The sequence below is a fragment of the Eublepharis macularius genome, chromosome 9 (genome assembly GCF_028583425.1).
Source record: "Eublepharis macularius isolate TG4126 chromosome 9, MPM_Emac_v1.0, whole genome shotgun sequence".
Taxonomy (NCBI): domain Eukaryota; kingdom Metazoa; phylum Chordata; class Lepidosauria; order Squamata; family Eublepharidae; genus Eublepharis; species Eublepharis macularius.
Window position 1 is genome coordinate 49,757,583 of NC_072798.1, and position 67,411 is coordinate 49,824,993.

The following is a 67,411-nucleotide window of genomic DNA, read 5'->3' on the forward strand; positions in this document are numbered from 1 at the left end:
GAGAAAATCATGGTACTGAGCTCATAAACTCAGCTGCTGTGACATCGCCACGCCATTCCGGAAGCTGTGAGGCCCCATTCTAAATGAACTCTAAATGAACAGGTGGTCGTTGCAAGCCTCCTTCGTTGATGTTCATCAAGCCAGACAGTCTGGCACTTGCAATCAATTCCCTTGGCAACCGGAGGCAGGGACTGCCTGAACTCTGAAGTCCTGCTGTTGCCCTGGAAACCCCAATCTAAGCCCAATTTAGCTTAATAGGCAGGTCTTCCTTTCAAGTGTGGAGCTCCAAATTTGTTACAAGGAAGCAAAGAGCAGGGGGGAGGGGGGCTCTCAGCTCTGGTTTTGCAGATAGTGAAGAGGGAGAGACATTTGTTGTTGGCATTTTGAGAGAGAGACAGGGAGAGTGCACTAGAGCTTGAATTTTCTTTGTGTGCAGTGGGATAGGGATCTACCTCTTCAAGTTCCAGGGCTGCTGTCAGGCTCTGGGCCAAGCTATTATTTATTACTGGTACCTTTCCTGCTGCCTTCTCAGGTAAGGTTTCTGGGAGTGGTGCGGTAGGGATCTTGATGGTTGGAGGAGAACCTGCTGGCCCCCACAAACAATAAACAACAAACATGTTCGTGAACAGGTCATATTCATTAAAGTTCATTGTTCATAGATGGCAACGAATACCATGTTCGTTTTTTTCTGTTTGTGCCCATGTCTACTCATGAGCCAGCAATCAAACAGAAGCAGGGGCAGGTCCAGCATTCTCATGCCCCCTTCACTTGCAAAGACTTCAGTGCATGCAATTTCATGTGCAGAGGTATGGGCTTCAATGGAATTAAAGCTCATACTATTTACTAGAATACTAGAATTTACTAGAATACTGAAAACATCACCATTATATTCATGCTGCCATCCTGAAGTGCTGTGAATGCTTATTTTTCAATTGTTAAAAAAGATACATTCCTTAGGTTAGAGGCCTCCCTATATTCTTTGCTTATAAAGAACCTTTTCAGTGCTGCATACCTAATATTTTTTCTGACCTTTCTTGTGATCACCATTTGGGCCTGGTAAGAAATGTCAGCACTAAGGAAGGAAAATGCAAACATTTGAAGCCAAAGAGCAGCCAACCACAACTTCATGGCAATGCCCTTTTTTTGATTTTCAAAGTATTTCTCTTCTCCGTCTTTTTTAAAAGCAAAAATATTATTCTAGGAATAAAAAGAGAGGTTTCTTCCCTTGCTTTCATATTCCAACATTTATTAAGATGTAGCACAAATATATGAGCACAAATTGAGGAATATTCTGAGTAGTGTTTATCTTGGTTGGTTCAGTTTTGGTAATTAAAAGTGTAACTGCTCATTCCATTTTTCATTCAAGACAAAGTACCTCAGAACCATGAGAGAACATGATAACATTCAATAATAATAAGAACATCCGATTTATATACCGCCCTTCAGGATGACTTAACACCCACTCAGAGCAGTTTACAAAGTATATCATTATTATCCCCACAACAAAACACTCTGTGAGGTGGGTGGGGCTGAGAGAGCTAAAAGCTGTGGCTGACCCAAGGTCACCCAGCTGTAAACCAAGGTCACCCAGTAAACTACTAATACCTAGAATTTCTAGAATGTCTGAGGCACTTTTGCCTCCGCATTTTTGTCTGGATATGACATTGATATGAAGCGTAAATCACACTTGCTCCTTGCCCCTCCCCCAAGTGGGGCCTGGCATTCCTATGCTTGAGCCATTTCTCTGGGCACTGGGAATCCTGGGCAAACTCAGGAGATCTAAACCAGGAGTTGTCACAGCCCTGAATTGCCCAGGACTTCAAGAGTCAGTACGTAACCATACGGAGCTTCATCAGTGCTGAGATAGCTCTATCTTCACACTTATAGGCTATGACAGAAAGTACCTGTGGTGTCTATGAATTTATGAAGCTACAGGAGAAAAAAGAAGAGCTACACACCAGATTCTTAATGGTAAAGTTTGTCTTACAACAGCTACCAGCTCTTCATCTGTACTTCTGGTGGTATTGATCTTGCTTAGCTGATGTCTGTTAGATCTAGGAACCATCCTGAACAGATGGAGAAGAAACTGATCAGTCCCTGGAACTGTACATTTTATTTATTTACCACCATTTTATGTTGTCTTTCCACGAAGTTTAGGGTCCTCGAGCTGGTGAACAATCAAAATATTAAAACAGAGTCATATATAAAATTAAATAAAATATATAAACGGATAAATAGACAGACAAACAGGGAGAGAGAATGAGAGTTAGGGTGGGAATACCAAACAAAACCAGTTTTTACCTGTTGGCAGAAGTCAGTAATAGAGGGAGACAGACGAATCTGCCAGGGGAAGGAGTTCCAGAGCTTTGAGGCCAGGACTGAGAAGACTCTTTCTTGGGTTACCACCTATCTAGCCTCATATGGTGGGAGCACCTGAAGCAGGGCCTCTGAAGATGATTGGAATGGTTGGGTAGGTTCATATGGGAGTAGGCACTGTTCAGGAGATATTAATCTCTGGCCTATTTAAAGAAATAAAAACACTTATCCAAGAGTTTTCCTTGGTATTGCCATTCTGTTCTAGACCTCTGGGACGAACAATTTCACATCTCCTATTCACCCCTTGAAGAGGTATTAGCAGATACCTTTGACTCCTCAGGCCAAGAGAAAATGGACTTCACTTGGGCCTGCTGCCTTTCAAAGGCATTACTTAGGCTTTGTTGTGGATACTTGGAGGGTGTAGCCCATGAAGGGCCAAAGTTTCATTTATCTCACTATATAGAGAAAAAAGAGGTATTGTGGGTTTATCCCAATTTCACCATTACATCTAAACACACACCCTTGTGGAAGTCTTTTTAAAAAAACTAGTCTCCCAAGACAGCCTGAACCCCTAGCTTTCTAGTTAAAAGAAGGACGTATGGACAAAATGCAGTAAAATAGCCAATTCAGAACCAATACATTTCACTGCATCATAATCCTAAAGTAAACCTGACCCAGCTTTTTCTTGAGCCTAGGTTAAATGAAGCTACACATCTGATAATCTCTTCTTGTCATTTTAAAAATATGTACTTTTGGTTATGGTAGACATGAAACCAATGCACTCTAGAATAGGTGACTGCCCTATTCAACCATGGAGGGAATAAATATAGTTGAGCAATATTGGGAGATGAATTTCTTTGATAGCCCTGCAGCAAAGTTTGTTGCTAAAAGCATGCTGAAGAATTACATCAGATTAGATATATTGGCAATACTAATTGACTGCCAATGGGTACTTAGGAAAAGGCTGCGGTGTTTATACTAGTATCTGGAAAAATTACAAAACCAAAAATCTGGACTCTTCGTTCATTCTTGTGGGTTTGCAAAGGCTTTCCACACAGTCAACTGGAAAGGTTTCTGGAAAGAACTGGTCAGAATTGGCCCTGATCTGCTGCTTTTCTTATTCCATAGTGGTACAACAGCCAGAATTAAGACAGATGGTGAAGTATCCCACAGCTCTTTGCCATTCAGAGCATCCTTACATCAAGGCCATTCTGTACTTTGCTTGCTTCTGTATTTATTTATACCTTCAGAGACTGGATAAAGGTATTTATGTCTGCCTCAGGACTGATGTCAAATTGTGCAGCCTTCATTATCAACAGTCCAAGGCAATGCCCTTTAAAGAAATTGTTTGAAATATTTGTTTGCTGATGACTGTGCTCTTGCTCTCTGTACAGAAAATTGTTTCCAGATCATTTCCTTTTCAGATGCTTGTAAAACATCTGACCTTATTGTGAGTCTGAAGCAGACAGGCGAGCTAGACAAACCTGCCTCTTGTGGCCCAGACAAGCTATCATGAATAGTTTTCTCTGCTTGCAAGACTGACTTCATCTGTGGCACTTCTAGAAGTGGAAGGACACAGTCCACTGGAAAGTTCTCTTGTGCAATCTTCAGGCTGGCAAGGACTAACAGGCAGGTACAGCTGCAGAAATGGAAGGAGAAGGGGAAAGTCAAACCCTGACAGATTCAGTAAATCGCAGGAAAGTTACAAACATACCTGCAAGTCCCATAAGCATCCAGATCAGGTGTGGTGAACAGGAGGGAGCACTTTTTAAAGCCTAAGACAGTAAAAAGCACCTGAGCCTGTGGGAGATGTGCAGGAATGCTTTGGGATGTCATTGCATAGCTCTACACATGTTGTATATAACTAGCCAAAAAGACAAAAAAGGAGATCACACAAGATGTAGAAAAAATAATAATAACCCATCGACAATTTTTCCAGTCTACATGGCACCTATTGAGTTAGATGTTCTTTGTGAAGATGAAACTACCGGTAACAATGGTCAATAAAAATCTTTAAGATAAAATTGCTATTTGAAATTGGTCTTTATCTGTACTCTACACACCTGATCTATAGTGCACTACAGTCTCTCTACACAAGACATCTTATCTAGGGATGCTCAAGTGAACTTCATTTCACATGTCCCCCCTCCTACTTTCCATGCACTCACTCACACAGTCGTACTTCTCACAGCAAAAACAGAGCTGAATTGGTGCTTTGTCCTCCAGAATAACTTGTGATCACACAAAGGGAGCTCCCATGAAAACAGCATTCATGTGTGCCGAGCAAGAACAGCCTGCACATGAATTGAGGACTACACATACAATCCTGCGCTTGAGTGTCCCTAGGTACTTAGTAATGTGTATTTACACCTGTAGTTAGAATAGGATCTGGGATTCACAGCTTCAAATCTGTGCTTGCTAGCCAGGAAGTTTACTGGATGACCTTGGGCCAGTCACCATGCAATCTAACCTACATCCCAAGGTTGTTGTGAGGATAAAATGGAAAAGAGTGTAGAACCATCAATGCCACTATAAATTTCTTGGAAGAAAGGTAGGGTAAAAATGTATTAAAATAGCAGCAGCAACAACAATAACCCAAATCATGCACTAGTTAAAGTAATCTCTCAAAGACTCAGTGTAGTTATAGTTTAGTGACAGCTGGGAGATTGTGGCTACAATCCTAAAACAACTCACCATGGAGTTCAGTGGGACTTAATTCTGAGTAAATATGCTTAGGGTCTTCTGATACTTGCTTTATCTGAGCAAAACCACAACAGCTCCAAGCATCATCACATTGACATAACTGCCCTTTACTTTTTGTTTTGCAGTGCTCACATACCTTAAAAGTGTGCCAGGAAGGTACTGACATCCCCACACCTGAGAAGTTTTGTGGTGAAGGTCAAAGGTCCACCTCTTAGTTTTCATCAAGTAAGAATGTCATGATAGATTTGATTGAGTCCATCTATCACATTCTGTCACATTAGCAATTCTCCCTTTAAGTGAGGACCTATTCATACAAGTAAATCTAAGGCTCTTGTTTAAGTTAATTATGCACTGCATGAAGTAGTGGCCCCCAGACTTACTTGGGTGGCCAGATTTGCTGCCTGTAGGGCAGCATCAGGATGGGGCATGGTGGCCGCCATGTTGGGGCCTCCCATGGTTCCATGGGAGGCCCACTGCCTAATCAGTTTAAACTTCCAGCTCACCCAATCAGGGCCAGCGGGATAGGGGGCATGGGTGGGCTCCTGACCAGAGGACAGAGGTTTTCCCTCAGGTCTGCCAGTTGGGTTTAAATTCAGGTGCCGCCCCTGCCTCAGCCATTTGGAGCCAGCCAGCGAAAGCCCACCCAGCCCTCCCTACATTTATGGGTTTGGGTGTTTTCTGTTTGGGGTGTTTGTTTTTTATTGTTTTATTCTGTCACAACTTTCTGGGCATTTTGCATTGGGATCGAATCCCTTTGTGGGGAGATGGAGCCTGCTGGCTCTATCTCCCCATTAAGAGGATTCCCATAAGGAATCTTGGGCTAAGTCTTGGAGGTGCATGCCCAGCTCGGGGGCTGCCAGGGCAGACTCACTCCCAGGTGGCAATGGAATTCACACAGGGGTGTACACCCATGTGGTATCGCATGGACTGCCACTCCTTGGGTTCCTGGGGTCTGAGTGGGTGGGGGTCATCGACTGGCAGGCAGGTCAGTCAATGCTTGGGATCTGAACCTTGTGTGCCATCACCAATGCTCCTTTTAGCTGTAATTTTCAATAAAGTTGTGGCCTGTTTTACCTCCAGTCATGTGTGTTGGCCAATTTTGTTGCTGTGTCCCCTCCCCTTTGCTGTCCCTCAGCTCTGGGCTGCAAGCAGTATTTCCTTTTTTATATCTTGAAGCTACTGCTAATCAATTTCATTAAAGGTAAAGGTAGTCCCCTTTGCAAGCATCAAGTCATCACTGACCCATGGGGATGTCGCATCATGGCATTTTTTGGCAGACTTTTTATGGGGTGGTTTACCATTGCCTTCCCCAGTCATCTACACTTTACCCTCAGGAAACTGGGTACTCATTTTACCAACCTCGGAAGGATGGAAGGCTGAGTCAACCTTGAGCTGGCTTCCTGAACCTAAACCTAACGATGTAATACAAGGGCAACACAATATAACAAACAATGTAACGAAATTTAATGTATCAAGAATGAATTAAAGTCCAAGGAGTAAACCAAACATTAAAGTAAATTCCCACACAGGGGAGACACAGGCAGCAATAGTCAGTGCAACAAAGCAATGTAGTAAAGTGCAACAAAAGTGCAACTGCAATAGTCAGTGCAACAAAGCAATGTAGTAAAGTGCAACAAAAGTGCAACTGCAATAGTCAGTGCAACAAAGCAACGTAGTAAAGTGCAACAAAAGTGGGGACTTACTTTAATGTTTGGTTTACTCCTTGGACTTTAATTCATTCTTGATATGTTAAATTTTGTTACATTGTTTGTTATATTGTGTTGCCCTTGTATTACATCGTTATGTTTAGTTTCGTGTGGGCTGTTGTGGCTTCCTGAACCTGGCTTCCTCCAGGATCGAACACAGGTTGTGACAGAGCTTGGACTGCAGTACTGCAGCTTACCACTTTGCGCCATGGGGTTCCCAATCAATTTCATTAGATAGCCCTAAATTTTATTAAAGAAGAAAAATGTCTATTCACTTTCTCAATGCCACAAATAATTTTATAAGCTTCTGCTATGTCTCCATTTAAACAAAAGAGCACCAAATGCTTTAGGTTTATCTCACATAGAAAAGTCTTCCAAATCCTGGTGTTGGGATAGGGTCAGTGGCTTTGTATACAAGTTAATCTATTTTTTGAAAAAAAAATTAAAACAAAACACAAACATATAACTATGCAAGGAAGATGCCCAAAGGTTTGTGTATCAATATTCATTGCTGGTATGGTTCATCATTTGCGACTATAGAGATTTTTAGGTTTGCTGGCCCATTTTTAGTAGGCTTTAGTAGCAACTATCTTACCAGCTAAATCTTTTTGATCATTGAAAGTTGAAAGTACACAAAATGGGAAAGTGTATTGTTTAACAGTGGGAGGAGAAAATCTTACAGAGAATTTTGTTTCAACCAGACCACCCACGTGTTCAACAAATGCATCTTCAAGCTGTACTAAACAAAGCTGAACAAAATTTTCTTATAAAGTAGTAAACTAATTCCACTTCTTATTGATGAAGTAAATGAAATAGTTTGAACAAACATTAGATCTGAAACATATCAGTTCATTTTGACAGTCTTCAATGCTTTAATTATAAACATAAGCTTATTTTGTGGTCTCATTTTTGAGCAAGATCTTTTCAGATATAATTTCACAGGAAAAGCCATAAAAATGTTTCCAGACAAAACCTTCCCTTTGAGGCCCAAAGTATATTTTAGCCAATTTGAAACCTTTCTGCTCTCTCCAGCATACTTAGTGGAAACATTTTGTACAAGTTTTACCAACATCATTATTTTTTAAATAGAAAACATACTGGAAAAGAGTTTTTAAAGGATTTTAAAAGACCGCTAGAGAAGAAAAATTGAAAATTGTTATGAGTTATTAAAAGAGTCAAAAATAGCAGACAGAAGAACAAGGATGAAAGATGCCTCTTCATCATAATGAGAAATGAGAAAATGTAACTTCAAGGTAAAGAGTAGGAATGTGCATGTATTTTAGCATTGTTTTGAGTTTTTCTCTAGTTTAAAATCTTTAATTGTTTCCATAATATTCACAATTCAAGCTAATATCTTTATTCAGTTTGGGTTTGTTATTTCCATTGGTTTCAGTAGATGACACATTTCATCCCAACTGAGATGAAATGCCGAGGGGATGCCAGATCATCTCAGAGACGTTGCTTGATGTTACACCTGAACATCAGGCTAAGCATATGTGTGCAACAGCTGCTTGGTGCTAGAGGAACAAGGGATAAGCTACATTTGTAACTTACATTTCTGTAGCTTGTGACCACTTTTGCACCTGCACAATTATCAAAATAAATGTTCTTGACCACCAAATCCCTCAGGGTCATGGCTGGATCATTAAATGTACTGTTGGGCACAGAATCACTTGCTGCTTATTCCCTTTTTGTGCCTGTGCACTTAGATGGACCCTTTCCAAGACTGAAACTGCATACATTATTACAAATGTTTACCCAGTTGGGACAGTTCTGATGCCTTCTTTTTCAGTTGTCAAGGTGAATGTGACATGCCAAGGACAGGAATATTGTGTTACAGGTGCAACAAACTCAGACACTAGGGGTGCCATGTCCTCCAGAGGCCAAACCAGGGGTGGGGATGGGAGGGCAGAGGAGTACTTACCTGAGCCCTTCCATCAAGCCAGAAAATGACATTATTTAGTGTTGGGAGCAATTTGAACCAACTTGTCTCCCAGTGCAACCCCTAGCTTCCATGTTGCATGACAAGGAAGCATGTGCGCTTCACTCACGTACCTCACCCTTAGTTGCTTTTCCCTTCTGTGGGCTAGGTAAGCAGAGATGAGAGGTAGGGGCTGGGGCAGGGGATTAGAAGGCAATCTTATTAGAGACACATCTCCTTTAATTTTGTTTAAAAAAAAATTAAAAAATTATGTGGATATAGGGGAAGGGTTGGTATAGGGGAAGGGTTTGTATAATGTTGCCAGGGGCATGGAGTAGGTACCATCAGCACAATGGCATTATGTCACTTCTGGGGAAAACCCACAAATGATGTCATGCCTCTCTAGAGTGATTTCTAGAGAGGCATGACATCACTTCCAGATTTTCCACAGAAGTCAAGTAATTCCATTGAGCTGATGATGATTTTTAATTTAATTTTTCTCCCACTGGCCAACAGAGTAGCAGTGGAAAGTGATGGGGGAGGGCTCCTGGCAGGAGGTCTCCATAGCAGAAAAGCTGGCAAAAAATGCTTTCTGCAACTTCTGTGTAGCATGGAAGATGGCCTCCTACCTTGTCATGGCTGATCTGGCCACCTGGATCCATGCCACGTAACATAGAGACTTGATTACTGTAATGCAATGTACATAGGTCTCCTCTCTAAGGTAACTTGGAGACTCCAGTTCGTGCAGAGCTCTGTGGCTTGGCTATTATTGGCTATTATCAGGAGCTAGGAGAAGAATGACTACTGCTCCTATTCTGCAATCACTCCATTGGCTACCAATCAGTTACCAGGCTCAATTCAAGGTACTGGCTATCATATACAAACTCTTCATGGCCTTGGTCCAGCATATCTACAGGACCACCTCTCTCTCTATGTCCTACCATAGCAGCTTGCTCATCTGTAGGTGCCACCTTGCACAAGGGCAAAATCAACAGCTGCTCATACATGTGCATTCTCTTTGGTGGCCCCCACCTTGTGGAACACCATACCTGCAGAGGTCAGGAAAGCTCTCACTGTCCTGAATTTTTGCAATAATGCAAAATTGAATGTACTATAAGAAAGTGGTCTCAAAGAGATTCATCAGTAAAGAAATAGGGACCATAGACTTTACTTCCACGTGATACTATGTATTATCTGTTGCTTGAAGCATGATCCTACTGGGCAGTTCTATGTTGTTTAATATGTTGTCTTTAATATACACTATTACATTGTTTATTGAAATATCCGTTAAATTGACTGCATTAACTCACAATGTGTAATCAACCTTGGGTATCAGTGACAAAAGTGGACTATAAATATATAAATAAATAAATCCCATCAAGCCATGCAAGAATGCACATACATAAATTGATATGGATCCAGACAGCTCAGCAGCAATTGGAGCCTGAGTAATACAGATCAGCCCTTAGTAAGCATACATAGCCATTTGCTTAAACAGACAAAAAAATATCCTCAGACGAATGTGTCAGCCACTTGATTGATGTACATTAAAAACTCCGAATGTATCAGACAGAAGTATCAGCACAGTGATATTTTATCACAGTGATTTGGTGACAAAATTTGTGTAACTTTGGAAAATGTGCCTCTCAGTTACATATCTATTGCTGACAAGCTCTCCCTCCTTTCCTCTGAAATTCATGAAATCTGAGCCACAGACAGCTGAAGAATAACAGTGAGATCTGAAAATTATCTAATATTACTGGTGTGTATGTGTTTGTTATAACAACTTTTTAAAACCTTTTTAAAACAAAGGATGATTTTGGAGAATAGGGCATAGACTTACTCAAGTTATACAAAATCATCTTCAGTCATTTAGCAGTAGGTGAAATGGAATTGGGATCTCCTATTGGAGGAAGAAGTACTTTGTCCATTTAAATCCATTTACCACCAGGGATCCTGATAGAAGCCTCTGATCTCCTTCTTCCTCAATTTGCTGTTATTGTTGTTATTGTTACCCAGTTGTTATCATTTTTGTCCCTTTCCACTAACTCTCTTCCTCAGGTGCCTCAGATCCCTCTATCTACTTTTCCAGTACAAGCTTCTGTGTTTCTATTTGAATACCAGCCTCCTTGCTCCTGGATCCTTGCTCAGACCAGAATGTTGCCTATTGTATTTCCTGACTCACCCATACTCCATGAGCTGCTCTTGGACTGTGCATACTCCACCTCTTACTTGTACCATTGGTAATCCGTTTGGATCGATACTGTCTGGGCCCGTCATTATTTGGGCATGATCTCCCACAATAAAACACAGTCAAAGGGAAAGTATAGCTAAAGTATAGCTATGATGGCAGCCCCAAAAGTGCATTTTTAAAACAGTGTAGCAAACTTTTGGCAATTTTTTTTTAAAAACCCCAAACCAATAGAAATTATTTCAGTAATTAAATTGTCAGCTGGTTAAATTTTTGTAGTATATTTTTCCAAAGGTATTAAATTGAAGGTATTTCCATGGTCCTTTGATCTTTGTCATAATCTTCTTTTGATGACTTGACTACTAAACTAGGTACAGATTAGCACACTTGATTTTTATCATTCTTCAAAGTGAATTTTTTTGGTGGGTGGGATTTAAAACAGAGATGAACTCTTCGCTGGAAAACATTACAGCTTAGTTTTGCTGCTAGAGAAGCAAGGAAGAGAGGGTTCCCTTTGACCCCTCCCCCCAAGCCTATTTTGGGGGTCTTGGGACCTGCATGGGCAAAAGCAGATGTGATCAGGGCTGGAGTAAGGATTAAATGAGACTGACAAACACACACTTGGTGCACTGACAGCATTAAAGTGAATTATTTTTATTCATTTCTTTATTTATGTCATTTACAGTCATTTTCTCACTGAGACTCAAGGTGGATTACATAGTGTGAGATTAGTGCAATCAGTATCAAGGACATTTCCATACAGCATCAAGGACATTTCCGTACAGCGTCAAGGACATTCCATAAATAATGTCATAGGATTTTATAAAGATATAGCATTCGCAAGGATCCAATACAAAGTTGAATAATTGCTGAAACAGAAAATAATCAGTTCTAGGACTCACACAGATTACATGAAGCACAGGTAGTATATGGGAGTACATATTCAAAGCGACAAATAATATGCAAGGCAACAAAGTGGTGAACTCTATGGTTCCTAACGCATTCGTGAAGCATCTGAGACCTCCTCCCTACAATACTTCCCTCCTATCTGAGTAAAAAGCCTTTTTGAATAATTCAGTTTTGCATACTTTGTGGAAAGCCAGGAGAGTGGGGGCTCTCCTGACCTCCTCAGGAAGGCCAGTCCACAGGATAAAGGTCACCACAAAGAAAGTCCGTGTGTGGGCTGCTGTTGATTTTTCCCATGTGCAAACTGGCACCTGAAAGAGCCCCTGTTCAGATGAACAAAACTGCCATGGTGGGACATAGGGAGGGAGGTGGTCTCATAGGTATGCTGGGCCAAGGCCATGAAGAGCATTGTATGTAATAACTAATACTTTGAATTAGATAAGGTATGTTAATTTAGATGTGTAAATTACATAAGACAAGTGGGGGGGGGGCCTGCAAGGATTTGCAGGAGGCATTTCATTTTCTCCTCCCCTACCATGGCCTCTTTCCCCTTCCTGCCTCCCATAGGGTCTCCCCCTTTTCCTGCTTCCTTCTCTTCTTCAAACCCACTAAACAACTTACCTTTTATCTGCCCCTTTTCTTCAAATATATTTTTAAATTTACTTCATTTATATACTATCTTTCTCTTCAATGGGAACTCAAAGCAGCTTACATTATTCTCCTTGCCTCCATATTATCCTCACAACAACCTTGAGAGGTAGGTTAGGTTGAGAGTGTGTGACTGGATCAAGGTTACCCAGTGAGCTTACAATGCCGAATGGTGATTTGAACCTGGGACTCCCACATCCTGATCTGAAACTCTAACCACTACACTACACGGGCTTTGGGGCGGGGGGGGGCTGCTGTTGCACAGTATCAAGCTGACAGGCCTGGGTGAGTCATGCAAGTCTTGTGCTTTCAAGTTGCCTGGTAGCTGCTTTTGGCCTTGGACCCAATGAGTCCTCCCTCAAAGGCCTTGCCTCCTCCCTCTGCCTTTTTCTAACTGCAAAGGATGCTGGTGATTTACTGGCAAGCTGGGATTGGCACCGAGTGCAAGTCGGAGTGGAGGCGGGACTAGTAGGAAGAGGAGTGTCCATCCGGCGCTGGTCAACCGCATGGTCAGTGCCATTACTCTTGAGCATCTGCAAGCAGCTGGTCACCCTCCCACCCACCGCTGATCCAGGACTATTGGGGGGGCGCTGTCACAACTTTATGGGTTGGCGGTTTTGAGGCATTGGGCCGGATCCCAATAGGGTGAGTGGGGCCCTCGTGTCTGCTCACCCCGACGGATCTGGAAGCAAGGGTGCCAGGCAAGGCCGGTGATGGAACAACATGTGCCGAGGTGCCAGCGGGAGGTTGGCGGGTGATGCATCGGTCGGCTGCTAGGCCTACGATGCCAACAGGGATCCGTGCCCAGATGCTAGGCCAATGCTCCATCCAGCTGTAATCAGTAAAGCTGTGGCCATTTCTAACCCAAGCTAGTGTCTGGTGTGATTCTTAGCCAGTATGCAGTCTGACATAGCACATAGGTGACAATGAAGCCTGGAATAGTGGCTAAACTGCTATGGTTGCCTAGCAACAGCCACTGAGGGCATCTGATTAAAGCTATAGGCACTCCTTTTATTGTTTTCATTTTTTAAAAAGAAACAATGGGAGTTTTTTTTTAAAAAAATCAGATTTTTCTGCAAACCTTGGGCATTTTTTAGGTGTGTAGAAAGATCATTTTTGTCTGTTCATGACTCCAATCTCCAGATTTAAGTATCCTCATACCAAAGCCCCTTGGCTATCAGTTTATAAGATATTTAACAACTACATTTGCCTTCTTGTTAAACATAATTTAGGCCAAAACTAAATGGGAATTAACATCTGTCACATGATCTTGTCACAATTTGCACGGGAAAAAAAGATTGGAAAAAGAGACTAAGGTAATCAAATCACTCAGAAATTGTAGAACTCAGACTTGCCAAAGGGCTATTTGTAGGTTTTAAAAGAGTCAAGGTATTCCAGTTGTAGAGTTTTATATGAGAGAGGTAAGGTAAATCAAAGATGTGTCATATATATGTTTTTATGACTCATTGAATTTCCTATTTCATGATTTGAGGTCTATGTAGAATGGGATTAATGATCTACTACAAGTGATATCATCAAAAGAGAAACCAGTAACTATATCCATGAGGGAATGTATGCATCATAGGAAAGAGACATAGATATATACTATTCTCTACTTCCTTATCAGTTTTCTGGAGAGGAAACTTGATAAGAATAATTTTTTTTTTTTGAAAATTTTTTTATTGGGTTAGGATCAATTATTTTCACATTACAATCAATTCTCCCATTTCCCAATTTCTAACCCCCTCCCTTTCCCCCCCTTTTTGTTGACTTCCAACAGTTTTCCAACCCTTTGTCCCTTTTCCCTTACTCCTTTTATATTCCTCTATCTAACAAATATATATTCTCCCTTTATTCTAAGCAATAATTCTTTATTTTTGATACTCTGTACCCTAACTTTGAGTCCCTTTTTCCATGTTGGATAAACAATTTATCCCCTTTTTCATAATTTCAAATATTTCTATAGATCATAAACCATATAAACCATACATTCATATAAGTCAACCAATTTAACTTATGCTCTATGTGTTACTCATTCTACATATCTTCTTCTTTCTGCTTTAGTTATATTTAATTACATTACTGTTTTTGTTCCCCTTCAATTATAAATCTATATAACTATCATCATATAATATCAATCAATTTGACTCATATATATCTTCAGATAAACTTATTCAATTTGGTACATTATACAAATTTTACCAAAAATAATATTAATTAGTCAGACCTTATGATTAATCCTTATAGTTAGTTATTTTCTATCAATATTCTATATATTATTCTACATATAATCTAATGACATAACTGCTTAGAAATTTTCATTTACCTCTTCGCCCCCCCGGTAAAGTCACCCCCCTCTGCGTTTTATTGTATTTCAATAGTTCTCAAACTGCCACAGTTCTCCTCCCACCTCCCATTTCTTCACCAAATATTGTTTCAGCTTCTCCCAGTCTGTGTTGAACTGTCCTGGGTCAAGGTTTCTCAATTTTCTTGTCATTTTGTCCATTTCCGCCATATACAGCAATTTGTAAATCCAGTCTTCAATAGTTGGCACTTCTTGTACTTTCCATTTTTGCGCATACAAAAGTCTAGCTGCTGCTGTCATGTAAAGATAAGAATAATATTGAAGGCGTTGTAAAGCAGAGCCCAGGAGAAGGTAACGGTCCTTTCATTCTGGATAACTTTGTACTTAATCATCCAGTAACTAGGTTGTTCCACCATAAATTGGTCTGACATGAACAGTCTACATTTTCTGAGTTTAACCTTTTCAAGAATCATGAGGACAAGCAAATTAGGATACTAGTTCTGCTTTCATCATTTCCGGGGAAGTAGGGGAGACACTGTATTAAATAATGAGTAACCTGCATATGCAACATAGTTATTTTAGCTCTCTCTTCCAGCACCTGAGTGAAGGATATTAAAATGTTTCAAAGCAAAAGAGAAGAGGTTCACCGTGACCTACTGCCTGACCTTCCCTCTATCAATATTCTTGTTTCAATGATATCCAGGCAGCAGGCAGCGTAAGTGACCTGGATCTGAATACCTGAAATTGTTAAGTCATTGTAAAGTCACTGAACTTAATAGTGACACCTCTTTAAAAAAAGGCTTAGCTACTGCTAGATTCTTGAAAAACCAGGAGCATGAGCAATCATGTGTATCATAGTGTCTTGTCTGAAAGTTCTGCAAATTATTCTGCTCACTAAATAGTACAAAGGGAACTATGAGCTCTGTACAACTCCTTTGACTTAAAATCCTTGCAGGGTGGATTAGTATTCTCATTAAGTTTCTAAAAAAGTTCCTATAAGTAGTATTCTTTCTTTCACACAAACCCCTTGATTACAGCTCTTATCTGCAATCAGTAGTTCTAAAACCAAATTGTTCTTAGATCTGTCTCTATTTGTGGGAAGGAACCAATTTATTTTTATGTCTGTAGGATCCCAATCACAAAAATGAAGAGGGTAAAGTTCAAAGCTTGTTATAAGTTTAGCAACATCCCCTTCTCCTAAAAAGACTTTCACTGGCTCTGCCACTGCACCTGGTTCAAGCCTGAGGGGAAGGAGATCCATGCATGTTCAAACACAGCATAAGAAACCCATACATTTTATACTGGAAAGAAAAGGGAAGTGACATTTGCTCATGTGGTATTGCAGCTCAATCTTATGCATGTTTGCTCAAGAGAAAATTACTCTGGTTCAATGGGTTTACTCCAAAAATATGGCTGGGAATACACACTGCTAAATTCTAGCTATTGTAGGTGATTTCCCTAAAGCTTATATGTATACATTCTATAGTCTGAAAAATTAGTCTGTAATACCTGTACTGCATCTTTATGTCATATAGAATTATGGCTCATAGAACAAGTAAAAACAGGCAAAAATTTTTTTTAAAAAAGTAAAAATGTTCATTAATGGCTCTTTTAAAATCCATTGCTTCTTTACGAATTAGTTCATGTCAGTTTTTATTTCACATTTCTTCTGTACATTTTAAAATAGACTATGTAAAACATTTCTGGTGAGACATTAAACTAATGAATTAAACCACAATATAATAAAGGACAAATTGCACTCTTACATTAGTTTCTAAAGTACAAAAGCATCTGTATGTAACAAACACTAATCTAGTTCACTCAACTTATTCTTCTTGCAAAGACCAAGGCAAATTAGGCTTTGCAAAAATATTTTATCCTATTCATAGAACTCTGTTTTGACTCCAAGAAATGACTCCCATTGAGTTTCATGCACCACAAATGAAAGAACTCTTCAAGCATTTTTCTTTCACTAAAGAAAACAACTCAGTTAGAAATCCCTCAAGCTAAAAGGTGATTTTTTTGAAAGAAAATTGGGTGGGTGGGGGGGAAATGACATCAAGCGGCTGTGCTGATCTGTAAAAGCACTTAGGGAATGTGAAAAAGAAATAAAGGAAAAGAGAAAAAAAGGGGGCTGATAAAGTTTCTGGCTACAATACAGGAGACATATCATTACCATATGATCTACTGTGGGTGTCAGCCTGGGTTCTGTTCATTGAGGGAAATCTTACTTTTTTACTGTGCTGTGGAATGGAAGAAGCAGGAGGATTTTCCACCAAGTGACAGTCACCGAGCAGTAACCTTCCCCTCCTTCTTTCCGCACCTGCACGGTCTCCTGCCTGGGTTGAATATTTTAGTTTAATTGCATCTCAGCTCTGAGGGCGCCCGTTGCAAATCCTTGGATTAAAAGGTACGGCTTTCAAATAACTATCCTGAACTTTTGCTGCAGTACAGTAAAACTTCAGTAAATGCTAGAGGGAACATAAAGGCTGGCAGAAGAGTCACCAAACCTTTAGTACTATTCTAATTGCAATATTTCAGAATGCTCTTGAGAACTATGCACATTTCCTATCTTCTTTTTTAACATTTGAAGCTGTTTGTTTGCATTTTCATAAGAATCAGTATGTTCCTTAACGTGTTTTGCAGTTGTACATTTTCTGGTTGTTGTAATCTAAAGTTTGGAGTATATGATGTAAGAAAAAACAATGTAGATTCTTCATAGTTAAGTTTTGCAATTTGGAAACTGGAAGGTATTTTTATAGGAGGAAAATGCCTTGCCTAGATTAACAGACATCATTCTAAACATTGTAAAGTGGCATATTACATATGTAAACAGTGATTACATATTTCAGGCGAAAGGATTCTGGACTGAATGAGCTTAAGGTAAACAAATGCAGCTAGCGATGCACTGGTAAAATTCTACAACTAGGGTCAGCAGACATGCCTGTAGTTTTAAAATCTAAGGTTTTGGCATGTGCTTCCAAAACTTTGAGAATGCCCAGCAGAATGGGTTCCTCACCAGTTCTTGATGACTCGTAAGAGACTCCTGTATTTGTTTAGGGATATCTGTGTAAGATACTGTTGAAGCTTTTAAAAGGTGAGTTTGAACTGAAAAGGAGTTTAGCTGTGTTTTGATTCCTCTTTTTCTAGAAAGCCTCTGCTCAGTGTCTACATATTTTGAAGGCAATATGAATGCAGAAAGACTGCATCTTATTAACTACTTAAGGCTTAAGCCAAATATACTGAATTGACACCAGAGACTCTGTTCCACTGATTTATAGATCAGGATATAACTTCCTGGGTGCAAATACCACAACATAATTCAGAATGAAACTAATTGCTTCCCCAACCCCACCCATCCCTGTACCAAATGTGTACTTCAATGGCTTTCCTCATATAGTCTGTAGATTTTGCTCCATGTTTATATAGCATTTTTCTGACCATTTATTTTCAGTTTATATATCAACTCCTATTATATGTGGTTTAACATGCTAACCGTGGCTTGCTGCCTGATCAAACTGATCTAGAGTAGTTAAAGGTGCTGAAGGATAAGGCCCATGGATAGCTGGCAATCACGGAGAGTTTTGCATATATTTTAATCAGGGTGTCACTTCTCACTAAAGGACTAGGTAAGTGCCTAATAGGTTCTTGACTGAGTCAAGAATACTTCAACTTGAAAATACTAAATTTGCATCTTCAAAATTAGTTCATTTATTGCTATTGTTTACTTTGAGAACAAAATTACTCTGAGAATGAATATATCTCTTTTTAAGACTTCTTTTAAGCAGGGATTTATATGGGATTGCTGTGCCATATTGTGTGCCAAGTATATGGATGGCCAATCATTTCAGTTTATTAAAATGTTACATGTTTAAACCCATTTTATTCTAGGGTCCAGGGCTAATATACAGAACTCTCTTCACAGAGTCATAATAAACATTTAATATTACAAGAGGACTAAAAAGTCAGATATTAAAATCATGCCATGACCTGATTACTGACCTGATTTCCTGGAAGAATAAATAATAAGCCTATTTTATGTATCAGTTTTAGATACCCCCAGATTATGTAGTCATACAATATTCCTGTAAATTAGAATACTAATTACATACATTAATCTCTTCATCTAAAAACACACAACAGCCTCTTCATCACAAGTATTCACTTTTGATAAAGGGGTGGGAGGCTATTGAGATCAAGCACTAAAGTGGGGGCAATATTGGATGAATCTCAGAAACCTAGATTCAGGTGCCTCTGTGAGGAAATTTGTGAATGGACAAATTATTATCATAGACTCCTTCACAAGATAGTTGTGATGATAAAACAGTATGTGTGCAGAACCATATATACCACCCAGAACTCTTAGGAGGAAGAGTAAGGAAAATATATAAGGAAAACAAAATCTGTATCTTCATTTTCTCATGCTTATTCAGTTAGGAGGCAAAGAGAAAAATACAGTCAATTTATTTTAACTGTCATACTTATGAACATATTAATATTAGAAAACCATATTTATCTCTTTACCTGAAACATTTCTTCTCCTTTTTTACACTGTTCAAACAGCTCCCATAATTTAACATGCAATAATATGCATGTTCTATTTTATTATGTTTAATGGCTTTCTTAATAAACAGTCTTCACCAGCTGGCAGAAGATAGCAATAGAAGGGAATAGGAGAGTCTCTCTGGGGAGAGAAATCAGAGTTTTGGTGCCACAACTGAGAAGGCCCTTTCCGTGTTGCCACCTACCTAATCACGGAAGGCAGGGGCATCCAGAGCAGGACCTCAGATTATGAGCTTTGAAATGCCCCAAACTGACTCAGATCTCCATCTTCAAGATACTATAAACTACAAGGGGTTTGACAGACCAATTTCCCCATACTCCTCTGTTTTTTCTTCCACTGAGCGCAATCAATACAATGAACATTCTTACTGTCCTCAAACTTTCCCCAAGACCACGGCAATACAGCCCGGAAAACCCACAACAACCATTTTCCTCAAACTGTTTCTTTTTTGGGCAGATCTTTTTAGTGCAAAACCCTTACCTTGGCCTATAAAAGGGTCCTTTTTATAGGTTTCACAAGCAGTTTACATACACATATTCCAGCCCCCCTCCTGATTTCTAAGGATCTAAGTCTGAGGAAAGACAGATTTGTATAATGGTTAGAGTGTTGGTTTAGAATCTGGGACATCCAAGTTTAAATCCCCACAAGGACTTGCTGGGTGACCTTGGGCCAATCACAGATTCTTAGACTAACCTACCTCGCAGGTTTTCTTGAGAGGGTAAAAGAGAGGAAAGAAGAACATTGTAAATTGCTCTGAGTCCCCACTGGGGGAAAAGGTGACGTATAAATGAAGTAAATAAAATAAATAAATTGAGATCTTGACAAGCTATCCCCGTTTTCTCCTTTGATAATTTAATTTAGTCTGAATTATTGCTCCAGGCTTCATTTGCCCACCACCACTCCAAGCAGTAGCAGGGATTTTTTTTAAAGCAACATTGGCTACATCATAATGTCACTTCAGGGGAAACCCAGAAGTGATGTGGATAGCTCTAGAAGTCACTGGAAAATCTATGGTTTTACCAAATGGGATTACCATAGAGTTTCTAGCAATTCCTAAAGCTACCCCACCTGAGAATACCTGGAAATAACATTACAATGTAGCCATTGTCACTCCCCCTGCCATTTACCCCCTGCCCCCAACTCTCACGTTAGTTGCTAGGTTCAGCCTGGCAATGCTGTTCTGAACAGATCTCAGCATAACAGATTTCAACATATACTGTGCCTCCTAGAGCATGCTCAGTCCTCATCATATTGTAAATTAATCAAAAGGGGGAAACTATAGTCATATTCTTCTGTGCATGTGGAAAGTCCGCCTAAGTTTCTGTGACTCTGTGTGTGTGTGCATGTATGTATGCATATGTGTGTATATATACCTTATCTGAGGATAGTCTGGATTTGCTATGTTCCTAAGTGGTACAAACCTCCCAATTTATTATTAAATATAGCATATAGCAATGATGATAATGATATGGGGAGGCACAATGGACAGCAACCTATCATAATACTTAAAGGTCACACACCAAGACATTGCCCTTTGTTTCCTAACAACAACAACAACAACAACAATAACAACAGTGTTATTATTCTCCTCACAGTACAGCTGGGGCTAAGAGGAATGGCTTACCCAAGGCCACCTACTGGGCTCATGGAAGTAGTGGGATTTGAACCAGCAGAGTGCTGACTTGCCACCCAACCACTTAAGCACTGTGCTACAAGATGATGCCTCATTGGCTGTTTTGTGCTTTATCACTGTAGCCTGCACCATCTCATGTCACTGGTAACATTTATAAACAGAAATAACATGAATAAAATTATTTCTGTCCACATAACGGCAATGCTGGTATATAAAATAACCATGCTATCCCTTTATCCAGTGTAGTATATTCTATACATATTACTGTTGTCTAAATGTGACCAGATAGTATCCACATTGTAATGGATTTGTGTATTGACAACAAGAAGTAAACATTTATAGAACCAAATTGCACTTAACAGCAAATCACAGATTTAAAGATGATATGTACCTATTTATACATATCAAAGGTAGCCCAGTTCTATTGTTGAACACATGTTCTGCACACAGATGATAACAAGTTCAGTCTAGTTGAGGGACCTTGGTTCAATGCTGCTAATCAGAGTAGAGAATACTGAGCTCAAGGGACAAATGGTCTGATCTGATATACCTGAGAGTTTGTGACTGCCCCAAGGTCACCCAATGAGCTTCCAGAACAGGGAATCAAACCTGGGTCATTCCGATCCTAGTCCATCACTCTAGCCACTACACCACACTGGCTGTCCATCTGAAATGTTGTCTGGCTAGATAATGCAGATGTAGGGATAAAGCTAGTTTTTCTGCTTTATTAGGTGAAAAGTCCCTCACTAATTTTACAGATATTTGAACATTGGGCCAAATTCTAATTAATTGTCACAAAAGCCAAGAACACCTAACCTGAAATGAAAATAAGAAAAAGTCCTGTGACACCTTAAGGGCTAATGAATTTATTGTGACATAAATTATTTTGTGAGCCAAATACTCTTCAGCGGCTGAAGAATTACATTCAGTTGAAAGAGAGTTTTACATCCAAAGCTACGAAGGGCAGGGGAAAAGAAACTAATGAAAAAGAGAGGTCAGAAGGGAGGCCCTATTTCCCAGAGAACAGATGAAAATAAGTACTAGTCAAAAGACTAAACTACTCATGGGGTGGTGGAGGACCACTCCCAACTGTTGATGATATTCACTCTACTGTTTAAAAATCTATGTTGGCTGTCCCTCTATTTCCAAGCATTATTTAAAGTACCAGTTCTTACCTTTAAGGCCCTAAATGGCTTTGGCCTGGACTCGAGTACACGAAAGACTGCCTCCTCCCATATTGTCCAGCCTACCGGTTAGGGTTGCCAGACTGAGCCTGGTAACCCTCAGAAGGGTGGGGTGGGGGCAAGGATGTAGGTTATGTGAGATAGCAACATCGCTGATGTCACTACATCACTTCCAGGTACAACCTGGAAGTGACAATGGTTAGCCATTGAGCCATAGAGTTCTGGGTAGCTCTATGGTTTTACCATAGCATTTCTGGTGATTCCTTGAGCTACCCATTGTCACTTCCATGTTACATCTGGAAATAATGTACCGCTGTAGAGGCCAGTGACCGTTTTTTTTTTCTTTATTTTTCTCCTGCAAGTACTTGGAGTAATAGCAAGCAACAGAAATGATCAGTAGGTGAGTTGTCTGCTACAAGCAGGCACGTGGTAAGCCTACCACCAGTTGTGATCTCTTCTCAAGCACTGCTGTCTGTGCCCCCAGCTGTAGAGGTAAAGTCAATGTCACTACCAGAGATGGTAGGGGCAGCAACTCATCTTTGGAATGCCCTTCCCTGTGAGCATTACCCTGATGCCTACTTTCTTTTCCTTTAGTTGCCAGACCAAAACTTTTCTTTTTACCCAGACTTTTAACTAAGGGGTTCCATCTTATTTGACTGTCTGATGGTCTGCTCCTAGCCTGATCAACATCATTTTAGACTGCTCCATTTCATGTACTTCCATGCCTTGGCTTGCTTTTAGAGGTGGTTCTTATTGGTATGGTTTTGAAGGACTTGTACTATATTATTGTTATTATATGTTTTTATTGTATGTTTGGTTTTATTTCCTCGTTCTAAGCTGCTTTGAGCAGGTTTAGAATTGCAACAGATAAACTTTCTAAATAAATAAATAAAATGCTACCAAATCGTAAATCTTTGTTTTGGTTTCTAGATTCACTGCTGCTTCCCAGAATAGATGAACTAAACCATGAAGGTGGCTGTCTTCTTTCTTCTGCTCCTGCCAGTTTGCTTTGCCAAGCCATTCCATCAGAAAGGCTTGTTTGACTTTATGCTTGAAGATGAACCAGGTTCAGGTGATGAAGTTACAGGATTGCCTTCCCTTGCACCGGGCCCTGTATGTCCATTCCGCTGCCAATGCCATCTTCGGGTTGTTCAGTGTTCTGATTTAGGTAAGCTGAATAACAAGTGACTTCGTAAAACGTCTGCTTATGCTGGTTTACAGCGGAACCTGAGTTATTTTAGGGTAGTAACTTGGACAGAGCCACTGACATCTTCTGACATACTGTAATTTTGTTGTTGCTGACTATGATCATCTTTGTATCATAGTCTTCCTAAAGTTATGTTGACAAGACAGAATTATACAGAGGTCAGTGGGAAAATAGGCTGGGCCTTTGTGGTGGTTGACCATGAAAATAACAGTGTCCATTTGCTTTCCCTTCATATTATCCTTCCTTTTAGTCAAGACCACAGGTATTTCTCTATAAGAAAAAGGTTGATTTCAAAGTTCTTTAAAGTATATACAGAAATGAACAAAATATGATGGGTCACAGAGTCAGAACAATAATAAAAACATAAGGAATTCTAAATTCTCTGTCCACCTTCTATTATTCTCACAGTATAATCCTAGGGAGTGTTACTCTTCTCAAAGCACATTGCAATCAATGAGTCTAGGTTGGAGTAACTCTGCATATTGTGCTTATAATCACATTCAGTAATTGTGTACTCCAGAGCCTTGGGGGTGGGTGGCTGTTGTTAATTTGACACACGGAACATGTGAAAACTAACATTTGCAGGCACTCAATTTCATTGAGGCCTATTAGAAATGCTGCTACTGGTTTTAGCATATTTTTTTCCAATTACAACAAAAATGGCTATTTCAGAGTTAATATTGTACAAATATAGAGATGGAGCAAAGGAAGTGACAGAGGACGGGCTTCTAGATAAGGAAGTAGAACATAAGGGAAAGGGCCTGTAGAAAAGGAAAGAAATAATGGCTTATCACTATGTTACAGAGACAACTCAGCTCCACCAACAGAGCAGAGAAGGGTTACTGGAAGACAGTCAGTAGGCTGCCTGTTCCTATCATAAGCTAAGGCCTATCCTTCTTTGAAAGCAGAAAAAGAAAGCAGGTAGTAGGAACCTAGAGTTGAGACTGAAGATATAAAGTCTTTGTAACTTGCTGGACTATGAGGCCATATCAAAGAACAGAGCCAAGTGAATATGCTCAGAGAACGTGGAAACATATGTAAATAGTAGGGGCAATCAGTAGTTTACTATTACAGTAGGATTGGACTATGGTTACCAGTCCCTTTACCCTCCTGGCAGGAGGAGCGGTGACCTACTACCACTCACCTTTACGAAGTCTTTGCTCCCAGCATGGTGTGATGATGTCACTTCCAGGAGTGATGTCATCACGTAGGCTGTGGGAGTGCTCCTGAACTTTAAGAATCAGCCCGTTTGGGGCCCAAATTGGCCAGGCGCGAAGTGCAGAAGCACTCCTGTAGCCTGTGCAATGATCTCACTCCTACAAGTGATATCATTCCATTGCACCAGGAGTGTGCCCTGGGAGGCCCTTTCTTGCACCTTTCCCCCCATCAACCAGGTGAGTGTGGGGGGCTGGAGGCTGGGAGAGGGGGATCCTTCACTAGGGGACTGGCAAGCCTAGATTGGAACAAGACAATTGGCAGAATGGCAACTAGGCCTCCTGCTGATTGTCTCTGTGGCCTCTTACCTCTCAGAGTGGCAATGGGAGAAAAATAAAAATACTGTAGGCCTCTGCACTGATATGCACTGATATGTCACTTCCAGGTGCAACCTGGAAGTTACAATGTAGCTCTTGAAATTCCTACAGAGTTTTACAATAGAGTTTCTAGCAGTTTCTGAACCCATTGTCACTTCCAAGTTGTAAATGGAAGTGATGTAATGTTGTATTTGTATTATCGTATCCTGAAAACTTTCACCATCAAAAAAATTTAGAAATGGGGATTCATGAACCTATACATTTTCTGTTCTCTTATATATTTAAGAAGGTCAAATTCTTCCTGCTTAATTTTTAAAAAATATGGAATTAAGAATGGAGCAGTTCATCAGATTCTAGTCTATTAGAGTTGCCAGCCTGCAGGTGGGGCCTGGAGATCTACTGGAATTACAACTGATCTCCAGAAAAAGAGTTCAGGTCCTCCAGAAAATATCTGCTTTGGAGGGTGGACTCCATGGCATTATAGTAATGCTGAGCTCCAGCCCTTCTTCTCCCTAGAACAGGTTTTCTAGGGGCATTTGTCGCTGCAGGTGATGGGAGGGGAAAACATCATTCTGTAGGAGCAGAAATCCTTGCACCTGCAAAAACATCTAGTCTGGATCCAACCCCACATCTTCTAGTTTACGATTCTTCAATAAACAATGACTTTGCAGCATCACAGAAAGACTGATCTGCTAATTGAAGTGCATCTTAGGGCCAAGCTACACATGACGAATGACACTTGAACGGCAAGTGGATTGAGTGGAGGGCAAGTGAACAGGGAGAAATACACTTGCCATTCAAGTGTCATTCGTCATGTGTAGCTTGGCCCTTAGGGAAAAAAAGTTTAACCACCAAACCCTGAAAAGCTGGCACCAATAATCACAATTGTTTTTGTGTGTGTGAAGCCTGTCTAGAAGCTGAACATGTTTGGGAGCTGTAAGTCTTTCCTCTAGTTAAAATCAACTGAAATTTCAGAATCCGCTTCAAAAAGCAAATGGGCACTTAAAAGTTAGTGTGTGTGTGTTTCCCTATCTTGCCTAAAAAAGTATAAGAAGGTTATTTTCTGGTTAGTTGACAAATTTATTACTCTGTCCTAGATTTGCAGGATTTTTTGCAGGATAAGAATTAGCCTATCATTTCACATAGGGTTGCCAACCTCCAGGTGGAGCTTGGCAATCTGCCCGAACTACAACTTATCTGACAACAGAGATCAGTTCCCCTGGGGAAAATGGCTGCCTTGGAGGGTGGTCTCTGTGCTGCAGTTCCCTCCCCTCCCCAAACCTGTCCTTTCTTAGGTTCCACTTCCAATTCTCCAAGAATCCCCAACGTGGGGATGGCAACCCTAACATTTCTATAACTTATCTGAAGCATTCATAAGACAAATAATTACATAACCAAACTGGAGCTATGTATATCACCTAACTCTGTCCAAACCAGAACTGGGACTTAAATGAATGTTTATTTGAGTGGGTTAAAAATTCAGTGTGAAAGTCACACCACATTTTCAAAGATCAAACGTGTACATGTTCTTGCATCTCTATTTTATGTAAACGATAGTGAAATAACTATAAGTGAGGAAGATCCTTTATTTTACTGGAGCCCCTTAAGACTATGAAGTGCTCAACAGGGCCTTCAAGCTTTTCCCATCCAAAATCCCTGTGGTAGGATTTATTCACCTTACATCAGACTCCCAAAATATAGTTCATCAGTATTGTAGAAATGGTGATCGACTATCATTTATTTACATGAGAAAAACATGAAATAATATACTTAGGAATGCTGGGGAGACAATGTCAGATTTTCAGTCTCTCAAGTGTGTCCCCAATTGCTACCTGTTTTCTCTGCCCCATAGTACCCAGCGGGAGTATAGTCTGCAAATGTGAAAAGTCTGGAGACAAAGACCTATGAGGAAAGGTTGAAGGAGTTGGGTACATTTAACCTGGAAAGGAGACAATTGAGAGATGATATGAAAGGAGTGATAGACTGGGATGTGGGTGACCCAGGTTTGATTCCCCACTCTGCCATAGAAGCTTGCTGGGTGACGTGGGCCAGTCATAAACTCTCAGCATAACCTACATCATAGGGTTTGTTGTGAGGGGGAAAAGTGTAGCCGAACAGAATGATATAAACTGCTTTGGGTCCTCATTGGGGAAAAAGTTTAGGTATAAATGAAGTAAACAAAAACATAGAGGATGGAGCAGAGTTGTTTTATGTTGTCCCAGAGGATCAGACCAGAACCAATGGGAAACAAAAGAGTTTTCAGCTAAACATTAGGAAGAACTTCCTGACAGGAGTGGTTCCTCAGTGGAACCGGCTTCCTCAGGAGGTGGTGGGAGGTTTTCAAGCAGAGGCTAGAAGGCCATATGTCAGCAATACTGATTGCAAGACAGAGAGCCAAGCTACAAGTGACGCCTGACACAGGTTGGACACTTGTCAGCTTCCCTCAAGTTTTGATGGGAAATGTAGGCATCCTGGTCTTGCAGCTGTAATGGGGAGCCAAGCTGTAAAACCAGGACACCTACATTTCCCATCAAAACTTGAGGTAAGCTGACAAGTGTCCAACCTGTGTAAGGCGTCACTTGTAGCTTAGCTCTCAGAATAAATTTAGGCAGATCATGAGAGGAAGGGCTGGAAGGGATGAGCCAGTGCTTGGCTCTTGTGGATCTTTCTTATATGCCCACAGTAAAGTGCTGACTGATTGCCACTTTGGTCTTAGGAAGAAATTTTCCTCCAGGTCAGATTGACCAGGGACCCTGGTGTTTTTTTGCCTTTCTCTGGGGAGCGGGGTGGCAGCAGCCGTGAATTTCCTGCATTGTGCAGGGGATTGGACTAGATGACCCTTGGAGTCACTTCCGGCTCTCTGTTTCTGTGTTTCTGACCCTTGGGGTCACTTCCAGCTCTCTGTTTCTGTGTTTTTGAGTATTTCAGCACCACTGGAGTCATAGAATAAGGACTTTTCTGTAGCTGTTTTCCACATCCAACAAATTACTGCTTTGTATCAGCTGCTGAAGATCCAAAACCTTGGCTGGAAACTCTATACAGTTCTAGTTGACTTTTGTCCAGAGTTCCTGCTCCCTAGTGTGAAAGGGTGGAACAAGATAACATTACCAGATCTTGTCAAAAAGCCTATTACTGCTTGTGCTAGGCATGTGGAAACTCCCCATGGACTGAATGATCAAATGTGAACACATTTTGGAGTGTCTATTTGGCTGTCTTGGGATCTTAGAATAATACCTACTTAAATGCTTAAAAAATTGGGTGGAGGCTCCATTTTTATTGTTGGGTTTAATAGTTGCAATGCAGATCTTTCTCAAAGCATTCTTGCTCCAAAGCCACTTTTTAATTGTTCACACAACTTTAATTCCATCCACAAGTGCAAGACGTATAAAGCCAATTGCTCATGCATCCTGTTCATCTGATTGGAGTAAAAATCTCTGAATTGCTAGAATCAACTCCTGGCTCAGTGTTTTAGCCATAAAGTCTTGTTGTCAATTTGATTGGATGCTCTTGACGAACCAATTAAAGGTTGTGTAAATGAACATTTGAAAACATTTCTTTTGTGATGGATTCTCTAGAATAACTTAGGAAGGAGTCTCCATTTATATTGTTGCGCCTTTTGTCCCCTGCAGAAATTAGGTAGGAAGAGTTCCATGCATTATGGCTTTTTTGTTTTGTTAAGGTTTTAGAAATCTTAACAGATCAAGTATTTAAAACAGAAGTATTTGTTTGGTGCAAGGATGTTTGCTTGTGTATACCAAGGCTGAAAATGTACTGTAAAATTGCTGTTTTGTGTCACCTCAAGTATATACTCCCCAAATACTCCCAAAATTCTGGGAGTAATGGAAATTAATCTCCCATAATTTCAAGAATGTTTTGAGGAGGCCAGAAATGGGAAGAATGGGAAAGTGAGGAAGTCATTGGCCTCAGGGAAACAGTTGATGTGTTGGCATCTCTCTTCCCTTTATACTTGAAAGGGCCATTCCATGTAGAATATAATGGCCTTTTAAGAGTCACTGGCTAATAGTGGATAGAGTCGGATAGATTTGGCTTCCCCCTCAAGTCTCTTTCAATTTTAAAAGGGAAAGAAAGAGACCCAAGGGTCTGTGCTTACCATGGTGGCATCACCCAGGTGGCAGCTCTTGAGCTGCATCTCAGAAGTCCTTCCTCCAGTATCTTCCTCACCCCTGGCATCAGAGGTGGCAGAGCCCATCCCAACTGCCAGGACACAGTAGGTGGGTGGGCTTGCTGGAGTCCAATGAGGTTTGGCTGGTGGGCTCCTGCAGTCCCATGGGGCTTGGTTGCCTTGCAGGAATCTTTAAAAAATAGTCAGATCTAGAATTCTGGGTCTGATAGTCTTGCTACCATAATAATATATAAAAACAAAGTTCCAAAACTTCTTTCCAACTGAATATCCATCATTCCGAACAAAAAGTCTCTGGTTTCAATTGTATTTTAATCATTAAACTCTTCTGAATTACTAATTGTATTTGTGACCAAAAAGATTTTGCTTTCTTACAAGTCTACTACATATAATAAACTGATCCTTCATGTTGAACACATTTCCAGCATAAATTTGAAGAACACTTGTACATTCTAGCTAGTTTCTCAGGAGTCATATGCCAACTATGTATCATCTTATAAAAATGCTTCTTAAGACTGGAGCTCAATGTGAATTTCAACCCTTTTAACCACATATTTCCCATTGTTCCATGAATATATCATATGCAATTTTTTGCCCATTTAATCATACATATTTTCACTTACTCTTCCTCAGTTTCAAATTTCAACAAAAGTGTATGCATTTTGGCAATAGCTAGTTCATCATTTGTACATAGATCTATCTCAAATTCAATCTTAGATTGTTCAAAATCATAATGCCTCTTGTCTAGTTTAAACCTTTCCAAAATCTGTATATAAGAAAACCATTAACAAGTATGTTCCTCTGGTGATAAATCTTCTCTTGATTTTATTTTAGCTTTACCTTGTGAAAATTCCAACGTATCTCGATGTGTTAACCATTTAAATGCACTCACTTCTTCGCTTCTAAAATGAGCTTCTTGTGGCAATAGCCACAGAAGTATTTTTGGGCAGATCTCAAGTTTATATTTAATCCATATTCTCAGAATAGCATGCCTAACATAATGGTTATTAAATTCTGTATAAACTTTAACTTTATCATACTACAAATAATCATGCTGTTCAAATCTTAAGGGGAAAAAAAGAATTCTGGTTCAGAAAAAAAATCCCAACATGGAATCCTGGAACCATAGCAGTAGTTTCAAAAACTGGGATAAAAGTACAACTGCCTTTGCTGAAGTTTAGATGTGGAATTAATACAGATTTTTTTAAAGTGCACAGCCGTTGTTTCACTCACTGTTGTACCGAATCATATTTTTTGTAGTCTTAAGTCTACATACATCTTAGTTTTTGTGCATGTGAGTGAAGATTGTTTAGTATACAGTCTGTTGAGGATATAAGCTGCCCAGTGATTCTACCCATCACTGGGGCAGACTCCATAAGGAAAACAGATACTGCTGAGAAGAGAAAGGTGGGAATCTAGCCCCTATGAAGACATCACTTTCAGAGTGAGGGCCATACCCAATGCCACAGAAGCCATGGACAGAAACACAACAGAGCATGAAAAGGCTGACCAGCCCTGTCAGCTGGATGATGGTAGAGATCACCCTGGCAAACTGCTGATGTTCTTCTTGCCAAAAAAGTGTGTGAAATGGCAGGTTGATTGCAAGGCTACAGGTGGTGGGACCAGGCAAGCTTGAAGTTTGGCCACCTGCAAATCTGCCAGAAGGCAGTGGGGCAGGGAAGTGCAACCTGTACTTGATCATGTTTGTCTCAGCCAGGTTGGGCTGAAAAGGACTCTTTTGCTGTCTTTCCTAGTAATCCCAAACAAAGGAGAGTCCAAGGCTTAAGGGGAAGCAGGGAGAGAATGAAGAAGAAATGGATGTGGGAGCCCCCTACCTTCCTGAGCAGGGGATCAGACTTCCCCTAAAGAAGGCCGCAAGCAACACCTCTAGCACGGTACCCAAGCAGCCCCTGGACACAATATCATACTTGTACATGCTTATTTAATTTTGAAGAGCAAATGAGATATGTGTGTCAAAATCAAGTTACCAAGTGGGGATGAAGCTAAGAGGACAATTTAAACTATAGCGTTGGCAAGAGGGGATGCCAATTAATTTCCCATTTATTTATTTAAAACATTTATTAGCTGTCTTTCTACCTTACAGAACTCCAGGAATTCATACCTAACCTTTCCATTGCTGCTCACTGGCCATTTTCTCTCAGTGGGACTTGGAACCCTAGATTAACTTCCCTGAGGACAGGTGATGGAAGAGGAGCAGTTTCAGGGCAGAGGGGGAATCCTGGGCAGAGGAAGTGAACAGTTTTCCCTTCTCTTTTGCAGTAACCCCAACCCAGGCTGCTCCCTACTCTCTGGGAAACCAGCATGTCCCACATTGTAACATGCAGATTGTGCCACCTTGCTAATCATGAATATAGATTAGTGCAAAAGAGATGGTTATGTCAGGAGTATACAGAAGGTTTTGTGCAAAATTTTCAAACAGTATGAGAAAACTGATTCATAAAAATGCAGATACCACAGGAAAGCATAATGTTCCTTCAAGTAAGCAGTGAAGCATAAGCAGGTACATTAAAAGTAGGATGGTACTAATAAAAAATGCTGAAATTTTCTTTCCTTGCCTGGACACCTTTAAGTCCTGTAACCAATTCAGAAGAAAAGCAGACACTGAAAGAGCAGCACTGTCATTGTCTCCAGGAATCATGATTCAGCACAGTAGAAGGGAGACAGAGGAGGCAGTAGAAGGAATGCAAGAAGCAGATGAAGACCACCAAGAGTCTGAGATAAGGCCATGTCTGCCATGATTTTCTTAATGCTGGACAGAATAGATAGGCTCATATATAGGGTGGTTCCACACCACAATCTTTTTGCACTGTTAAGACATTCATTTTCTGAGTTCAGCTGTGTGTGGAATTAAATTGAAAGCTATGCAGCTGACAGACAATGTTCAACCAGAAAACTTAATATATATTTCCATTCACATTCCATCTCTGATTGGCATTTCTCTGTGCAAGCTCCTCCATTTCCTTTGCTATCTTACACTGGTTTAGTGGGGGCACTCGTTCTTTATTGCCCTATTGGACATTAGTTTGATTTGTAGATTTGTTTGCACATTCTGGGAGAAGTCAGAGAGGGGTGAGGAAGAAAGGCAGACTTTTCTACAAACTTGTCAAATTCCCTCTACCCACCAGGGCGGACATTTGGAAACCAAGACTATTGGTTAGGATATTTAAAAGATGGCAGTTACTCATTGAAACTAGTGTGAACATTACCCAAACACAGTAACACTTCAAAATGTCTGATATGATATTAAAGAATCTGAACAGGCTTCTTTTAACAAAGAGAATGACTCAAACCCAAACAGTACAATTTCTGTGTCTTTTTACCCTGGAATACATCTCATGAACCATTTTATTCCTGTGAAAATGCATCTTACAGCTATTGCTTGGTGCAGTTGGTTGAACCTTATTTAGGGGTCTTTAATGCACTTTGCTGCTGTGATTTCACTCTATTCCAAACTCAGACTTGTGTTTCTTCAGTGCTTTAGTTTCTTGGTATGCTAAAATGGAATGAAGGCTACTTCAAAGTGATGTTTTCATAACAATGTAAAATGTTTTCTAAGAGCAGCATTAAACATTTCAGCTGTAAAGGCTTTAAGAAGTTGTCATGTTTTTAAATTCTTCCAAGTTCATTTTATGCAATCTGCTTGGCCTTAATCCCTAGTGATCTGGTGCCAGCCAATATTATTTTATTCTTTACTTATTTATTTTATATCATCTGGATACTTTAAAAAATCTTGAACCATTTTCTTCAGCAGATAAACGGTAAGGTAGTTTTCTTTAGCGGCTAAGCAACTGAGAAAAAAATCCACTTTTAGTTTCAGGCCTCTCCATATTCAGATGTGGCTTTCTGATACAAACTTTTCTTTCAGTTGTATCATGTAATATTGTTTCTAAATATTTATTTATAAGTGAATACAGCTGTAGACTTCTATTTTCAGAGGTTCATTTTCTGTCATGATAGGGCCTTCTTAGTGATAACATCATCCCTTTGGAATATTCTTCCCTGAGAGGTCAATCTTCAAGATCCTAGCACCTCCTAAGGCCGTAGTAGTCAGGAAGGATGAAGTTAACTTTAGAATTACCATGTAGTTTTTGATTGATTGATTGATTGATTGATTGATTGATTGATTGATTGATTGATTGATTGATTGATTGATTGATTGATTGATTGATTGATTGATTGATTGATTGATTAAAACCCCACCTCTATCCCCAATGGGGACCCAAGGTGGCTTACATAATTCTCCTGTCTTCCATTTTATTCCCAGAACCCTGTGAGCTAGGTTAGGCTAAGAATATGTGACCGGCCTAAGGTCACTCAGCAAGCTTCCATGGCAAAACTGGTTCTCCCAGATGCTAGTCCGAAACTTTAACCATTACACCATGCTGTTTGTCTTTAGTTCTACTACTGTTTTCAGGAAATGTGTGAAAACTTCATTCTTTTGTCAGGCATTTGGAAGCTGTGTGATTTGATGGGACAGTGACTCTGCAAAAAGAAACAAAACAGTATAAACTCTGGTCATCTTCTCTCAGAAGCCAGCCCTGTTGTTCACCACAGAGCTAGGTGACTTAAAGAGGGCTGGAAAATGTCTGGAAAGATGCTGGTGGAAAACCCATGCTGAATTTGATACAGCATGCTACAGAGCCCATTGGAAGACTTATGAATCAGGGATAACAGCAGCAAAGAAACTTTTCTGCAAGCATTGCATGAGCTGGTTCACATCTATCCCAACTGTTTGAGGTATCTTAGCATCTTTTGCCCCCAATGTTTGAACCTTTGCTGGTTCGAGAACAATTAGCTGTGAAACCATTGCAAAGTTTTTTGCTGATAAAATATCTCAAACACTCTTTGATATTGATGCCACGTATAATACAGGAGAGGAAGAAGTTAAGGCTTAACATGCCATCCAGTTCCTTTCTGAATCATTTTGACTCAGTTACAGTGATGAATATTGAAAAAATTCTAGCATCTGTGAAAGAAACTAATTTTACACTGAATCATTGCCTATCCTGGCTGCTAAAATCTTGTAAAGACCACATAAAGAAGCCCATGATGTCTACCATAGCCAGTCACTAACGCAAAGAACCTTCCCTAACATCTCAAAGAGGCAGTCATCTGCCCACTACTTAAAAAACCATCCTTAGACAAAAATGATGTAGCCTATTATTGTCCAGTCTCTAATCTCCCCTTTCTGTGCAAAGTGGTTGAGAGAACAGTAGCCTAAAAACTCCAGGCATTCTTAGACAGCTCTTGTGCTTTGGACCCTTTTCAGTATGGTTTTAGGCCAGGCTATGGGATGGAGATGGCTCTGGTGACTCTAGTCGATGACCTTCTCCTGAAGGCTACGTTTCATTGCTGCTCCTCCCTGATCTATCTGCAGCCTTTGATACAGTAGACCAGGCCTTCCTGCTGAGGCACTTGGAGGTAGAAATGGGTATCGAGGAATGTGCCTTGGACTGGTTCAAATCATTTCTCATGAAATGAACTCAAAGGGTTGCTCTTGGAGACCAGCTATCTTGAGTGTAGGAATTATCTTATGGGGTTCCACAATATGTAATCTTCTCCCTCCTGCTATTCAACGTCTATATGAAGCCTTTAGGAGAAATCATTCAGAGCTGTGCAATTGGATGCCATCAATATGCAGATGATACCCAATTCTCTCATGTATAATTTATATTTAATAAATAATATATCTTGTTATCCAAATCCCCTGGTGATGCAGTAGAGGTACTGAGTCACTACTAGAGATGGGCACGAACAGAATACGAACAAAAAAAAAGCCTTAAGCAGTCCAATCCGCTGTTTACAAGCAAGCTGTTTGTGAGGCCCCGTTCCCAGCAAACGTGTTCATTCCAAGCCCTCTTCATGGCGTTTGTCAGCTGTTCGTAAAGCCAGGCAGTCTGGCGCCTTTCAATCAATTCCCCTATCATCATAGGCATGGACTGTCTGAACTCTGTCTAAATTCCTTCTGGCTTTCCTTCTGGCTTGTTGTAACCCCTCAAAGTAGCATCCAGAAGACAGTCCAGTTTTTTCCACTGTGAAAAGAAAATGACATGAAAGGGGGAGACCCATGAATGATGCCTTTCCCGGGGTGCAATCTCTCTGTAACTTGGGGGGGAGGTCTTCAGAGGACAGTGAGGACTATGTCCCCTGCAAATTTGGTGGGTATTGGACATTGGCAAGGTCAGTTTGTAACCCCTCAAAGTAGCTTCCAGCAGAGAGTCCAGTTTTTGCCACTGTGAAGAGAAAATGACAGGAAAGGGGGAAACCCATGGATCATGCCTTTCCCGGGGTGCAATCCCTCTGAAACTGGGAGGTCTTCGGAGGACAGTGAGGACTATTTCCCCTGCATGTTTGGTGGGTATTGGACATTGGGAAGGTCAGTTTGTAACTCCTCAATTAGCTTCCAGCAGACAGTCCAGTTTTTGCCACTGTGAAGAGAATATGACATGAAAGGGGGGGACCCATGGACTCTCCTTTCTCCAGCTCAAGTTCAGCTAAGTCCCAAGGGGGGCGTTCTGGCTTCCACGATCCTCCAACTACAAACATGTTCGTGAACATGTCCTGTCCATCGATGTTCGTGAATCCCTGTTCGTGGATGGCAACGAACAATGAACATCGTGTTTGTTTGTTTTTCCTGTTCGTGCCCATTTCAATCACTACTTGACAGAAGTTGTCAATTGTCTGAAAGCAAACAAATTGAAATTGAGTCCATGCAAGACAGACGTGTTGTCACTTAGAAAAGCAGAAATCATGAAGGACCTTTTTCTGTCCTTCAGACAGAGTTCAGTTAAACCTAGCTGACTCAGTTAAGAGTCTAAGGGTTATAGTGGACTCACCACTGCTGTTAGATAAGCAAGTAAATGGAGCTGCAAAAAAGGCCTTCTCACAACTCTGGACTTGAAGATCATCTCTTACTGTGATACTGTTGATCTAGCCACCTGAATTCATTCCAAAGTAATATGAAGACTAGAGAATACTATAATGGTCTATAATGGAGTACTATATGGAATACTATAATGGAGAATATATAATGGATATATATATATATATATAATGGAATATATAATGGAGAATACTATAATGGTACTTAGGTCTCTCCTCAAAGTTGACTTGGAGATTCTAGCTGGTGCAGAATGCTGCAGTCCATTTATTCTCAGGAGCTAGATGTAGCATGCATATCACTCCCATTCTGCAGTCACTCCATCAGTTACTGAGCTCAATTCAAGATCACGATGATCACGTTCAGATTATCACATGGCATTGGCTTCTCATATTTGTGCAACTGCCTTTCTCCCTATCTTCTGCCATGACAGTTTTGCTCATCTGAATAGGACCTTCTGCTGATACTGCCCTGCAGCTGGGCTAAATCAACAACTGCCCATGCACACACTTTTTCTATGGTAGCCCCCACCTTGTAGAATGGCTTGCTCAAGGAGATCAAGAAAGCTCCCACTCTCCTCTCCTGGCTTTCTACAAACTATGCAAGACTGAATTATTCTGGAGGGCTTTCTACTCAGATTATAGGACTGTGTTATAAGTAATAGCTCAGAGAGATACCTTGGTAAGGAACAGGGACTGTAGGCTAGTCCGTCTGTTGATTGTAGATATGCTCCTACCAGGGAGTTTCCATGTTGGTAAAGATGTTATGTTAATTAGTAATGCTTTTGTTTTCAGAAAGATTTCATCTCTGTGGTTGACTTTAAGCTTGTATTCAAATTTTCTGCTAGCTCGCCTTATTGTATTTGTTCATCAAATGCCTTGTTGATCATTTTTTTTTCCAGTGAATAGCCTAGCTGTTGACTATATTGTCTTTCACTTCCACTGTGTAATCCATTTTGGGTCTCAGTGAGAAAGATGGACTATAAATAAATAAGTAAATAAATAATGCAGGATCAAAGCCAGCATGGGCCAGTAGGTTTATTAGGTAGTTTTTTTCTTCAAAAACAAACCTTTTAATCTGTGACATTTCCATTAAGAGAATTTCTTTTTAGAAAAGGAACATTGTGTTTTTAAAAAGTACCACCCTTCCTTAATGCACGAAATGTCATTCATATAGCTCCAGTTCTGACCAATGAGTATCCATCCAGTCCCTAATTTAGCTAGACACAGGAGAGAGTTCATACCACAAATCTAGGTTCCAAAAGTGAGATAAACTTAGATGAGCTTTAGAGAAGTGTGCATCCTGTTTCCTATACATGTCTTCAAAGCTCATATGCATTACATCTCATTGCAAATCAGTATATGAGCACACATCATGGTCTCATGCACCATTTGAACAAGTGGAGAAATTGAAATTGTACAGGACAGCACAAGGAAATAGACACAGATGATGATAAGTCATCCAAGGTATGCTGTCCTAGGTCAGGTGGTGGGACTAAATGATCAGGAGCATTCCTTTAAGATTGATTTTAAGACTCTTCTTTTGTTATTTTATTTGTTTACTTCATTTATACCCTGACTTCCTCCACAATCATCTTATTAAAGAATAGTGAAATGCCTGCTCTCATGATAGGCAGCATGCAGGGCCGGCGCGCCCATGGAGGCCAGGTAGGCGGTGGCCTCGGGTGCGCGGGCACTGGAGGGGCGCTGGAGGGGGTGTTGGGGGCAGAGGCGCACGCAGCGAAGCTGGCATGACGGGGCCGCCTGTAGCTACTGCTGCAGCCAGCCAGCCAGCCCCTTGCTGCCGCCGCCGCCGCCGCCACCACACACCTCAGCCGGGCGCAGCCTCTGTGCGCTGCTTGAGCAGCGGCTCGCGGCTTCTGCGCCCAGCTGGGGCGCGCGGCGGCGGCAGCACGGAGCTGGCTGGCTGGCTGCAGCAGCAGCTGTAGCCAGCCACGCCAGCTCAGCTGCGCGCTCCTCCGCCCCAGCCGGGTGCAGAAGCCGTGAGCTGCTGCTGGGGTGGCGCACGGAGCAGCCTCCGTGCGCCGCTAGAGCAGCAGCCCGCAGCTTCTGCACTCAGCTGGGGCATGTGGCGGCGGCGGCGGCACGGGGCTGCCTGGCTGGCTACAGCTACTGCTGCAGCCAGCCACGCCAGCTCAGCTGCGCGCTCCTCCGCCCCAGCCGAGCGCAGAAGCTGTGAGCTGCGGCTGGGGCAGCGCATGGAGCAGCCTCCACGCGCTGCTCCAGCAGCAGCCCGCAGCTTCTGCGCTCGGCGGTCCGCGGGCAGCCCAGCCCCCCTGTGGTGCGTGATGACGTCTGCGACGACGTCATCACGCCTCCCGTGGGGCGCGTGCGCGCCCACCGCCGCAGGTGCTAAAACCTCTGGCGCCGGCCCTGGCAGCATGCATGTGCACAATCCAGCTCCGGGCCCTATTTCTTGGTTACATTAGAATGTGATGAAACCTGAGGAAATAATTCATATACATGGAAATACTGAAATAAATAGAACACATGTTCTTATCAGTTAAATGGATATGTTACATGTCACTGCATAAATTTTCTTTATTGATTGTACAACCAGATTTACTGATTCTGTTGAAATATGAAAGAATGTACCCAATCGGCATGCAAGATGTTTTGATTAGAATGATTTATAGCACAAAAGCAACCTTGGGTGAAGCTAGCTGGCATTATTGAACTCTAAACAGATTTATTTGCATTGCTTCATCTGAGCTATCTGAGAATCATCATACAAGTGTTTTTAATTTAAACTGTCTGATGTTCTTCTGGCAATCATACTAAAGCAAAGATTTGTTCTTCATCTTCAATCCCCTCCTATGGGATATAATTATAGTTTCAAAAAGAAGAGGTTAAAAATTAGTTATGTAATTTCATTAGAAATGTTGTTTTTACAGATCCAATAATCTGAACATTTTAGAAGGGAATATATATATGAACACTGACAGATGAAAAAGTCTAAATTTTAAAATCATGGTGGATGTTTTCTTTAATTATACATGGATATTTTACTCATTACACTCAGTGATAATTTAGCTGTTTACTCTAGTGGGAGAAGGATAAATCACGAAAGTCATGTCCTTGCTCTCACTACTCTGATTACATATAATTTGCTCTCTTCAAAAATGTATCAAGAATCTGAATCCAAACATAGCCCTTTTTAAAGCACTTCTTATTGGCTTAAGTTAACAGAAAACATTTGGAAAGTTTCCAACACTGGGTCCTTGAACATCATCTAGAATTGCAGCTTAGGGTCTGACCATAATTAGAACATACAAATATAAATCAGTGCATTTACATTTTGATTTAACATCATGCACACTTGTTTGAATGGGTGGAGAAGAGAAACCTGAGGGACATGTGACTGATTTAAGCAAAGGAATGGGAGAAATATAAGTTGAGAGGTCTTCATATAATGCTTCCTTAGTGTGAGAATTGAAAGAAATAAATGGTTTTGTGGCTAATAAAACACATTGATGGGGAATGTTGCCAAAGCAGAGGACTTTATATGGACCCATAAGATTTGAATCCATTAGTGGAGAACAGAACTATTTTTGATCAGATACATTGGGTACAAAAATAGATTTCCATGCGATTTTTATCTGATGGTCCACACTTCATATCCACATATAAAAATGTTGTGTTAAATGGGCTTTAATGAGATCATTCTGTTTATATACACACACTCATTAAAGACAATAGCTATCACCAGAGAGGTGCACCATTTGTCTATTTCAAAACAGCTGTTCTTTCAAACGTTTATGTTGTAATTTGTAGAGTGCGAAATCATGAAATTAGTTGTTCTGCTAAAAGAAATAATAACAGCTCTTGACCTGAGGGAGGGGCTGTAGTTCATGCTTTGCATGAAGAAAGTCCCGGGTTCAATTGTCAACATCAATTAAATGGATCAGGTATTAGTTGATGCGGACGACCTCTAATGGAGACCTTGAAAAGCCGCTGTAGACAGTATGGCTGGACCGCGCTAGACTAATTGGTCTGAGGCAGCCTCATTTGTTCTTTCAGACATTTTGATTCTTTTATAAGAAATTGCTTATCTTTCTTTTGCAATTACAGGTCTGGAACAAGTTCCAAAGGATCTTCCCTCTGACACTACCCTCCTGGATTTGCAGAACAATAAAATTACTGAAATCAAGGATGGAGATTTCAAGAATTTGAAAGACCTCCATGTAAGTTTTAACAAATACCCATTCAGTGTTGGTTGTTGTCTAGACATATCATAGCTGATTTAGCCTAGTGCTTTAAAAAAAAACCTAGAAATGTTTTTGATGGCATTTTAAAAAGAACCAGTATGTACATCTGAAGAAGAATGTTCAAAATAGATTCAGGTCCAGTAGCACCTTAACAACCAACTAGATTTCCAGGACATGAGCTCTTGAGAGTTAAGATTCCCTTCATCTTTAATGTGCTACTGGACCTGAAACTTGCCCTTCTACTACAGTCCAACATGGCTACACACCTGAAGCAATTAAAATGGAGTTGTTAGCATGCTGTTACAGAATTTTGCCCTCTGAATTTTTGGGTGAATTGTATTTGAATTACCTTTTAATGGTTATTTATTTATTTTTGTATGTTCTTTTTATGTATTTGATAATACTTATGTACTGTGGAAGTAGAGAAAATTGACACTTATCTTCGATTGTATGTATTATTTGAAAAAAAAATACCATTTTCAGCTAGTGGGCTCAAGGTGGTTTATTGCACATTTTTTCACATATATGTTATACCCTTCTGTAGTTCTGTTCTTTTGTTTTGTCTGCTTGTTTCCTCTCTTTTTTGGTTTGTGGTTTGTAAAGTACAACCTGCAACCCATTTAGATTCTGGTTTATAATGTAATTCAGGGATCAAGGAGTTCACTGCCCCTGTGACATTGTTCTAGTGCAAAACCTGCCAGCTGCACCTAAGAGACATTACCTCATAGGCAGTATTAACATCTCCAGTCCTTCATCTGTGTATCTTGGAAATTATGTATATTCCAGTATACCAATAAGTTGCATAGAACAGAGATTGTGGGAACACAAGAGGCATGGATGCACTTTCTATCCCATATAATGGCCTTTTCTAATGCCTGTACTTGTGCATACCAAGGTGGGGATGATAGGGAACAGAGAAAGCAGGGCTCAATTTCTGTGAGATTTCTGTAGTGATGGGCTCCCCTTGGGATCAGGTGTTGACCAACTAAGCTAATTGCTGATCAGTCAGCAAATAAATTGAATTATCCTGAACTTGATCAATTGGAAATTGTTGGAACCCCAGGGTGTTCCTGACAATGCCATGACCATGGAGTTCCAGATGTCCTAACCCCCCTCTCCACACCACCTGACCTCTATTGAGTCTACTGATCTACTGCTTGTAATCACAGCAACAACAGAAGTTGGGGGAAGGGGGGTCTTCTTTGGCTTATAATTTGAACTAAAGGACTACAATGTTTAGAGGCATCATTAGAATTTTTTGTGGAAAAATAATATTCTAGAGAAAATCAGTGCCAGTCCTGATATTGTTATTAATATGGTCCCACTTGAATTAAATGCTATCAGGTCAATATGTCCAGCATACTCAAGCATAACAGACTGACAGTGATAGACTCTGTCATAGCATATGGTCATCTGATGTCTCTGTATAATCCTAAAAAGAGTTACACCCTTCTAATCCAATTGACTTCGATGGATTTAGAAGGAAGTAACTCTGCTTAGGATTGCACTGTGAGACATCAGATGATCATGTTCTATGATAAAATGTGGACCAGATGCCGAGGCATATGCCTAGGTCATCATCACTTTCCTCTGCAAGCACCATCACTGGAGGGTATTGACCAGCTGCAGCCAAAAGATGTGTTGAGAAGGAACAGGACACAGATCAAAAAGGGTCAGAGCCTCCTGAGGCATCAAGTGGCAATCTGTGTGATCTGAGTCAGCTGCATGCACTAGAGTGACTTCTCCAGATATTAAAATGAAGTGAGCTAAGGGGAGAATTGGAGTGCATTGGCCTTCCTGGAAAGCCATACTGGGGGGGGGGTACTAAAATTCCGCCTCAGAACAATTTCATGTCTAGTTCAATTTAACTCTTGCTAGCAGCCAGCTCAGTCCAAGGTTTTTTTTCCTGTAGTACCTGTAGTGGTTGCAATAAAGTTAGCTGTCGGTTGTGTACCTTTTCTGTGACCTCCTCTTCATGTTACCAAATGAGATATTAACTTAAAGTCCTCTTAAATCAGAAGCCGGGCGGCAACACCAAAACTGAGATCAGCTCAGGGTGAAGCTACAAGTGACGAATGACACTTGAATGGCAAGTGTATTTCTCCCTGTTCACTTGCACTCCACTCAATCCACTTGCTGTTCAAGTGTCATTCGTCACTTGTAGCTTGGCCCTCAGTCACCTCTATTCTCATCCCACTAACCTTATTCAGAATTCCTATTCTATCTTGTGAGCCCAACACTAGATGCAAATAGTCAGGAGTCAATGATAGTTGAGCAGGACACCTAGCAAAGGGGACTATGGCAGCTCTGCTCCCACCTCAGACCCATGGGACTAGTTCTTGAAAGAGACAAAGGGGAGGGGGTATCACATGATAGATGAGAATGTAATTTTTTGGTTTTTGTTTTGCTTTAAGGCAAAGGTCAAACAGATTGTCTTTAAGGTGCTATTGGACCACATCTTGTTCTTTGACTGCAGCCCAACACAGCTACCCACCCACCTGAAACACATTTTTCAGGGTATACTTTGGAGGCCTGTTTGCTTGCACACATGTAACAGTTAGCCAATTATACTACATGATTGGCTTGTGATTCATATCATTTTTTTTTGCCTCAGATACTATTGACAGCTATGGTAGAAGAATTTCTGCATGCTTTTCATGTTCTATTTGGCAAAGAATAATTCCCACCCAAGGTTATATGCCCTACTTTGTGCAAAATCTGTTTCCAATCAATTACTGCAGAAGCTTGGGGGCGGGGGAGGTAGAAGAGTAGGTTTTTCCAGAGTATCCTACTGGCTTGATAAATTTTACATTATTTAAGAACAGGAAACTATTGCTGTGGTAAGAGATATACCGTAAACTGTATTTATTCATTTAAATTATGGTTATCCTGTGTCCATCAAAGCATAGTATTAGAAGTAGGTTCTGTGTTTGAATCTTGTTATTAAAGTCTCCATTTGTTCCATGTAGCTGATATTCTGTGGAAGGTAGACATGATATGCATAGTCATCTATGGCAAGCTATCACTACTGCTCACTGAGAGATCAAGAAAATTGTTATTTTTCACAGCAAATTCACAGCAAATATTCAGTCTTTAGGAACATGGATGCATGAAATTTTGATTACATTTAATGTGTTTTCCGCAGCAGCTGTAGCAGTTGTAATATTGGACACTGGTCATACAAAGCCCAATTCACTTGAGACTTGAAGGATATTGAGAAGACAGGATGCCCTCACTCTGCTGTTATTTTGGTGGTGTTTGCTCTAGAAACAGCCTCTCTAGCCTCCAATAAAGATTCCTCCATAGGGAGTAATGGACCGTTATTTTCAGAATCCACCCAAAAACCTGGAACTAAAAACAAAAGCAATGTTTTGGGACCCAGATATTGGAAATGCCGAAATAAAATAATTCTTTTTTAATGCATATTCCTATGTGCTCCTTTGCAAAATGTGCAAAATCAACAGCTGCTTATACATGTGCGTTCTCTGTGGTAGTCCCTATCTTATGAAATGGCCTGCCTGAAGAGGTCAGGAAAGTTTCTGTCTCCTGGCTTTCCAGAAACTATGCCAAACTGAATTATTCAGAAGGGTTTTTTTATACAGGTGTGTAATAGGGCTGTAATAGAGCTGTGCTGTAAGGAAGTGGTTCAGAAGGTTACTTTGGTTAAAAGGAGAGGAACTGTAGACTATTCTAGTGAATACTGTTGGTTGCTGTAAGTTAGCTCATACTGGGTAGTTTCCATATCATTCAATATGTCTGTCAAATTACTTATGTTTTGTTTCAGTGTTGTACTGGATTTCTGCTTGTTTTCAAGTTTCTGCAACCCATATCCTAGTTTATTGTTTACTGAATGTCCTAGGCATTAATCATATTGATTTACGCTGTATAATCCACCTTGAGTCTCAGTGAGAAAAGCAAACTATAAATAATGTAAAGAAATAAAAATAAATGCTGGGTTGACCCACAGATTATGTCAGCGATTCTTAGTCTTTAGTCCACTATATCTCACATAGAGGTAGGCACTAACTGCGAGAAAACTGAACTGTGAGGTTCATGGTTTGTGGCATTTTCATGAACCAGGAACCACGAACTTCCACAAACTGGGGCAAATTCATGAACCAGTTGGTTCATGGGGTTTAAATGCCCATTTCTGGCACTTAGCAGCGGCAGGGAAAGGGGCATTTAAACCCCTGGATTAGCTGCTTGTTGAGGAGATCCATGACAAGCATCTGATCATTTAAACAGTGGGGCTGTTTAAATGGCCACTTCCAGCGGCAGGAAAATGGCCATTTCAGGGCTTTTTTCAGCCAGAACACAGTGGAATGGAGTTCCAGAACCTCTTGAAAATGGTCACATGGCTGGTGGCCCCACCCCTGATCTCCAGACAGAGGGGAGTTTAGATTGCCCTCCACGCTGCCGAGCAGCGCAGAGGGCAATCTAAACTCCCCTCTGTCTGGAGATCAGGGGGTGGGGCCACCAGTCATGTGACCATTTTCTCTGAGGGCAACCCACTGAGTTCCACCACCTCTTTTCCCAGAAAAAAAGCCCTGGGCCATTAAAAGCCCTGGGCCATTTCCCCCTCCCCTACCATGTCCTCTTTCCCTTCCCTGCTCCCATAGCCTCTCTCTCAATTTTCCTGCTTCCTTCCCTCATTCCCACTGTCCTTTGCCCCCTGTTCATATTTTCCCTGCCCCAGTAGCCTCTCTCCTGTGGCCCAGTGCATGGTTCCAGCTAAGCTAGGCCCAATTCCATAGTGATGTACTTGCAAGTACTTTTGGGGATAGGGATACTACACATTTACCTGTATCCCCTTCCTCACACTATTCCCTCTTTCCCTCCTCTTGGCAGCCTCCACATGCTCACCTTTCCCTATGTCCTTCTTCCCTTCATACCCACTAAACTACTTACCTTTTATCTACCCTCATCTTCAGCTATATTTATTAATTTACTTCATTCATATACTCCCTTTCTCTGCAATGGGGACCCAAAGCAGCTTAGAACATGCCCCTTGCCTTCATAATATCCTCACAACAACTCTGAGGGCCAAGCTACAAGTGACAAATGACACTTGAACAGCAAGTGGATTGAGTGGAGGGCAAGTGAACACGGAGAAATACACTTGCTGTTCAAGTGTCCTTCGTCACTTGTAGCTTGGCCCTGAGAGGTAGGTTAGGTTGAGAATGTGTGACTAGATCAAAATTACCCAGTGAGCTTCCACAGCAGAGTGGGGATTCGAACCTGGATCTCCCAGATCCAACTGTGAAACTCTAACCCCTACACTGCACTGGCTTTTGTGGAGGGAGGATTGCTGAAGAGTAGCATGCAGCCAGGCCTGAGGGATTCATGCAAATCTTGTGGTATCAAATTGTCTGGTGGTTGCTTCTGGGCTTGACCCCAATGATTCCTCCCTCAAAGATCAAAATTACCCTGGAAAGAGCCCTGCCTCCTCCTCATGCCTTTCCCTGACAGAAACCTAGCCTGGAATGCTGGATAATTGGTTATGGTTGCCTAGCAACAGCCACTGAGGACATCTTATTAAACCTACAGGTGATTTAAAAACCTTTAAAAAAAAGATTTCAGATTTTTCTGCAAACTTGGGGTATTTTTCAGTTGTGTGAGGAGATCTATCTTGTCCATTCTTGGCTCAGTTGCTGGATCTGGGTACCTACAGATATGAGCCACTTGAGTATATAAGATAAGCAAGAATTTACAAATGCTGATGCATCATGTCTTACTGAGATGGGATGCTAACTAAGCCACTGCATGCAATACCAACAGATTCTTTGTGAATATTGTTAAAATATTTTACATTTGTTACTTTCAGAGAAGGAAAAAAATCTAAAAAAATAATGTAAAGTTTGCACGTATACTTGGTAATCACACTATTCAAGACAGAAGTTAAGATGATCAATTAAGAGTTCAAAACTCAGTCCAGCAAGGATGTTAATCTAAACTAGAGATTCCAGCTCACACACAGAGAACTACATAATTATTTCAATGTAATCGTAATTGAATATTGTAATGCAAGCCTACTATTTCAGATAAAACATTGGAACGATATTCAAGAATATTGTGTCCAGAAATGGGGAAAAAGTGATAAAATCTCCTGATTAAATAATAATATCCATTACTTGTAGTGAAAGGTATAAAACTTCAATCAAAATGGCCAAGATTTTTTGTAATGCAGAATGTAAAGAAGAAACTACCTTGTCTTTGGAGTAAGGTTGGACATACAGGTTGGTGGGGGAAATCAAAATTGGGATTGTTCTTTTCCCAAATGAAAGCACCTATACAACAAGGACCAGTAACTTGCCAGCAATGCCTCAGGATGATGCTGAGTGAGATGGATTTGGAATAATTTTCTGTCCCCTCCCCATTTCCATATCATGTGCACGTGAATCTGCATTGTACTGTAATGGCATTGCCACTGATGTGGCAAGGTCAGTATTGTCTACTCTTGGCTGGCAATGGCTTTGCTGTCTCAAGCAGAGGTCATTCACATCACCTACAAAGTGATCGCTTTAGCGGGCAATACCAAGGCTTGAACTTGGCACCACCTGCATACAAAGAAGATGCAGATGCTCTACCACTGAGCTATGCCCCCACTGCCATCATAACTTCAAATCAGCCTCTTCAGAAATGTGTGTGCTGGGGGTATATTTTAGAGAAATCAAAGTATACTGGAAAGTGCTGCAGTCTTTCCAGCTGCACTCATCCTGAATGAACTAGTAAGAGTAAAACTGGAAAAAGAGGTTGGGGATCACTATTCAAGTATTCTGCTGTTTCCAGATTATACAGTATTGTATAGTTGTCCAGCAGCCATTCACCCTGCAAGATCTACTCTGAAATTCACAGTAATTGGAAAAAGAGAAGTCTAGAGATGTGTATGTTTGTGTGTGGTATGTTTGCCGAACAGGGCAGGAAGAATTTGGCAGCCTATGTCTATATTGGGATGTAAAACATATGGAGAAAAATATTAATAATTTTCAAGGCCTGGAACTCCATTTGACTGGCTATTGGTTTGTTTCAGGGGTAATTCTAGTCTTTCTTTTATTTGGGAGAGTGAAATGTACACTCACAATTTCTAAATCCACTCTGAATGTTTTTGAGACAGGCTTCCTGCTGATGCTGAACTATGCATGACCTCATCCTCTCACAAATCCGTTCACTGCTGGCTAGCATGCAAAACTGAAACCATCCCCATCTATCCTATACACAGAGGAGCCATCTGCAAAGCATACCTCTTGTTTTACTGATGATGTACAGGAAATCAGATACACCAGGGAGAAAACACACCACACATTTAGCTGCTCAAAATAATAGCTTCTTCTTTTTTGCTGCTTCTTCAAGCTTTCCATCCAGAAATGGCTGTCACTGCAGCTGTTTATGTATTTTTTGGTATTGTTAAATTCCCCTCCCCCCCTCTTGCTTGTTTTAAAGATAGCTTGCAGAAGTTTAATTATGAAAGGATTTAGAATAGTTAGATATCAAAACACAGGGATATGAGCCATCTGTTTTTTCCATCCTTGCAAATACGATGATGCAGTCAGTGACGAAAATGCTCTACAGCTGTGCTTTACTAGTAGAAATAATAAATAAAAGTTTGAGTCACAAATAATTAGAGTTTTTCAAGCATCTTGAAACACTTTTCAAACATAAGTGCATTTAACCTCAACATAATGATGCAGGTAGACAGGAAGAAAAGATTAAGTTTCATATAATACAGCAAGTTCACAGGGAATCCCTAGTGCCCTAAACAGTCATAAACTCCCTTGGAGGCAATAGACAAGTTAAAGTCTTTTGTGCTTCAGTCCCCTAATTTCAAGTCATGTTAATAAACTCTATATTCCATTTGGGTTAAAACAACACCATGAACATCATATGCTCCAGGAAGAGTTAGCAGGGTCATAGCGAAATGAAAATTAGTATCCCTGTTGCTTAAGAACACAAGAAGAGCCCTGCTGGATTGTACCCATTGTTCATCAAGTCCAGCAGTCTGTTTTACGCAATGACCAAACAGTTGCTCTGGAGGATCAATAAACAGAACATGGAGGCTAAGGCCTTCCCCGATGTTTCCTCTTAGCACTGGTACTCAGAAGTTTGCTTCCTCTGAATATTATTTATTTGTTTATTTGAAAAATTTCTACACCACCTTTCCATAGAACATGCCCGAGATGGATATTGAGGTTCTCTTTGGTCACCAGTACCCAGTGAAAGACCAGTCCTCCATTAATCGGTCTAACTCTCTCTTAGTGGCCATCACTACTTCTACTGAATTCCAACATTTAATTATTCCTTGAGTAAAAAAGTATTTCTTTTTATCTGTTCTGAATCTACTGCTCATCAATTTCGTTGGGTACTCCAGAGTTCTAGTATTATGGGAGAGGGAGAAAAATTCATTGTATCCACTTTCTCCATTACATGCATAATTTTATAAGCATCATTCACATCTCCTCCTTTAGCCATATTTTTTTCTAAACAGAAGAATCCTAACCTAATTACTAACTGATTAAGCACAAAGGAGAAGGATGTGTGTTTGTAAGAAAAAAATCTTGCTTTGAGTATTGCTGGTTTCCCAGTAGCTGCCCATCTCAGCACAACTGCTTCTTCTCCTCAGCTCCTAGACAAAAACCACCACCAGCAGCCTTCTTCCCTCCCTCAGGGCGTAACCAGATGTGCCACTTTCTACATGTGCATCTATAAGTAACTCAAAAGAGTTCCCCATCTGTTTATGACCACTGGATATTTTATTGACTGATTTTTCTGTATTTATAGCCCATCTTTCTCATTGAGACTCAAAGTGGATTACGCAGTGCAATCAATATGATGACTAATAAGCAATGTACTAGGACTATGGTTTGAGAAATCTGAACACAGAATATCAGACATGACACAGAATGTAGACACAATGTGCTTATATATACTTTTGGACAGATTAATGCTACACTCAGAGTGGTGAACAAAGTCAGTGTTATTATTATTCTCACAATACAGCTGGAGGGCTTGGGCTGAGAGGAGTGGCTTACCCAAGGCCACCTGCAGAGTTCATGGCAGTAGTGGGAGTTGAACTAGCAGCCCAGCCACTTAACCTCTAGCTACAGCAGAATGCACATTTAAGGCCAGTTATTGATCTTGTCTATTGGCATGGCGGCATCCGCAGAAGACCCAACAGATGAGTAAAGCTTCCATGGTAGAACATAGGATGAGATGTGATTCTGTTGATATGAAGATCTAAGGTCAAGCAGGGCTTTGTACATGACAGCCAATACTTTGAATTGAACTCGGTAACTGATGAGCAGCCAATGGAATTGCTGCAGATTTGGTGTTATATGCATGTTCATAATAACTAAGCTGCAGCATTCTGTACCAACTGGAGTCTCTGAGGTGCTTCAAGGACAGACCCATGTAGAGTACATTACAATAGTCTCATCTTGATATTACTATGGAATGGATCCAGGTGGCTAGATTAGATGAATCAAGGTAAGGAAGCCATCTTCCAGTCCTGAAAAAGTTAGAAGAGTTTCCTGGGGCTGCATTAACTTGCTTTTCCACAAGCAGTGCTGGGTCCAGTATAACCCTTAGGCTCTTAACTAAGTCTGCAAGGTTCAGCTGAACTCCACAGAAAGTAGGAAGTACAATGTCCTTCAAGGCCTTACACTTTTCAAATAGCATTGCTGATTACAACTGCTCTTCAACAGCACCCTTTTAGACTCGCCCATAAGTCCAAAGCACATCCACTGATACCAGCTTTTGCCTCCAAACATCTCAACAAGATGGCATGGTGCACTGTATCAAAGGCTGCAGATAAGTCCAGCAGCAGCAACAAAGGAGCACAGCCTTTGTCTACCTTCAGGCAGAGATCATCAACTATACGTTGTCTTTGTTCCATAGCATGGTTTGAAACCAGACTGAAGAGCATTCAGAGCAGAAGAGTTAACCAAAAAGACTGGACATTGGTCTGCCCAGTGAGACGTTGGTCTCTCGATCACCTTGCCTAGAAAGGGCAAATCAGAGATTGGGCAATAATTAGCCATATCATATTTCTGTAATGATGGTTGTTTAAGTTGTGGGTGGATACCACCTCTTTGAGTTGCCAAGAGAATGCTCCTTCAGTCAGTGACTTATTTATGATGGACCCCAAGGGCTCATTAATGTGATCCTGACATGATATCAACAGCCAGGATGGATAAGGATTCATTCCAGAGCACGACTGGTGCCCTTCATAAGATCTTGTCAACATCCATCGTAATAACTGGGTTGGAATGGTTCATAAATGGACCAGGCAATGCATAAAACATATCTTCTGTTTGAACTGTTGCAACCTGCAACCAAATAAGAATGTATTGAAGAGATTTTATTAGCAAAAGCCTTTACAAAATCATCATAACTGATTTCTCATTCTTGAGACAATAAAGGCTCAGATTTAGGAGTCAGCAGAAACTGAGATATCTTAAACAGTTAAGATTGTCATGAACTAGCTGACAAAATGGTAGCAGAGAAATAACATTTCTTTGCCACTATCATCATTGATTCATTGATCTTCCAATGAATTCTGTAGCACACTTTCTCAGATTAAGCATAAGGTTTCTACCAGCATCATTCTAGATGCCTACAAGTCCTCTTCAAGTCACCCAGCTCTGTGGTAAACCATGGGACTGGGTTCCACTCTAAAGAAAGAGAGGTTGATCACAAGTTCACTTACTGATAGCTTTTAGGAGCTTCATGTTCTGAGCTTCCAACACAGCCTCAACAGATTATTCATTTGGGGTTATAAACCCCTCAAAATACTACGGAATCCAGTGGGAACCAAAAGTCTCCACAGGCGTACCAAATCTGGTACAGAGGGAAAACCCTTTAACATTGACAAGGATAAAAAGGAAGCACTATTTGCCACTTTGAAAATGCCATTGTGATGTAAGAGGAGAAGAGGTGGAAGAAAGGAAGGAAGGAAATGGGGGGTCACCCTTCCCTAGTCTTCCTTTGCTTCACTCCTCTCCTCTCTTGCTTGCTGTGCTATAGATGGTAAAATCAGTTCATTCTTCTTCCTTTCCTTTCCATTCTCCCAAATGGGATTTGCCAAGTTGCCCCAATTCTTACTTTCCACCCCCCCATCCCCTAACCCTGTTGAATAACCTGTAAATGTATATGTGAAAAGTGCCAGGCCTGGTGCCTCAGCCCTAAGTCTGGTTAGACCCACAGCCACTGAGGAAGACCAGAACATGCAACCACCAAGTTCCCACTAAGAACTTCTTGCTCCCTTTCAGGAGTCTGCTTTAATTTTGGGAAGAGCTCTGCTTCTTCTGTGGATGAAAAGAACGGAAGAGGGACTTGGAATGGATTTGTGGAGGGAAAGGAGGGAGTGTGGTTTGTGAGTTTTAAGGACTGGTACTGAGAAGAGATTCTTGGTGTGTGCCCTTGTACTAGAGGTAGTCCTGGAAATGAGCACAGAATAAAAAAAATGGGTGGCAGAGAAGGAGAGGGTCTTGGGGGAAAAGAGCTGTTTGAAAAGGCTGGTTGGACATCAGGAAGGGGCAATATTTTTAAAGGTGGTAGCGTAAGTCTGTGCCCTGAATCCTATACAAAGAGATTGGTATGTAGGCTATAGTTTGGGATAGGTCCCCCCCCCATTTTACACACAAACAATTTGTGTGGGAATTTGTGGTTGGATTTTTTGTGTGTGTTGTTTGGCTGAAAGACAATTTTTTATTAATTCTGAATGCAAAATACATCCCAGCTGCTTGTGATCTTTGTGTGTTAGATTTAACAGATCCCTCAAACACACATCTGTGCTGAATAAACCACACAGGGCATTTTCCCTGCATGTGGATGTTCATTACTGTGCTCATGTGGTGTCATGTATTAAAGTATGTTATGAAAATCCATACTGTAGGTACACTGTTGTCCAATTTAAATATGACACTGGAAGCTGGCCTGAGTAGCATTCTAATCCCAGTCATCATGTTTAAACAGGTGCCTCACCTGTTAGGCATAGCTCAGCAGCATTCCGTGCCCTGAGTGGCCACCAAATTGACATGCTAATATTACATACATTATGGCCAAGGCCCCAACTTAAAAGTCAAGCTGAAAATGAAGAATGCCAAATGAGTATACAAAAGTGGAGTGGTGCACACATATGCATGTCTGCTGTACAACTTGGCCTGTGAGTACATGTCAGGTAGCATGAACATGGATTGCTCATACCAGTTCCAGTTTTGCCAGTGCCATTCTACCTTGGTTTCAACAGAAACACAATCCCTTGCCTTACGAAAACGGGCAACTATGTTGCTTGAAGGAAAGAGGGGCATAATCAATACGTTGATGGCCAAAGACAAAGTGTAGAAGAAGAAAATGATAACACAGCCTATGAATAGGACTTCAGTGGTGTTGTCTTGAGTGGAGTGGAATGAATAAAAAAGAGAAATCTCAGGTTGTGGGAGCCACATATCTCTGGGATAAAAATGTAAGGACTCTTGAAAATGTACATTTGATTGTGTTCCTGCTTGTTCACTTTCCTTTGACCTAAGTATCTGATACAGATTTCATCACAACCAGAATTTTGAGGTCAGGGACCATGAATATATTTTAATTGTGTATGTGGTGTATTTAATGGTTGTTTTTAATTGTTTTATATCATTTATTATAAAATCACATTTTAATGTTTTTAATTGTTTGCAGCATTGGGTACCTTATGCTGAGTGTAAAGGCAGAACAAAATTTGATAAATAAATAAATACCTAAGAAGAAGAAAAGAGAGAGGTTGAAAAATAAGGTCTCAAACTACCCTGTTTTACTGGGCTGAATGACTGTGAGCAGGGGTCTTCCTGGTTGGCAGAGAGCTGAGGACAGGGAGCCTGGGCTATCCTCTTCTCAGTCTGCCAGGTACACTGTGAAGTACTGTGAGCATGGAAAAACTTCAAGATCTAAGCAAGACAGTCAAACAAATTTATGATGAAATATCCATTGTAGAAACTTAGTGACTTGGCCACATCAAAGGCAACATGTAAATCGGTAAAAACAAGCAGGGACCCACTGGGACTCCCACTATTTCTTCTTTCCCTTTCCTGAAAGCCTCCATAGCGTCTCCTCTTTCTCTCCTTCTTTCTCTCCCTCCCTCCCTGCCTCCCTCCAACCAACCTACTTTTATCTGCCCTCCTCCAGTCTTCAGCTTTTCCTCCTATCCTCCCTCTGGCAGCTTCTACCCAGGAAAACTATGACCCAGTTGTATGGTTTACAGAACCAAAAACTGTTGAGTGAGCAGGTCCAACAATGTGCAAATGGAGAAACCAAAGTACAAGTATACTTTAATAATAATAACAACAATAATATATTCAACAGTGAGCAACACAACACAATAAAAATAATTTCTCCAGTGCTAGATAGCCAATAAACTGATGCATGCAATAAATATATGGATGTAAGCAATATGACAAGGATTTATCACTTAACTAGTTCCTCAAGAACAACCAAGATTTTTAATGAAATATAAGATGTTTGCATAGAACGTGCCTGATTTCATTTGAATTAATTCACAGTGATATTAATACAATATTTTACTTTTCTGTTTCCTGCTTTACAGGCACTGATCCTTGTGAATAACAAAATCAGCAAAATCAGTCCTAACGCTTTTGTTCCACTGAAGAAACTAGAAAGACTTTACCTTTCCAAGAACAATTTAAAGGAGCTTCCAGAAAATATGCCCAAAACCTTGCAGGAGCTTCGGGCACATGAGAATGAAATCAACAAACTAAAGAAATCTGTCTTCAATGGGCTGAACAATGTGATTGTTGCAGGTATGCATCACAGCTGATAAAGTTTATAAGAGGCTTGTGTTAAAATGTAAACAGTTTAATATGATAAAGTCCAGCTCTGGCAGGTGTAGACACTCTTAGGAGATCATGCTATAATAGGTGGCTGCATGCACAAAAAGTGAGGAAGCCTAACTGGGGATATCTGACTGTGATACAGTTCATTCAGGGGTCAGTAAGGTGTTAAAATACTGATACACAGAAACAGACAAGTACTTTCCCATACATATTTCTTCTATGTGTTGTATTGGGCCAGGGCTGTTGCTCAGTGGAAGAGCCTCTGCTTTGTATGCAGAAAGCCCCAGGTTCAATCCCTGGTCTTTCCAGTTAAAAGAACCAGTCAGTAGGTGATGTGAAAAACTACTGCCTGAGACCCTGGAGAGCTGCTGCCAGACTGAGAAGACAAGGCTGACCTTGGTGGACTGATGGTCTGTTTCACTATAAAGCCGCTTTATGTGTGTTCATGTGATTTCTTTCCCCCACTTTGTTTTTTTCCTGATAAGACTCAACATAGAAAAGGAGGACGCAGGAAGAAAAAAAATCAAAAAGAAATTAAATAAATGTTAAATTCATAGTATTTCATTCCATTTCTTATGTATCCTCCAACTTCACATATTTTTCAATGGGGTGTATTTCACAGAATACTAAAAAAAGAGAGAATGCAACCAAGTAGAGGAAAACTACTACGGATTTCTACAGTCTGTATATTACTGACAGTGCAATCCTAAGAAGAGCTGACTTCAGTGGACTTCAGAAGAGTGTAACTTTTATAGTAGCATCCATAAGCCAGTTAAACCTTTCCAAGTCCATTGAAATCCATGGGCTTACAAGGATGTAACTATGCTTAGGACACTACCATTGCCAACCTAACCCATATCAGAATTACTATAGGTTCTCTTTAACCCAAAGCTAAAAAATATTTGCAAAGTACAGTGAAATTGACTGAATTGGGGAGAAATAATAATTTGGTATTTTAACAAATGATAGTGCTATGACTACACAGTTCATTCAGTTTTTCATTACAGAACTAGGCACCAACCCGCTAAAGAGCTCAGGTATAGAAAACGGAGCCTTTCAGGGGATGAAGAAACTCTCCTACATCCGTATTTCAGATACCAACATAACTTCTGTCCCTAAAGGTAAGAAGACTATATGAAGCATCACTATCTTACATGTATCAGTTTCTTGGAACAAATTATTACTTTACTTTTAGACTTTTACTTTTAGACAGTACAACCTTGACCTTAATAGTAAATATATGCCCTGAGGGAATAGTATGTGTGTATGTAAACAGCTGAATTTTCCAGCAAGGAAGAGGAACAAAATAAATAAAATAAATGTATTTAAATACATATTTAAATATTCATTTTAAAGCTGTTTATATATGTCTGATATACATGTCATAATTTTCTTTTGCATTGTTTCTAATATTTGTGATCCTATCCTATTGCATTGTCTGCTGGCTAGCTCATGCTATTTGATAGCATTCTCTTACACCATGTAATCCATTTGAGTGTCAGCAAGGAAGGCAGGCAATAAATAAATAATAAATATAGTAAATAAATAAATATACACATTAATAAAAATTAATCTCAGGGCCAAGCTACACATGACGAATGACACTTGAACAGCAAGTGTATTTCTCCCTGTTCACTTGCCCTCCACTCAATCCACTTGCCGTTCAAGTGTCATTCGTCATGTGTAGCTTGGCCCTCAGTGTTATAATGCAGTAGTCCAATATATTGTCAATGGAAAAGTCAACTGGGCTTATTTTCTGATCCCAGGGCCGTATTAAGTTTTCAAAAGGACAGAGAGAAGGCATTGCAAAGTAGTTCATGGGTTAAATTTATGCCAATACTATATCAAACTTTACAATAGCAGTGACCGTTATATAGATGCATTGCTGACATGTATAGTTAAGATAGCACAAATCAACTGTGTAGTTCTTCTAAACCAAGATATAAGCCTAGTGCCAATGCAAAACATATTTATTAGGACTAGTGTTTCTTTCTCATATGTGACAAAATGTTTCCATTGCAATGTTTTCTTGCAGGTCTTCCCCCATCTCTGACAGAACTTCATCTTGATGGCAACAAAATCAGCAAGATTGATGCAGAGAGTCTAAATGGACTCAACAATTTGGCTAAGTAATGGTGGCTTTATATAACTTCGCAATACTATGTAAAACAAGTGGGGGACCCACAAGAGCATGCAGGGTGTATTTCATTTTCTCTCCCCCATTATTACACTTGCATAAGACACTTCGTTTCCCCGTGTATCCCCCTCTCCCACGACTTCCTCTTTCCTTCCTACTGGCAACCACCTCTCCCTGCTTTCTTCTTGCCTTCACACCCACCAACGAACCTACCTTTTATCTGCTCCCCATCTTCAGCTTATTATTTATTTATAATATTTATACCCCAGCTTTCTCCTCAGTGGGAACCCAAAGCAGCTTACAGCACACAGTGAGCTTCTGTAGCAGACTAGGGATTTGAACCTGGTTTTTTCGCCTACAGTTCTAACACTACACTATACTGGCTGCTGTTGAACAGTAGCAAGCAGCCAGGCCTGGGTGAGTCATGTAATTTGTGTGGTAGCAAGTTGCCCAGTGAGTTGGCCTGGATGAGTCCTCCCTCAAAAGCCAAAACAGCTCTGGAAAGGGGAGCGAGCTTCCTCCATGTATTGCTGTTCCCTCCTCCTCTTCTCCTCCCCACCCTTTATGCAGCTAGATATCTTTTTTTTCAGTCCATTTCTCCCGAACAGTCCAAGAAAATACCAAACTGTTCGGGTGAAAACTGGATGCCTGGCACCCTACTAGACTATATAACTAGAATGGAAGTAAAGGAAGAAAAATATTAATTGTTTTTTCAACTCAAACATGGAGTTCTTTTGTGGGATGGAGCTGAGTAGGATATCAAAGAGGAGTACCCACTTCAGTGATGAAGCAAATCTGGATCACAATCCTGTGTATATAATTAGTACCCTGAGCCTGAATATAAAATTACTTACCATTACTCAATTATTTTTGTTCTAAATGATTCCAATACCACTGAAAGCTGGCTTGAAAACTGAGAGACTTGACGCTTCCACTCCTGGTCAGGTTTCTATTCTGTGCCTCCTTTTGAAATAGTAATAGTAAATTTCTTGGTTCTTGAAAACAGCTTCAGAAAAATGTGCAAATGAAGATTTTCAGAGCTCCTTCCAATTCATTTTCAGAATAAGGAGGATTAAATTGGTCACAGGGAAGAGCTGTAATGGACCTGAGATGCCTATGTTTTGGATATAGCATCTTGTGCATTATCATGACATGTTTTTATAGCATAGATACAGAATACAAATAACACAGACTAAATACATCAAGAGAAATTACACAAATTATAAGAAGTTAAAGTTTGTTTCATAGATTCGTAAGAACAAACAGTTGGCTATCGGAAAAGTTACTTGAACACAGTTTGTGCAATGTATTTTTTCCTTGTAGACTTGGCCTCGGCTTCAACAGCATCTCTGGTGTGGATAACGGCTCCCTAGCTAATGTGCCTCATTTGAGAGAGCTCCATTTAAACAACAATGAGCTTTCCAAAGTACCAGGTGGGCTTGGAGAGCACAAATACATACAGGTAAAGTAAAACATATTATCTCATATTATTATTTCAGTCACACATAACATACACTACTAGTAGTTATACAAAGATTTTAAGGAAGTTTAATAGGGCAATAAACTGTATTTTTTCAGTTTGCTAACATGCACATACACATGCAGTGTATCGCTTCCATTATACTGTGAAACAATTGTTTGGGGGGGGGGGTGGAAGCAGCAGAAGACGGTACAGCCTTCTTATTAAAATTTTAAAAAGGAAAAAATATTCCATTTCTCATATTTAATATACATTGCTTAGATAGTAGTCTTGAAATTATTATTAAAAGACATTTTAAATAGTAAGAAATTTTATATTTTGTTGTAGGTGTATTAGAAAAAAAAACTCTCTTATCAGTAATTTTGACCCAGTGGCTCCAATGAGCATAAAGAACCCCATGAGAACATCCCCTGCTTCATTCTTCTCACTTTCAGTAAATATTGCACAGGAGTGAAGGAAAAAATATTTCTCAATGAACAAAAGAATGGGGTCATTGCCAAGTTACTCAGAAATCTATGTTTCAGATTTTGATTTAATTTGTAATGCCATCCCCAGCTTTCAACTGAGTGAGAGAGGGATGGGATTTGCAGGCAGCCCAGGGGACAGGGAGCTGTGCCAGCACCGAGGACTAGAGAATGAGGGGTTACAGGCCTCTTTGTCCGTGTGCCATCAAAAAACTTGGCCCTTGTTTATCCCAACCAATGGTTCCAGCTCCTCTTGTTCCATGCCTACCTGAAATCTCACCTTTGCAAAGACAGCAGGTTATCAAGTATTTTAGCAAGGCACTTTAATGGTGTGTGGAATACTGTAGTTTCATTGAGGAAGAATAAAAAGATACTGGAAGTTCTGTTTCCTGATCTTTCTGCAGAATCACATGGTTGTGTGACAGGAGTGAGTGACATAAAGAGGGAAGACTGGGAACTGATCTTTTGCTGTGTGGACAGAGTGTAGCTGAGTGTGTGTTTTTGGCACAAACATTTGGAAATCCATGTACAAAAACAACCATAAATATTTCCTGCAAGTTTACTGCCATATAATAGCTCAATTGCCTGACATGTATAATGTTTATAATTTTCAGGTGGTCTACCTTCATAACAACAAAATCGCTGCCGTTGGTCCCAATGATTTTTGCCCTCCAGGATACAACACTAAAAAGGTTTCTTATTCAGGAGTGAGTCTGTTCAGTAACCCTGTGCAGTACTGGGAAATCCAACCATCCACTTTCCGATGTATCTATGAACGATCTGCAATACAAATTGGAAATTACAAATAGATGCACAGATGCATTTCAGCTATGAATACCTGTTACCTGTTAAAATTGTTGCAAATGCAAACCATTAAAGCCAAATACTGGAAACTTAACTGCAGAGTGGATATCATTATATATGTAAAAGACATATCAATCCAAAACAATAATGCCTAATGTACTTTCTGTTCACTTCATTGCCCTTGTGTGGCATAATTCTGTGGTATCTCTCAGTTAATTGAGTGCAATTGATTTCAGTCGTTTACTTTGTATGGCATTTGGGGTAAATATTTTTCAAGCTTTTCATATAATTAAAAAATTATTTAGGTAATAGTATTTTACAGCAGCAGAAATTAAAATGAGATGAAATATTCAGTATTCTGTAAGAAAAACTCTTGGGTAAACATAATCCAAACTTTAACCAAACTTCATAAATCTAATAGGATCTTCTACAAGTTAAAAGTCTGACTGTTCTAGTGCACTTATATGGCATAAACAATATCAAAATGTTGTTTTGACAGTAATCTCTTAATATATACACATTTTCTTTTCTGAGTAATTTTTAAACATTTTCCCTGATTATTCTATGAAAGGTTAGCAAAATGTTGTACTGAACAAAATAATACTAAAGAGTCACATTAGTATTGTAACCCTGGATGCTTCAATTTTTGCATTACAACAGCTCATTTCTAGAGGAATAATTTGTTTCTGTTCTAACATGATTAGCCCAAGCTAGCCCAATCTTGCCAAATGTTGGAAGCTAAGCAGGACTAGCCATGGTTGGTACTTGGATGGGAGCCCACCAAGGAAGTCCAGGGTTGCTTCATTGAGGCAGGCAATTGGAAACCACTTTTGAATGTCTCTTGCCTTTGGAAACCCTATGGGGTTACCATAAATCAGCTGTGGCTTGATGGGACTTTCCATCACCAACTTTTCCTCTCTTTGGTTATATGACCATGTATTTGGATCATAATCCACTGAGCCACATTCCCATTCCATTTCTATTCGTTCAATAGGATCTGCATAGGAATCCACTCAATGGAGTATGCCTGGTGATCTATAGGCATGAGTAAATTAAGTAGGAATTAGCCTTCTGCATTAATATGTTGCCCTTAAGTTCAAAAACAAACATTCATCTATTCTTTTTGTGGCATTTGAGTTTTAACAATATTTTCAAATACAGTGCAGGCATACACCATTTACTTGTTTAGCCATACACATAAACCAATATGCCAGGAGACAGGGAAACATCAACTTGCCAGACTTCAAAAAGCATAGTTTAGAAGCAATCGCTCTTGTGAAAGTCATCTGGAATCAATACTCATATATATATATATATATATCCCTATTACTGACTTCAGTTAGTAGTGAGCACGGAGCATATCAAAAGATGGCTGTACATTTCTAGGATCACTACAAAATTAATTGTATACTTTTTTCACGTCACACTTTAAAAAATCTGGATACCTCGTAACTGTCCACAATACAATCTTTTCAATGTATGTATATGTTTTTATATTAAACAATACTAGCAAACTCTGAAATCTTGGTGTGTGTTATGCTATGTCAGCATAGTTTCGGAAAGGTAACATATTAAATAAAACAGCAAATTTTAGGGAAAAAATGTTCACTGTATAGTGATTAGTATAGTACTAAAGCACATCTGGAGGGGAAAAAATCATTGTGAGGGATCCTGAATAGCTACAATTTCATATTTGTTCTCATTAGAAAAGTCAATAATGTTAGGAAAAGTTGAAGGCATTAGGAAAAGAGGGCTACCCAACATGAGATGGCTTGACCCAATAGCCACATCTTCCAGTTTGCAAGATCTGAGCAAGTCTCCTAATGATAGGACGTTCTGAAGGTCTTTCATTCATAGGGTAACCATAAGTCGGAAGTAACTTGATGGCACATAACATACACACATAATTTGTTACATGTTTTGATCATACAGACCCTGTTGGGTCACATGAGAAGTGAGGTATTTCTCTTGATCTGCACTCATAAGCTTCATTGTATGTTTCAACAGAACAAAAATAGTTTTAGAAACCAACTCAGAAAATATGCCAAACACTTCTCTTCATTGAGAATCTTGCTGTGGAGACTAGCCATCAGTTTCTGAGCAGAAAACTCAGCCTGCACACTAGGAATGTAAAATGACGGCCTGACCCCCCAGAAACCTGTTCAGACTCAAAAGTTATTCTTCTAAAGCTTATCATGTTTACTCATATGCATTTCTCAACCCCCATAGTTGTAATGCTCTAGAGACTTTGACAAATGATGTGGAAGTTCACTGGAATGGAAAAAAAAAACCAGGCATTCTGTAGAGGGGTTTACATGTTTACAGGGGTATGAGCAGAAGTGTGGTAGTTCAGGTTGCCAGCTAAGGGTTGGGAAATTCCTGGAGATTTGGAGATGGAGGCTGGGGAGGGGAGGGTTTGAGGAGAAGGGGGACCTCAGCGGGATATAATGTCATACAGTTTACCCTCCAAAGCAGCCATTTTCTCCAGGGGAACTGATCTTTGTTGTCTAGAGGTCAGTTGTAATTCTGGGAGAGTTGGCAGTCCTAATTAGGTCTAGCAATTCTGTAGGGAAAGCAGGACTATATGGAGGTTAGTGAGGAAAGCTGTTTTTATTACTTTTGAGCAGTGGAGATAGCAAAACCAGGATGGTATTTTTAAGGTACATGAAGATATTTTGTGGTACAACACTCTCTGGATACAGTAAATGACAATGAAAAAAGATTCAGAAGCATTTTAGTGCAACTAGGAAGTAAAGGGTAAATTTCTAATCCTTAGACCTGATATTCACAGTGCAACCGTATGCACTGAGCATAACTCTAGTCTAAACCCATACATTTCAATTGACTTAGACTGGAATAACTCTGCTTAGAATTGCACTGTAAGTTACTTATTGGTGACTAATATCTTTATTAATGGTTGTTAATTTCCCTTGAATCTTAGTTACTAGAAAAAGACAACTGCTTTTAAAAAGGAAACACACACACAGAAGTAAACAAACTTTACAAGGCCTGCAAAATTGTGGGATTTCTCCCAGTATCAACTGCTTGTTATCAAAATCTGAGAAAATCTGCAGGTTGGTGTTTTGAAAGTACAGAAGGGAGGAATCTGAGAATAAAAGATTGGTAGAATTGAGAGTGGGTAGAGAGTTCAAAAGAGTTGTGTGTTCATGGTAGAAAGCTGGGAGCCGCTAAAAGAAAATGAGCTGGAGAATAGTAAGTTTGTTGATGTACATGCATCCTGATCATTTGGTTCCAAGAACATTACTTTCAGGACTCTTTAACCTTCTGTTCTGCAAAGAGACTAGGCAATTTAACTTCTTGCACTGTAAGTATCACAGTGGCCTCTAGTGATCAGCAGTTGTCCATGCATTCATTTTGAGCTGTGTAGCAGCAAGTACTTTGAATAGACAAGATAATAGCCAGACAAGATAATATCCAAATGTTGGATATTATCATGCTAAAAATTTATGCAGCCATGATTGAAGAAGTTTACCATCCCATGATAGAAGTAATTTGAATTTTCTAATGATATAAACTCTAGATCTTTCAGGCTTTAGAGAATCGTAATGTGGTTATTTTCTATTGCCTAAAACAAACCACATTTTAAACCAAGAGCAGCTGCAGAAGTCAGCAAACCAGCTTTCACATGCAGAATCACAACATTCACATTTGGGTGATAAGAAATGTATCTGGTAGTTTCTCCCCTCCCTTTCCTTACATTTGTTTAAGATTAAAGTGGGGGGAGGGGGAGTAATAACCAGAGATAAGCTAATTGGCTGTTCCTGCTCTCTTCTCCACAGTTTCTTATCAAATCCTTCAAAATCAGCACAATTCTTTGTTAATTATCCTAACATATGAAGCATCAACATAACCAACACACAGTAAAATATAAAGGTAAAGTGAAATGTGACCGAGCAGCTGTATTATGGGCAATATGATACAAGAGTCAAATATGCTATCTGTCCATCTACCCACCTACCATATCCTCATGCAGAAGGGGCTCTACCCCCTTGATCAACTTAGGGCCAAACTACAAGTGACAAATAACACAGGTTGGACACTTGTCAGCTTCCCTCAAGTTTTAATGGGAAATGTAGGCTGCTTGGCAGAATGTTGGACAAGTGACAGTTGAAAAGTCCATTGGACAGCAGTCGGAGAGCCAAGCTGCAAGACCAGGATGCCTACATTTCCCATCAAAACTTGAGGGAAGCTGACAAGTATCCAACCTGCCATTCGTAGCTTGGCCCTCAGTTACTCTTTTCTACATCTGTTCCAGATTTAAATATCTTTCTTGAGATGTATTCAAAATGTACACAGTATTCTAATTATTAGTCACACCATAAAAATGTATTGTTTCAATTACATACACAAAGGGCAGGAAACAACATCAATATTACCTGCATTTAGAAACGTTGCTTTTGCAATTGTCTCTGTAATCAGTGAGAGCTTTGGAGTGAAGCTACCAGTCACAAATCGTCCTCCCCCCCATCATTTTTTTAAAAGCTGTATATCCTAACATAACTGTTAGAGTTAGGATAGAAAACAGGGACTTAAATGATGAAACTCTAGCCTGAAAATAAGTTATAAGGGGCTGTATTTTAGCTCTCCCCTCTTTAGTTTATATACATGAAATGAACAAAAGAAGAATCTCAGTATTATATGTAAAATGGCGTATTTTGCTGTACAGGCAAAATTAAACATGATTTTATACAGAAGTGTATGGTTGACTCCAAAGATGATTAATTCAGTATTATTGGTTCCATTACTAATAAATGATATGAAATTGTTTTATGCTTTATTTGTTTTTATTGGAATTACATATTAGTCATGGACTTCTGCCTGAGACAATAAAAATCTGAATCAGATAATAGCTTTATAACACTTGCTGTTTGTTTTGAGTCCTTTTCATATTACCAAGTTTGTTTTATTTCACTGTTGCAGGAAACTGATTTGACCATTTTCAGTATGATTTTCACCACAACCCCAAGCTTTTTCTTGGGAAGCCACAGAAAACAGATCCCTTCAACATATATGTAAAGCTGATGTTTACCATCCCAAGGTCATCCTTTTATGCTTATTTACCCTGAATTTCACCTGCTGTTTGATTGCTCATTAATCCAATGCCTTGGTCAGCCACAGCAGGTAGTTCTCCAGGCTGCTTTTTCAGCATCCTGCTCCAAGGTGAGGTTGGTGAGGGAAAGTTCCTATGTCAAAAAAGAAGCCAAAAGACTCAGCTTTGACTCAATACTCCTCCTAATTCTGGAGCCTCAGAAGGCACAACCCTGGCCAACCAGACATCTAAGCTCTACTCTTGCACAGGGAGCTGTTTGTCTCATTATAAGCTGACCCCCTTCTGTCTCTGCCCATGCTGGCAATGTTCAGAGGCAGAGGATATTAATGCACACCCTGTAGCCTCCATATTATGCCTTATCCAACTTTCAGGTAGGGAGCCTGTAGCCCTCTTAATGCCTTTGAAGGGCTGCATCCTCACTCCTTTGCTTCTCACCGGTGGAGGGAGAGAGGAGGAACACCGTGTAAGGTGGCTTGGAGATTTATCCCTGACAGTCATTTTTTTCTTTAGATAGTTATGTTTTATTTTCCTTTCCAATAGTAATCCACAGCAGCACACCCTGTTGTTCTCCTCCGCTCCACTTAGTCCTTATATCCAGGGTTGCTAGAGTGTGCCTGGCAATTGGTGGGAGCTTTAAGGAGGGACATGGAAGGGATATGGTGGGGGGGGGGGGGTGCTAGCCTTATGTTTGATTCCTAGAGCAATGAGACGAGGGCGGGTTTAAAAAAATTGTTTACCCTTGCCACTCAGAGCGTCGGTGGGCCACTGGGTTACAGCAGGAGGTCTCCCACCATAGCAGTAGGTGTGGCAATCCTACTTATACCTACAACTCTGTGAGATAGTCTAGGCTGGAGAGTGTGACTGGCCCAAGGTGAGCTTCCATGGCAGAGTAGGGATCTGAATCCAGGTCTCCCTGATCAAAACCATGCTGGCTCAAGATTACTGCTAGTTGGCTCTCCTGCTGAGTCCATAAAGCCACACTCATTGCTTGGAGCTTTTCTTATACAGTCTTCTCCTCTTGATGACCTAGCATTCTACTGACTCAGGGCCGGATCACTATGTGATCAAGTGGAGTGCAAGTGAACAGGGAGGAATACACGTGAGTCTGTTCACTTGCCATTCAAGTGTAATTCATCACTTCTAGCTTGGCCCTCACACATGTCTCTGACAGTTCCAGTGTGTGCTAACCCGCTTCCAGTTGACCCAGCAGCAGCACTGGGGGAGGGGGTCTGTCATCTTTCCCTGCTGAGTTTGTCACAGGGAGATATTAAAGTTGGCTGTACAATGGCCAAAGTCACTACACAAGGTTGAAAAAGCATCAGACAGTCCCACTTTCTTTACATGTAAATGAGAGGCTGTCGTTAAGATTGCCAGGCAAAGCCTGACTACTGGCATGACTCTGGGGGAGGACAGGACAGGGGGGCACTGGCAGCGACAGCATGATATCACCTCCAGAGAAAACCCAGAAGTGACATCATGCCTCTCTAAGAATTGCTGGAAACTCTATGATAAAACCATGAAATTTATGGTGGTTCCTAGAGCAGATTGACATCATTTTCAAGTTTGCTGTCATGCTGTGGCTGACAGTGGTTTTTAAAACATGGCGGCAAGAAACAAGAACAAGTGTGTGGGGATCCTCTACCCTTGATGGGAAAAAGGGAGCCCCAGGTGTTACCTTTTTTAAAAAAAATATACTAGGGCTAATAGCAACTAGAGGGGAGGTTCATGAGAGAAATACTGGAACTGCTTAATGCTTTTACAAAAAAATTACAGATGATCCTGAATCAACACTTCTTTCACCCACAAAGAGGTTCTCTGATCTTTTCTCACCTCCTTTCATCTGGCTTGGTGTTTATACGTGCTTTACTTTTACTGTAAGGGACAGGGAGAAAAACCTCAGATTCTCCCTCCATCTATCTCAGGAACTTCATCGACTCTATGGTGTATAACTAGTTTAAATATATGGTTGTTGTGGGTTTTCCGGGCTGTATTGCCGTGGTCTTGGCATTGTAGTTCCTGATGTTTCGTCAGCAGCTGTGACTGGCATCTTCAGAGGTGTAGCACCGAAAGACAGAGATCTCTCAGTGTGGCAAAATGTCAGGAACTACAATGCCAAGACCATGGCGATACAGCCCAGAAAATCCACAACAACCAATAATAACACACTTGGTAAACAGCTCTGAGTGGGCATTAAGTTGTCCTGAAGGGTGGTATATAAATTGAATGTTGTTATTTCCATGTTATGTTGCTAGTTCAGAAGGCTATCCTCCATTGGCACAAACTGTTAGGAAATAGTGCATGAGAGGAGAGAAAGTGATCATTGCCAGCTGAGGGGGGGGGGGGCGGGCAGGTTTAGCTAGAAATAGAAAAAGAGGCCAATGGTAACTGTGTGAGTTGTACTCAATTTGTGCATTTGTAATTAAAGCAAATATTACAAAAATATCATAGGCCTTCTGTACATGAGATTCCTCCTTGCCAGCACTGCTATCTGACCAGCTCCTTTTCTGCATGCACATATTTCTATGGAGGCTAAGGTGGGCTGGATCATCTTCTGAATTTCTTCTACTCTGGTCATATTTAAAATCTAGCTAAAAAAAATCACTCCCCCTTTTTGATGCTTTCCATACTCAATTTTTTCTAAAAAAACAAACAAACTAAAAAGGGGAGTCTCTTTTTATAAACACTGTGAAAGTAGACACTAAAAAGCAATGAGAAATGGGATCATACTACTGAGTCCTAGACATTTTCAAGAAAGAAGAACTGCAATGAAATGAGTAATTCTTCTGAACTCCCATAAGAAAGATGCGGGGATCAGATAAAGATTCTTGTGGTCTGTTAGTAGGTTGTACCAGGCCTACTGCTCTGTAAATCTCCCAAGCTGCCACTTCCTTTTTAGGAATGAAAAAACAAGCATGAGATTACCACAAATTTTGTAATGCTTATATTACGTGTTAATACTTTCCATTTGTAATGCAAGTACAGTATGGATGTCAGAAGCAAAATGAGAGACAATTTGTGAGCCTTTACCTCAAAAATAATGACTGTGTTGCTAAGCTTATTTCATTTGAATCAGGGTTAACTTACAGCTTTAAAAAATAATGGAGTTAAAAAAAATTAGAATGGCTGTGCCCATACAATGTTTCTTTAATACCAAACATACATACTGACTTTTAGTAGGTAGCCTAAAACCTACAGCTGCTATTTGCCACTTTCAACGCATGTCACATTTATTTCAACGAGACCTCACCTGTACTTGCAGAACAGCCACTGCATTTTAACAGGGATTCTTCTTCAACCAAAATAATTCTGCATTACACCAGCAACAATGGAGGTTATGTTTAATTGCTGATTTTCTATTCTTTTATATATATGTATGTTAGTTCTGGTTATAATTGTTTTTATGATGTGTTTTTTTATTGCTTGTTTTAACTGATAGCAATCTTAGTGGCCCTGATGGGGCAGAAAAGCAAGGTACATATTTTGTAAATAAATATAGGCAGTTGGTTGAGGCTACAATGTTTTAGGGTCACTCACTACTAGTAGAAC

The 67,411-nt window shown here is 40.3% G+C and overlaps 1 protein-coding gene across 1 annotated transcript; it reads left to right on the forward strand.

Moving 5' to 3' along the window:
- The first annotated feature begins 16,865 nt into the window (after window positions 1–16,865).
- DCN (decorin) lies at window positions 16,866–60,316 on the forward strand. Its single transcript, XM_054988234.1, has 8 exons — window positions 16,866–17,106; window positions 23,008–23,245; window positions 39,950–40,062; window positions 53,663–53,876; window positions 54,917–55,030; window positions 55,945–56,038; window positions 57,370–57,508; window positions 58,605–60,316. Exons 2-8 carry the CDS (start codon window positions 23,044–23,046, stop codon window positions 58,797–58,799), a joined length of 1,071 nt encoding a protein of 356 aa, XP_054844209.1. The 5' UTR covers window positions 16,866–17,106; window positions 23,008–23,043; the 3' UTR covers window positions 58,800–60,316.
- Window positions 60,317–67,411: the final 7,095 nt, after the last annotated feature.

Excerpts from the sequence above, each read along its gene's own strand:
- DCN (XM_054988234.1), top strand. The coding sequence starts at position 23,044 with ATGAAGGTGGCTGTCTTCTTTCTTCTGCTCCTGCCAGTTTGCTTTGCC. Across the intron at positions 23,246-39,949 it reads TGTTCAGTGTTCTGATTTAG|GTCTGGAACAAGTTCCAAAG; the intron begins GTAAGCTGAATA and ends TTGCAATTACAG. Across the intron at positions 57,509-58,604 it reads GAGAGCACAAATACATACAG|GTGGTCTACCTTCATAACAA; the intron begins GTAAAGTAAAAC and ends TATAATTTTCAG.